This window comes from Phascolarctos cinereus, unplaced genomic scaffold (assembly GCF_003287225.1).
Source record: "Phascolarctos cinereus isolate Bilbo 61053 unplaced genomic scaffold, phaCin_HiC Scaffold_726;HRSCAF=1367, whole genome shotgun sequence".
In the NCBI taxonomy this organism is placed as follows: domain Eukaryota; kingdom Metazoa; phylum Chordata; class Mammalia; order Diprotodontia; family Phascolarctidae; genus Phascolarctos; species Phascolarctos cinereus.
The window spans coordinates 284,590,477-284,662,565 of NW_027556098.1; the positions used below are offsets into that span (position 1 = coordinate 284,590,477).

At 39.7% G+C, this 72,089-nt stretch overlaps 1 protein-coding gene across 1 annotated transcript; it reads left to right on the top strand.

The window, feature by feature from the left end:
* Window positions 1–8,755: 8,755 nt before the first annotated feature.
* ENDOD1 (endonuclease domain containing 1) lies at window positions 8,756–41,164 on the top strand. The gene is made up of 2 exons (XM_021000705.2): window positions 8,756–9,273; window positions 33,740–41,164. Exons 1-2 carry the CDS (start codon window positions 8,977–8,979, stop codon window positions 34,937–34,939), a joined length of 1,497 nt encoding a protein of 498 aa, XP_020856364.1. The 5' UTR covers window positions 8,756–8,976; the 3' UTR covers window positions 34,940–41,164.
* The last annotated feature ends 30,925 nt before the right edge of the window (window positions 41,165–72,089 follow it).

Below are 72,089 nucleotides of genomic sequence, written 5' to 3' on the forward strand. Positions count from 1 at the left end.
TATCCATCTATCTATCATCTATCTCATATCCCAGCTGATTAATCTTATCAGTAATCTAAAAATTACTCCTCTCCCAAGACGAACTAATAAGGAGGAGCTGAGGTAATTCTTAACTCATGTCCTTATTAAAATATCTACCAAATGGAATTGTCTTACCTTTGCCAGGGGTGGGCCAAATGATATACTGTCAGGCCAGTCAGAAGGAAGATAACACCTAGGTTTAAAAGACCCCATTGGCTCTCATTTGGGGTCTTTGGTCATTGAGATATGTATTGGTCACTGCTAGTCTAATTAACAAATTGACCATACTCGGATCCCTGGCTTTTTGGCGGAGATGGCCAGTGTGACCTACTTTACTAACAGTTTATCTGTCACTGTTAATGAATTGTTATCTTGTGTGGAGATAACTTTGTATCAACCTGCCTATGTTACAATTTTGCTCACCACAGGGGGGCAGAAAGAGGTGGACAAAGGGAAGAGAGAAAGAGTGGGAGGGGAAGAGGGGGAAGAGGGGGAGAGAAAGAAAGGGGAGGGGAAGGAGATGGAGAAGAGAGGGAGGAAGAGAACAGCAGGGGAGAGAGAGAAAACTTCTCTCTGACCCCTCATAGCTTCTGAATTTTTTCATCTTTATGTGTCCTTCTGATAATAGCTAATCAGTACTGCCTCAAAGGACTCTTCTGCAACTACAGAAAGGATTTGAATCTGTGTGGTCTTTCTACCTGAAGTAACTACCAGATCTCATTTTCATGATTCAGTCACTTTCTTAACTTCAGAGATCAGGAGTCATCTAAATTCTTCTAATACTAGCACTGTCATTTTCTTTGTAGAGGAACTGTAAGCCTCTTATCCCACAGAACTAAGAACCAATCAGGTATCACATTATTCAGTCATTTTCTAGCCTGTTCTTATCATATCACATTATTCTGCCTGGGACTTTGGGTGGGGTGGGGTGGGGTGGGGGAGGATGAAAAACTTTAACACAGTGTCGTAAGATAGTGTACAACAGATTTTATACCAACTAATTTGGGCAGGGAGGAAAGCTAGGTGGTTCAGTAGCTAGAGCTCTGAGCCTGGAGTCAGAAAGACCTGAGTTTAAATGTGACCTCAAACACTGGGCAAGTGTGACCCTGGGCAATTCGCTTTACCCTGTTTGCCTCAGTTTCCTCATCTGTAAAATGAGCTGGAAAAGGAAATGGCAAACCACTCCAGTATCTTTGCAAAGAAATCCCTAAATGGGGTCACAAAGAGTTGGATATGCCTGAAAAACAACTGAACGACAAATTCTTTTTTTGGTGAGAGGTGGGAGTGCAACTTATATTTGGTGTAACATTGTTCACACATATTTTTATGTAATGGATTTTTGGTCATGGTGCTGGTCTTTCCTTTTTTTAGGCAGCTATGGTGGCTCAGTGGATAAAACATTGGAGTCAGGAAGATCTAAGATCAAATCTAGATGTCTATACTTATCAGCTGTGAAATGTCACGTAACTTCTGTTGGCTTCAGTTTTCTCAAGTGTAAAGTGGGAATAATACTAATAGTACCTACCTCCCAGAGTTGTTGTGAGGATAATCTTTTTAAAGTACTTAGCACAGTGCCTGGCACAAAGTGAGTGCTTAATAAATGCTTGCTTGTTTCCTTCCCAGTGCCAAAATTTTGTAGTAATGGATTTAAGCCCTCAGGCAATATAATGAAATGATTACCGAAGGAAGTCCATTTTCCATTTTTAATTCTGCACACATAGGAAGAATGACTTTATGCTGCTATTATCTCTTAGGGATCTGGTGAAAAGGAAGATTTTGTTTGTCTTTATTTGCAAAAAAATATTTTAGCAGCTCTTTTTGTGGTGGAAACTAAGGGGCTGCCCATCAATTGGGAAAGGCTGAAAAGATTGTGGTATGCGAACGTGATGGAATGCTGTTGTCCTGTAAGGAATGAGGAAAGAAATGATTTTTAAAAGTCATGAAAGGCTCGTATAAACTGATACAGAGTGAAGTAAGCAGAACTAGAAGAAAAAATTATGACAACATCAATATTATAAAAATGAACTGTTTTATAAACTGATGAAGAATGAAATAAGCAGAACTAAGAGAAAAATTTATAGTATAACAGCAACAGTGTAAAGACAAACAAACAATAGCTCTAATCAATGCAATGACCATTCGTGATTCCAGAGGACCAATGATGAAACATGCCATCTGTGACAGAGGTCATAGATTTAGGGGAAAGAATGAGACAAATATATTTTCATATGCAGCCACTGAGGGAATTAGTTTTGCTTTGACTGTGAAAGCTTATTAAGAAAAAAATTGTTTTTCTTTTCTTTTTTTCCAATGGGGTGGAAGGTGAAAAAGAGAAAATAGGATTCTGTTCATTTAAAAGTATGAAGGTGGGGGGTGCTATGTGAAATGCTGCCGGTACTTTCAGATAAGATCACTGTAATTATTAGTCTTACTTAACTGTTTTATTTTGTTTCAAGAAACCAATCATAAAATGGGAGTAATCTGTAAATGTCTGTAATGTGAAAACAAAACACATCAGGAAACTTTTTTAAGAAAGAAAAAGAAGGCTCAAGGAGAGCTTCTTCAAACTTTGTCAATCCTGAATGACTTGGCTTATGGAATTTCAGCTCTATTTACTAAAATATTTGCACAGGCATGTAGAGAGATTCCCCTGACAAGGTTAACTCCTTTTAAACAAGGTTAACCTGATAACGCCTTTGTTTGGTATTCATGATGTTTCCCTGGGGATCTGTTACCTCACCTGTGCCCTGAGTACTCACTCACTGGTTCTTTAATACCATGTGTTCTTTGAGAATGATTGAGTGATACATGTATGAAGGTTGGCCCGAGCTAGCCTAGTCTTTTAAAGGATGGCTGTCCACCAGACATAGTTGGAGAGTGGGACTACGGCTGCGCTAGATAGAAAGTGAGACCATACTTCGGTCTCTTGGATAAAAGCCCATTCTTGTTAGTCTTCAGAGCATCACGTACCTCATCAACCACAAGACCCAGAGAAGGCAGAGCTCCATTGTCCCAGGGATGGCAGTGAATGGAGACAGTAGAGTAGCAGAAGGAGACACTGGTCCATGAAAGGGACTGCAGGAATGTGAGCTGGTAGCAGTGGAGCTGTAGTGATGGTGTGTGTGATAAAGGATTTCCTAGACAGGCAGAAGAGCTCCTGAGTCAAGTCTTTTGAACTCAGAGGAAGAGTTCCTAAGCAATGCTAAGCTATTGGGTCAAATGGAGAAGTTTCAGAACCAAGCAGAAGCCCCTAGTAGCAGCCAGCAAGAGAGCTTTCAAGAGCCAATAAACGTAGAGCCAACACTCCAATAGCCCATCGTAAGGTAGCTGAACTTGGGGCAAACCTTTGATATACCAGTGGGTCCCTGTCCTACATATTGGCTACACCCAAAACTTGTAGCACTATCATATGGTTTAAACTAACCTCAGAAGATAAACATTACCTTGGAGGTTGCTAAGTAAGCAATACCCCTTGCATTGAACCTGCACTGGCTTTGCTCTCCAAGAAAGACACCGCATAGGAACTAGCCTAGATGATCCTCTTTTTCCAAAAAGAGCATTGCATAAAGAAATCTCCTTTTCTCTCTTTTAGAAGCTTCCAAACTTGAGACTCTCAAACTTGGGAATCCTTAACTTGGGCCTTGGAGTCTTACACATATCTACTTCTGGCATGAGTTTCCATGGGAAATCTGTCAATGCCTTGAGCTGTTGCTTCCCAAAGTATCTCCCTTCTCTGGCTAGAAGTCTTGATTCTGGGATCATTTCTTAAAACATTCACATTCTCTTCTCTCTCTCTCTCTCCCTTCTTTTTACACAGGAAGTTGGGTTTAAGAAAGTGTCCTTGAACTACTCTCTCAGGCTTCACAAAAGGACATTGACCTGACTGATCAGATTATTGCAAAGGTCTTCTAATTGGTCTCCCTGCCTCAAGTCTTTCCCCATGCCAAACCATCCTCCACACCACTGCCAAAGTTATTTCTTTAAAGTAAAAGCCTGACCATGTCACCTCCTACTCAATAAACTCCAGTGTCTCCCTATTACTTCTAGCATTAAATATAAAATCCTTTGTCATTTAAAGCTCTTCACAACCTGTTTCCTTATCTTTCTGGTCACCTCACACTTTACTCCCCTCCACATATACTATGATCCAATTGCACTCTTACTCTCTATTCCTCACGCTACTTTCCATTTATGGACTCTGAGGCTTTGTACTTGCTCTACCATGCCTGAAACCCTCTGCTTTCTTACCATCTCTTAGAATCCCTGGCTTCCTTTCAAGATTTAGCTCCAACACTGCCTTCTGAAGAAGGCCTTTCCAGGTCCCCCAGCTACTAATGTCTTCTGTCAGGTTGTGCTCTGTCTACTCTGTGTGTATCTTGTATGCACCTGATTTTTACAATGTTTTCTCTTCTACTGGAATGTAAGCTCCTTTAGGGAAGGGATTATTTCTGCCTTTTGTTGTATCCCCAATGCTTAGCACCATCGCACTTAATAAATGCTTGCTGATGGATTGATTGCCAGGAAAACTTAGATCTATTATATCAGAACAGTGAATAATAATAGATCTGGAGATAGAAGGGACCTCAGAAGTCATCCAGTCCAGTCCTTTATTTTTAAAGTCAAGGAAACTGAGGCCCATCAAGATTAAGTGACTTTCCCAAGGTCACATGGGTGGGGAGCACCAGAGATGGGTGGGCAGATCACTGCAGTTATACTGTGAGCAGCTATTCTCCACCCTGCTGTCAGCATACCCTGAAGGATGCCATCTTTGAAGGCCCCTGGACTGTGGAAATGGGAATGAAGCCCAGAAAGCACCTGATCATGTCATGTAAGTCAGTCTTCAATACCATTCACACCTATGTAATAAACTGCTTCACCCAAGAACGAGAAGACAGTATAGCTGATATAAAAGGCATCATATTATACTGGAAATAGCACAGGACTTTGAGTCAGTCCCACCTCTGTCGTGTACTAGCTGTTTGACCTTGGGTGAGTCAATTTACATCCCTGAGACTTAGTTTCCTGATCTGTCAAGTGAGGGATAATAACTCAGCTGCTGTGAGGCTTAAACCAGAGAATATAAGTAACCTTTGTACTTGTAAAACATCATAGACATTGGCACCTGTTGGGGAATTCTTGGAAAACAGACAATATGAAGAATGATATGTTTAGAAAAGGGTGTTCAATTAAATATTAATAAGTGTTTTCTTAAGATATATATTTCTGGGTGCTGTTTATGCAAGAATGAAATCAGACACAGTCCCATTCTCAAGGAATTTATAATCTAGTAATAAAGATAAGACAAGTACATAAATACCTATCTTACAGATAAGATTTTAAAAACAAAGCCAGCCTGATCTCCAAACAAAATGCTATCAAAAATTTAAGAAGTATCAGGTCAGTTTCAGGTTAGGAGAGATGACTTCATGAGGGGGATGACACCTGAGTTGAACCCCAAAGGAAAGGAGAGAATTTAAAAAAGACAATGATTAGTGGGGAGGGCATTCATAGGATCAGAGATTTGGAGCTGAAAAGGACCTTAGAAAGCAACAAATCCAGCCACTTCATCTTACAAATGTGGAAACTGAGCCCGAGAGAGTCACCAAGATAAGCAAATGTCTGAAGCAACACTTGAATTCAGGTCTTCCTGACTCCAAATCCAGTTTTTATCTCTTCTGCCACCACAAGAGGATAGCAAGAGGAAAGGCAAGAGGACAGGGAAGGACAGGATGAGAATGGGGGGTAGCATTAGTTTGTTTTACTCTAATATAACATACATAAAGGAGAGTAGCTGAAAAGGTAGTTTGAGCCAGAATGAGACTGACCTAAAATGTTAGACTAACAAGCTTGTACTTTACTTATAGGCAATGGGGAGTCAATGAATGTTTTTGAAGAGAAGAGGTGATGTGATCTGAGAGTTTTGTTCTAAAAAATATTCAGCAAATGAGCAAGATGAATTGGAGATGGGAGAAACTAGTAGATAGAAGATCCATTAGAAGCCTTTTACAATAATAGAAGATAGTAACGGTTTGAACCAGGCTAGTTGTAGTGGTCGGTCGGGGGAGGAGGTAGAAATGAGGGCATAGATTTCAGGGATATTTTGGTGGTAGAATGGAGAAAATTTGACATCTGCTCGGATAGATAGGTGTGTGCCTGAACTGGAAGAGGTTATAGATAAAGGGGAGGGAAGAATACTTTTTGATATCTGAATTGCCAAAATTATTCTTGTCTGTAGTTAGCCTCTGGTTTCCAAGATTTTACCCAAAGAATAAGTAAACAGCACAAATGTATTAAATAGTCCCTAAGCACTAATAAAGACTCATAGAAGCTTAGAATGTTAAAGCTGAAAGGGAACTTAGAGGTCATTTAGTCCAATTCCTTCATTTTTATAAATGAGGAAACTGAGGCCCAGATAGGTGAGATGATTTGCGCAAGGTTATAAGAATTTTTAGGATATGATTCTGTGATGAATTATGAATAATCAGTTTACTGCTACAGCTTCTGAAAGTTTATCAGATCTGATATATTCTTAGAATGCAGATTAAATAGGAGGAGAAGGAAAAGGAAAGAAAGTGGGAGGAAAGGAAGGGAAGAGAGAGGGGAGAGAGGGGAGAGGGAAGGTAGGAGAGAGAGAGAGAGACAAAGACAGAGAGACAGAAATAAAGACAGAGACAGAGAAAGTCTTCCTGCTTGTTATTTCATCTGAAATTAATTCTCTGAGAGTACCTTTAAACATCAACACCATCTCTAGTTCAGTTTGCCTGGAAAAAGAATAACTCTACCCACATTTCAGTTGAGTATGACTCATTCCTCTTTTTTTTTTTTTTAGGGCTCAAGGTCTGGCAGGAACTTAATCCTCTTACCTCAGCACACCATTTCCTCCTTTCCACCAGTTAAGTCTGGTTTTCTTGGGCTTGGTCTTTCTGGAAAAATAAAGCCAGTGTTATAATATAATTTCCACCTTCTCAGCTCCCTCAATAATCTCATATGGTTTAATTCTGTTACTTAGAGTATTTTTTTTACAAATACTAATTTGGTTCACCAGTATTCTATAAGGCAAGTTAAGTAAGATATTTCAGAAATACCAAAATGAATATAAGCTTAATAAATTAGTTCTTATTCAGTAATGCCATTGTTAAATCTGGTTTTCTTACTATTGCCTATTTCATTTCTATACCCCAGTATATACAGACGCTAGCCACATAATTTGTATGCACACTTATCCATGAGCGATGTGGCATTAAAATCAATTTGTCTTTGAAGAGGAGAAATTGTTTGTTTGGTTTTTTTTGGGGGGGGTTGGCAGTTGGGGTTAAGTGACTTGCCCAGGGTCACACAGCTAGTAACTGTCAAGTGTTTGGTCTGAGGCCGGATTTGAACTCAGGTCCTCCTGACTCCAGGGGGTGCTCTATCTGCCCCATGTTTGTTAGCTATGAACACAATATGGAGACGTTGCTGGAGCTATATGGATGGCTTTTATAGAGGGGGCGAATTTCCAGCAGAATATTGGAAGTGGAGGAGGTATATGGGTTGTCATAAAGAAGGGAAAGCAAATACCACTCCAGAGGGAAGCAGGTTAAGTGTTGAGTGTGGTTCACTGTCCCCAAAGTATGCAAACCATAATTGGTTGAAGGCTAAACCTTTTGACCTCATTAAGACTATCAGAATAACTCAATCTTTCTCAAACTTTTTGCTCATGGCATAGTACTAATTCTTTGCTTGGAGGACTTGTAGCTTGCTCAGAGTGATTGGAGAGACTCTTGTAAATGCATGTGATTGCAAGAATAAGTTCCGTACAGCTTTTGAGAAACACCAGGATAAATTATAGTATGTTTGAATTTCCATAAGGATGCTTAAATTGTATTGCCTGAATTTCACAGAAAGGATACAAAATTTATTCAACATTGTGACCAATGGATGGAAGCTATCGTTTAGTAAAAGAGAAACTTCCAAGTAATTAAACTATCTATAAAGGAATGTGTATTCAGAAGGTAGCTAGTTTTCTATTACAGATTTTCAAACAAGCTGGGGAACCACTTCTTGAAGTTATTATTGAAGGGATTTATGCCTTGACTAGGGAGCTAGAGCATACAACCTTTACACAAGTCCATAATTTTTATGTACTGACACAGAGGCTTAAATTAAGTAATGATTATCTTTTACAATAGAAGTATAAAAGTCAGGAAATTGCTAATGATTTTTCCATTCTACAGTTAATTTCAGGTAGGTATGTGTGTACATACACAAATTAATGGTAAAATAATGAGATAAATGCCACGTATCACATAAAAATCAGTCTTGTTCCCTCCTAGTCATATTTCTTTTTTTTTTCCTCTGAAATTTTCCACTGGAGAACAACTACATGATTGTTTTACAAATGCATTTGGTGTGCAGTCTGTACTTAATGCTAAATTTTAGATCCGTATTAGCCCTTACAGTGTGCTCTGGACAGCACTTTCTCAGGAGGCAGATCTTCGATGCTCCAAAACCTAGGTTTTCATCTCCATACTCTGAATATTCTAAATATACATTCAGACATTTATGTCCTGAGCATTGGGATCAGCGTCACCAGAAAAAAAAAAAAGCCCTTATCTCCCAGAACCCACGCTTCCTTGAAGCCTTTCTTTCTCAACACACTCTGATAGTTGCAGCCCAAGTCCTTAAAGCCATCTCCAAAGGGGGAACCCAAAGGTACAGCCTCCAGTGGCTGATTTGTCTCTGCAGCCCGTGACACCCTACAGCTTCCATGCAGTTTGGCAGTGCCCTGCCTGTAGAAAGAGTCCACTCCCAGAAGGGAAGGGCTGGGTTTCGGATTTCATTTCCCTTGTAAACCATTCCCAGATTCCAATCCACTTGCAGGGCTTCTCTGCTGCTTTCCAGTCTCAGACCTCAGAGCAAGCGAGCCCCCAGCCCAGGGAGCTGAAGGAGGGCACGGTCAATTTCAGGAAGTCCAACATGAGACCAGCATCTCTCTTCCCCCTCGGTAGTCTCTTTGTTTTCTTCTGGCTTGTAGAGGGCAGAATCATCGGGGAAGATGAAGCCGGTTTTGCTGAATGTAACAAGTTCTTTTATGAAGAGACCCCGCCTAAAGGACTGGCTGAGCCTTTCCACGTGAAAATCTGTCAAAAATACAACGGCAAGGAGCGCTTTGCCACCCTGTACAGCACCCAAGAAAAGATACCTGTTTACTCGGCTTTTCGATATGCTGTCTCTGGAGAGAGTAGGGAGCAGGGGTGGATGATCGAACCCCAGGTGAGTCAAACACTTTTGTAGATATTCTGCAGAGGGACCTAAACAAGGGAAGGCGGTTAATTTCTTTTGCCTTGGAATCGGAGGGAGGGGGCCTAAATAACAGGAGGGGTGATGGGCACTGTCCCATGAAATGCTGTGCCAGAAAGTGCCTTCCTCCAACCTGAATTCAATTCTCCCCGCCCACCCCCAAGCCTTTATACTCTGCTTAAGAATGGAATTTCAGCTCATAAACTTTATTACATTTTCATCCAAGTCCCTACACCACTAAAACATGACAGTAGAACCATTTGGTTCTCTGAGAGACTCTTCTTGACCCAGGGTCTATGAGCTTATTTTTAATTTTTTTTGATAACTATTTCAAAATAATTGGCTTCCTTTGTAATCCTATGTATTTAATTTTATACATATTTTTAAATTTTAAAACATTATTCTGAGGAGGGATCCATAGGCTTTACCAGACTGCCAAAAGGGTCCATGACACACATACAAAGTTTAAGATCTACTGCTCTACACAGAAATTTATCTATATAAATGATGATGCACATACAACATGAACGGTTGCTTTTATAAGGTACTCCACTAGTATAGGTCCCAAGTGATGCTAACTTACACATATACTTTGCTTTGCAATTTACAACCTGTTTTCCTGTGAAGTAGGTAGGCTCAGAAAGGTTAATGACTTGTCCAAGGTTGTGCAGCTCGTAGAGCCAGGTTTTGACCTCAAGTTCAGTGCTTTCTCTGCTCTACTATGTAAAATGAATAAAAGTAAGGAAAAAATAAAATACTATTTACAAAAAAAAAAGGAAGATCTATGGTCACAAGGCTTAGAAACAGAAACATGGACAATGATTTTAACTTAAGAGACACTATGAGGTATTTAATTAATTTCTTCACAATTAAGAAATTTAGGAATTTGGAGGAGTGTTTCCTGTTATTCATTGTAGTTTATCTTCCATTCTACATTTGGGAAAATACCAGAAATTGTCAAATTAAGAAAAAATTTTAAAAAGGATTTTTAAAAAAGGAATAGCAAGAACCTGGGGAATGTCTGCCTATTGGCTTGGTAGGAAGGACAAAATAATTCCCCCCCGTTCATCATTTCTCCAGTATCAACCCCAAGGATTCAGAAATCAAGCCTTCAGCTGTCAAATCACACCCTGCAATGTGCTGCAGTGTTCAATATTAGCCAGTCAGAGGAATTGAAATGGCCATCAGTTCTCAGCCTTCTGTCCCACACCTTCTCCTCAACCAACTATTCTACTTCTAAGGCATTGTGGCATGGGCACAAGTGTGTGCATGCAAATGCACATGCACATGCACACGTGCACACACACACACACACACACATGCACACACACACACTTGCAGAAGCCAATAACCCTTCACCTAGCGAGAAGGTTGCCCATCACTTTCCACTTGCCCAGCCTTCTCTCTCTTGTCCACGTTGCTGCCAAATCCTTCCCAAGCCTCCTGATGTAATAAACACACCCTAACCCAACCTGTTCCTGATCTCCATAGCCTGCACCCCCCAGCCCCACCCAAACGAATACCAAGACAAGCACCTGGGTTTTCCGTTCTTAGAATGAGCTTATTTAGAAGCCTTGAAATATAGCTGCTATCTTGCAATATCTGTTAAGTGTCCATTGTATAAATACATCACCCTAGAAGCCATCTCCCCTCCCCCACCCCATACTAGAAGGATATAAAGGAATAAGAATACATAGGAAACTAGATGTGTCCACAAACACAAGGAGAAAAAAGTGATCAGAGTGGGATGGGCCTTCAGAAACTTCCCAGAGAAGGTGAGTTTTGAGTAAGAATGGAGTGTAAGGGGCATCAACTGGCAAAGGAAGGAGGAGGTTCCAGTGAAGGGCCCTCCCTTCTGCCAATGGATAAGATCAGGAGCAAGTAAATAACATACAGATCACAGCAAGCTGCTCTGTCTAGTTAGAATAGGAAGTCTGTAGTGGGGAATAATGAGGATAAAACGTTGATGAGATGGTTGAGAGAGGGGGGAAGTTGATAAAGGAACTCCAACGCCAGGCTAAGAATTTCCAAAAGGCTAGATAAGAAAATGCATGGCAGTGTGGTGTATTGGAAAGTATAAGGTCTGGGAGCTGGGAGACCCGGTTTAACATCCTGGTTCTATGCCTCTGTCCTTGCCTCTGTGGCAAGCTGTGTAACCTTGGACAAATTGCTTAATATCTCTGAGTCTGCATTTCAGAGAATCAAAGAAATTTCAAATTTGGAGAGAAGCTTAGAGGTCATGCAGTCCAACCTTTACCCTAAGCATGAATCTCTCCTATAATGTCTGACAAGTGGACCTCCAGCTTCTGCTGGAGCATCTCTATTGAGAGGGAACTTGCTGCCACCTGGGATAGGCCATTCTATTTTTGGACAGCTCCTATTGTTAGGTGGTTAATTGATATACTGAGCCAAAATCTGTTTCCGCACAATTTCTACCAGTGATCTTAGTTCTGCCTTTGGAAATCAAGCAGATAAGTCTAATTCCCCTTCACTTAGTGGTCAACTTATTTACATGTTGTTTCTTCCTTTAGACTAGAAATTCCTTGAAAGCAGGGGCTGTCTTTTATCTTTCTTTGAATCTTCAACTTGCAGCTCAGCACCCTGCACATAGTAGGTGCTTAATAAACATTTATTGGCACTGACTGAACAAGCCTTTTTAAGCACCTGCTACATTCCAGGGACTGTGCTAGAGGTGAAGAGTTCTTCAAATAGTTGACGTTGCCTTTACAATAAAGAACTAGATAATTTCTGAGGTCCACTTTAGCCTTTGCTTCCTTCTGTGGTTTCTAGAAATTAGAAGTTAACTTTTTGTGATGTACTTATTGGAGCGCCATAGAGCATGAGGAAGGTTCAGCTAATTGAGCAGAGATACCCAAGCCCTGCCTCAGTCAGCACTGGGTCTGGTAGATGATGGTGTTCCATCCAACTGTCTAAATAGGTCAGAATACTGACTCCTTATATGCCTCATACCTACATTGGCTGAGTGCATTGCCTCTGTCTGCAAGACACATGTGCTGTACCAAGAGCCATTTCTCTGGACAGCTTAACTGAGAGCCAGAGTTCTAAATGCAGCCATTCTTTCATTTATTCACCAGTCAATAAGCATTTGTTAAAGGGTTTAATATGTGTCAGGCACTGTGATAGGAGTTGGAGATATAAAAGCCAAAAACACTGAGTCATAGCCTGCCCTCTAGGAGTTTACATTCTACTGGAGGGAATGTTACATACATGTCAAGAAGTAAATAAAAATCTTTGCAGTTGATGTTCCCCCATGACAAGAATCCTACCTGTTCTTACCTCTACTGCTGAATTTCCCTGGCTTCCTTCAAATCTCAGATCCGATCCTGCTTTCTACAGGAAACCTTTCCAGCCCCCCCAAATGCTAGTATCTTCCTCTCTTAGATTATTGCCCATCTGCTCTCTGTATTTTTTCTACGTACCTAGCTATTTGCAATGTTGCTTCTCTCTTTGATGCTTCTTATTGGCAGAAATTGTTTCTGCTTTTCTTTGTGTCCTCAGTGCTTGGCATAGTGCCTAGAACAGAGTAAACATTTAATAAATTTTTTAAAATAATTGATTGATTAGTTGATGGTAGAAGCTACCACCTGAGCTTTGAAGGGGACTAGGAATTCTGCTGTAGGAGGCAGAGCTGAGGAGGGACCACATGCCAGGTATCCAGGATAGCCTGAGCAAAAGCACATCAAGAGATGGAATGCAGGGTATAAAGAATATCAAATGCACCAGTTCAGCGGGAAGGTAAGGTGTGCGAGGGGGAGGACTGTGTAATCAATCAGTCTGGCAAGGTCAACTGGAACCAAATTATGAAAGGCTTCAGACATCCAAGAGAGTCGGTATTTTATCCTAGAGGCAATAGGAAGCCACTTATGGGTTCTGAGAAACAACTGTAGTATGTTATGGAAAGAGCTCTGGGTTTGAAATCAGAAGGCCATGGTTTGAATCAGGGTTCTACCACTGGCCAGTTGTCTGACCTTTAGCAGTTCACTTAAACTGCTCTCCCTCAGTTTATTTACCTGGAAAAAGAGATAACACTTGAGCCACCTGCCTCACACGGTTGTTGAGCAAATCGAATGAGATAATGTCCATAAAGGGATTCATAAACCCTAAAGTAGCATACAAAGATCAGCTAGCTGTGATGGAGGACAAAAGGAACATGATTTTCAGCAGGGTTGAAGAACACATCACCAAAAATGAATCCCTGTTGACCAGCCAGCTCCTTATGTCTTGTACCCATTAAGGTCAATTAGTCAATAAGCAGGCACTGTACTAAAGTGAGAGTATGAGGAAAGGCAAAAAAACAAACAAGCCATCCTTGCTCTTAAGGTGCTCACGATCTGATGGGGAAACAATATGAAAACAATTACACATAAACAAGATATATGCAGGATAAACTGAACAGAATCACAGAAGGAAGGAAGGAAGCATTAAGGGGGATTGGGAAAGGCTTCTTGGAGATGGTGATATTTTAGCTAGTATCAAGTTCCATTTCAGAGAGATACGTAGCTCTGAGGTTTACATTTTGTCTGGCATAAAGCACTTCATGACTGTGAATCACTTTACCCAAACCTAGGACACACTTTTATGAGGTCAGCATTATTATTAGGCCCTCATCAGCCAGGGGAGGAGCAAAGACAAAAGGGAAGCTTCGCCCTTGCCTTAGGTTATGGAGTGAGTCAGTGACAGAGCTGTGGATTCCAGGTTCCCAGAGACAGAACTCTGGGAATACATCTCTGAACGAGCTAGATCTTTTCAATTACATTGACTGAGCCAAAGGAGAATCCAGGGGGGACCTTCTGGAGGCAGAGGAAAGTAGAAAATTTGCAATGAGGAAGGCAGTGTTACTTCATGGAGTAAACACAAACTTTGGCTTGACGAAAGACTTGATTGCTCCTGACACAATCTGTGGCCTTGGGAAGGTCATTTAACCCTTTGAGGCCTCAGTTCCCTCCTCTAAAAATTAAGAAGGTTGGACTAGATTACCTTTGAGGTACCTTCCAGTTCTAGATCTTTGGCTCTATCACTTTCCCGAAGAGAACTGAGAGTAAGGGGTGCAAAATATGTGACTGACTAGCAGGATGGAAAAGACAAGTGTATGCAGATAGTCTGCCATGATGGATCTGAAGCACAGGGACCTAGGATCTAGTAAACTGACCTCATTTTCCCGTTGCTAGGATTCAAAAAAATTTTTTTCAGTCCCTGGACCACTGGAGGTGGGGCAGAAAACTCCAGCAACTTTCCCTACTTCTACTTGTGATAGCCACTGAGGAGCGGGGGAAGACAAGTGAAGGTGATGGGATGCTTAAAAATATAAAGATAATGTTGCTTTTATTGAGATTCCAATGAATGGTATCCCAACTAAACCATAATTTTACCCCTATTATGTTGAGCAAATCAAATGACGTAATGTCTGTAAAGGACTTCCTAAACCATAAAGTAGTATACCAAGATCAGCTTGCTGTTATGAGGGAAGACAGAAGCAACAAGATTTTCAGTAGGGTTGAACAGCATGTCACCAAAAATGACTCCCTTACTGATCAGCCGGCCATTAGGAAAAGTACTGTGATAGCATCTTAGGTGAGTCATTTACCTGCTGTTGGCCTGTGGTTTCCTCATTTGTAAAATGAGGGATTCAGACTGGTCCCATGATCTCTTAGAACATCCAGCACAGAGCCTTGAACAGAAGAGGTGCCCAGTAAATAGGGAATGAATGCATAAGTTAGTTGATGGAAAATGTGAGCTCTATCTACCCTATCTCTCTCTACTGAATAATCAAGAAGCCAGCTGCTGAAAAGGGAATGATTCCATTCTACAAACATGGTGAGCAATGACATTCCAATCCATTGTATTGTGTGCTGGGTAAAAGTAGAAAGCTGAGTGGGGTTTTGTCCAAAGTAAATCCTTCAGGTCTTCTTTCCTACTGTGATATATACAGTTGGGACATAAATTCTTTTTCTGAGCATTTTTCTGAACTCTATATGCTGCATTTAATGATTATTTTTCATTTGCATCTTATTGTTTCAGGGTGATTTGAATATCAACTTGAGGAATAGTTTTAAGATCCTTGCAAAATACTGCAAAGTAATTTTTCCTATCATTGCTTAAGCCAGTTGGATGATAAAACTTCTTCCAGGTTCCATCTATGTGAAAGCAAACCATTCAACACATTGAAAGCCAACTTCATATAATCACAATCTGGATATCTTGTCTCTGGCATATGCCACTTTCACATGGACTGAATGAAGCATCTGCCAAGCTCACTATGTTGATTGCACAGTTAAGTATTTTGTAGATGTGGTCAAAAAATTAAAAAAAAAACCAAAACACAAAACCTCAGCTTGAGACCTGTATTAACCCTATCTATCATTCATCATGATTTAATTCTAGCTACATGGACAGATAAATATTTCCTAGAAATATAACAAATATGACTGATTTTTAAATTTAAGTTTTATTTCCTTTTTGAAATATTAAGTCTAAAAAGAAAAAAAGATTAAAAAAAAACCTGTCCTATTCTCAGTTACTGAAGTTTATATGCTTTTAGAAGTTTATGCTTTCTAATCCAGCTCTTAGGACTACTGCTGACAAAAAAAGATATAGAACAGCATTGATATGTTCTATTTTTTCTTTGTGATTCATAACATTTCCCTATAAGTTTACTCTAGGGCCTCTAGGACCATAAAATATGACAGGTCTCTCAGTAATAATTTTATCTATTGCTGAGTATATCCATTTGGCAGTTCAGAAAAAGAAGAATAGAGAAGTTGACTCTAGGGGATTATTAGGAGAGCCCAGAATAGAAAAGAAGTCCATTACCTCATTCTAGTTATGCATTTTAGTACAGCTCATGTACTCAGTGTCTGAAAGAAATCACACTGAAGATAAGGAAAAAATTTAGTCAAATACAAGTGTACCTTGCTTGACATCATAAATGTGTTGTTGATATGTCAAAGGCATATCAGTTCTTTGAGTTTTTTAAAATAAATCAAACAATTTTTTATTGCTTTATGTTATAATTTTTGAGATGTTTATATTTCAATTCAAGCAGAACATTGAGTTTATTAAAATGAAATCAGGCACAAAGAGCTTACAATTTTGCTTTCCAGTTAGTAGAGACTCCAGATACTTTAACCACACCCCTCCCCCTCTTCCCCCTGCCCCAAGCTCTCCAGATTTTTTGCCAAGTAGTTAATGATCTGTAACCAAATTAACGATGAGAGCTCTTATTTAAAGGAATCCTATATGAATACAAATAATCACTTTCCTAGTACTATTCATTTTGTAAATTCATATTTTTTCATAGTAGCTTTCTGTAAATTCTTTTCCAGTGCATACTTATATGTTATTTTCCTCTTATTTAGGGGTGACATCCTATATATTAAGGTGGGTTGGTCTCGATTTGGTTCATTATACTTCACTGAGTCTAGTTTGGAAAGAATGGGACCTTCAATGACTTCATTACTTGGTTATTGGCTAGCACAATCTACTCCAACAATACGTCTACTCTGAGAGTCATTTGGTCCCCTACATAAGAGAACATGTCTACCCAGAACGACTGAATTGACCATTTTGTTCAACCCAGTAACATTTGATTCAGGGAAAAGATTAATTCAAATGAGGTTGTTTTGCTGAGTTGACAGGTCTGTTGACATATGTAATTGGGTCACATTGTTACCATAGTAGCCAGGTGTTGACAGTTAAAGTGAAGGGATAGATACCATTGTATCACATAACACTAATATTTGGAAAACAGGAAAGAAAATCTGTTTTATTCTTTAATCCTACCTTTAGTCTGAATATGGAGCCGACATCATAATTAATGGGGTCAATGAAGCATTATAATCTCATACTGGTTTGATTGCTTTTTATTTAATGCATGTGTTGATACATTTTCAAGATGAGGCTGTTCCAGTAATGGCCATTTTGTTTCCTTAGTCCATTGTTTCTTAAACTAATCTGGCCACTGAACAAATTCTGAGGCTTAAAATGTGTTGGTGGTATGACGGCCCCAAAAATAGAGATATGAGAATGCAATTCCTTCCCCCCCCACTTTTTTTTTTGTCAGGGAGATGGAAATTAGGAATGTGGAGCATCACATATAATGAACTTAGTTGGGATGATAGTTAATGGGAAAGGGGACAAGCATTTATTAAGCACCTACCATTTTCTGGGGTGAGTTAGGTTGCGGCACCGTGGATAAAGTGCTGAGCTTAGAGTCAGGAAATCTGAGTTCAAAAACAACCTCAAAAATGTCCTAGCTGTGTAACCTTGGGCAAGTCACTTAATCTTTACTCCTGGAGAAGGAAATGGCAAACCACTACAGTATCTTTGCCAAGAAAATCCCATGAGTTGGACATGAATGAAACAACTGGACAATAACAATGTACCTTTACAAATATTACCTCTTGTTCCTCTGTCCCTGTTGCTAACTAGTTAAAATTATGTTAAAATATAATGTTTTTATTGTAGTAAAGTTTAATAGAACATTGAATAATGTCTCTCAGAGGTACTGGAATCGTTTCCCAGGATTTGTACAAAGAGGATAGAATTCTGTCAGGAGTTTGAAAAGTTCTGACCACTTCAGCATCCCTCTACTTCCTGCACCTGTTTCATATCACTCCTCTTCACACTATAGTCCAGTCTAACTGGACTATTCTTGGTCACCCAACTTGGCCAGTGCTTTTCTGCCTCTATATTATTGCTCAAACTGTTTTTCTGCCTGGAGTGACCTCTCTCCACCTGCTTTATTCTTACTCACCCTTTAAAGCTGGACTTAAATACCACCTCTTTCAAGAAGTTTTACCTGATCTTATCTACCCCACCCTTTATTTTGCACCTCTCTAATTCACATTTTATAGGCAGTTAGGTGGTGCAGTGAATAGAGTGTAGGACTCAGAGTCAGGAAAACTCATCTTCCTGAGTTCAAATCTGGTCTCAAATATATACTAGCTGTGTGACCTTGGGCAAGTCACTTAACCTTGTTTGCCCCACTTTCCTCATCTGTAAAATGAGCTGAAGAAGGAAATGGCAAACCAATTCGGTACCTTTGACAAGAAAACCCCAAATAGGGTCATGAAGAGTTGGACATGACTGAAAAAGGACTCAACAACAACAAAAAATGCACTATTTATCATGTATGTTATGGTTATCTGTGCATTCATCTTACGTCTTTACTAGAGTATGAACTCAAAGACAACTAGATGGTCTGCTGGGTAGAGAGCTGAGATGAGAGTCAGGAAGATCTAAATTCTGAGGGAGTCATCTCATCACCCTGTGCCTGTGTCCTTATCTATAAAATGAGAGCATTGGACCTGATGACTTCTAAGGTCCCTTCTAGCTCCACATCTGTGACAAGAAACTGTGACTTATCTAAAATTTACATTTGCCTTATCATGAAGCATTGGGCCCTGTGCACAGTAGATATTTAACAAACTTTGAGATTAAGCATGAAAAGATTAGGTTTCCAAGGGCTTTGAAGAGGAAATGTTGAATTGCCCCTGCATAGACCATATGGCCTTTCCAAATCTTTTTCAGTCTGAATGAATGAATATAAAAGTATTTTAAAGCATTTATTAAGCACTTACTATGCGTAAAGCACTACTTTGAGGCAGTTTTAGCTGTAGGTGAAATGGAAGGTCTCATGGTCCTTAAGGTGCAATGAATGACTAAGCAGATGGTGAGGAGGGGAGGGGCGCAGTGCTGGTGACTGTTTAGCAACCAGAAGCAAGGGCACATTTTTAAGTTTAATTTATATTATTAATATTTTCTCCATCATTCATCCAGACTCCATCTTAAGTCTACCATCTTAAGTACACTAACTGGCCCAACCACTCTCTTACTAAGACTGGTTTTTACATTTTTAAATACAATAAAACTTTATTTACAAATGTGAAAACTATTCTTAGCTCTGGGAATACACAAACACATTTGGGCCACAGGCCTAATTTGTTTGGATTCTTTGGACTCAGGCTGTAGTTAGCCAACCTCTGACACTCTAAGATAATTAACAAAATAATAAACCACCAATTTGTAATGTTTACTGAGATATAAATGTTCACGATGAAAATTTGAGAGTCAGCTAGTTTCCGGCACATTCCTGGCAATGCATCTTCTTTAATGTCATCTGTCCTGATAAAATCATATCTGTTTCTTATTTTGAACCATTTTATGGTTCTATGGACTTTGGTGCTGAGGACTTTCTCTTCTGGTTCTTCAATAGCTGTGGTTGCTAAGAGGGCAGGGGCTTTTGAAGCCATTGTCAGATCCTACATATAGGGCTTGCTTCCCTGGATTGAAGGCTGTTGGGGCTGGGCTGAAAGCAGGGCTGGGGCTGGGGTGTGGTGGAGGAAGGGGGATGTATCTGGGGCTCTGGGGCTTAACGTGTCCATCAGTCCTAAAATTCTAAACTATCATAGGAATTAAAGTGCTTCATTCTATTCCTGGTCTTGTCCTTGGTGCATGGTTCAATTTGGCCAACATCTTGGTACCAAACCTTCTCAAATGGTGAAGTAGGCCTTAAGTCACTTTTTGCTTTTTGTCAGAGATGTGTGAGTCAGGTGATGAATGCTTATGAAGTACCAGGCTGAGGAAGATAAAGAAAAGAATAAGAATCTAAGCCCAGAAGTCTAGTGAGGGAAAGAAGAAAAAAGACAAAATTACCAAGATCCAAAATAGAGATGCTGGAGTACAGAGTCAGCGAGAATTCAGAGGAAGGAGAAGTCGCTTCCAGTTCAGGAATTAGGGTTCAACATTCTGTGTCCCCACCTCCCATGAGAATATCCCTCTTGCCTGAAAAGTATGATGTCCTTACTTCTGCATCTTCGAGTTCCCTGGCTTCGAGGTGCTCAAGGGCTGGCTCCGATGGCAACATCTTCCTTACTTTCACTCTCACCCCAGCAGCTGATACTGCTCTCTCCTACCCTAAATAACCATGTGCATCGTCCTTAGCTGCTTAGCCAGTGTTTCCTCCAGTAAAATATAAACTTGAGGGCAGGCACTCTTGGTTTGTGTCACTAGCACAATGCCTTTCCCAATGCCTTGTGCAATACCTTGCTTCAGAAATGCTCATTCTGTTGAAATAGAGGAGAGGTGCAGAGCACTGTGGGAGAATAGAGAGATCATTTCAATGAATGAAACTAAATGCCAAGAATCATCAGTCCTCTGGAAATGAAAACAATACCCAGTATGGAAACTAACCTGCTGTGAATAATAAGAAAAGAAACCTAAGCCGTAGAAATGATGTAAGCTAAGAAGCTAATGAAGTCCTGTATATGTTTGAAAAGAATTGGCTCTTTTTATGAGGATTTACTAAGAAAGCTTAAGTCTTGGAGTTTTTAAAAGTAAAAATTACCTGAAAAAAAGTCCTAGATCTACTTTTTGATACGGGTCAGTTTACTTAGCTAATAGCAACATCTCAAATTTACATAACGCTATACTTTCAAAAGTTTTCCATAATGATCTAGCTATATGTACTGTATATAATTACATTTTGTGTACATGTATTTTGTATATCAAATCAATTACATGAATTTATATGTATATGTTCATACACCATATTGCTTATGATTTATTTATACATATTCTAAGTAATATGCATAAATATGTATATATATATGATATTAATACATTCTGCTTATATATCATACATATACTATACACATTATATATTATACATATACTGTGCACATATTCAAATCCAACCTCAGACAGACAGTCACTTGTGTGTGACACTGGGCAAGTCACTTTAAAAAAAACCCAAAAAACTCTGTTTCCTTCAGTTTCCTCATCTGTAAAGGGGGGATAACAATAGCACACCTCTCTCTCTCTCTCTCTCTCTCTCTCTCTCTCTCTCTCTCTCTCTCTCTCTCTCTCTCTTTATTTTTTTTACTTTTTGGTGAGGCAGTGGGGTTAAGTGACTTGCCCAGGGTCACACAGCTAGTAAGTGTCCTGTGTCTGAGACTGGATTTGAACTCAGGTCCTCCTGACTCCAAGGCCAGAGCTCTGTTCACTGAGCTACCTCGCTGCCCCTACAATAGCACGTATTTCACAGGGCTGTTGTGAGGATCCGATGAGATAATATTTGTAAAGCTGTCAGCACAGTGTCCAGCACATAGTAAGTACTATATAAATGTTAGCTATTTTTAATTAATCTCATCATGATCCTCATAACAGTCTTGTGAAGTTGGTAGTACAAATATTATAGAATAGAAAAGTTGAACAGGATATTAATCCGACTCCCTAATTTTATAAAATGTGGATGCTGAGGCCCAGAAAAGTTAAGCAACATTGATAAAGTGCTAAGTAACTGGTGGAACTGGGATTAAAACCCAGGTTTCTTGACTCCCGAAAAACTGAGGCTCAGAGAGTTTAAGCAGCCTGCCTAAGGCCACGCAGCCAGTAAGGGACAGTGTTGGTCCTTCAGCCTAGGGCTCACTAATTGCAGGTCCATTGTACATTTCACTCCTTAGGTAATCTTTGCCATTGGGCTCCAAGCAGGAAGAATGATCTGTTAGTATTATGGTTGAGGAGGTTTCTTATTCTTTCATCTGCCAGGGGGGAAAATAGACATGAACACAGGGCACCATTCCATTATCTCTTTTTCACCGAGCTCCTGGCTTAGAGAGAAGATTTGCTTCTTTTCTGTTTTTCTCTTTGGTCAGTGATTTTTCTCCAATGAGCAAGCACTGGAAGAAAAAAGGCAAAAGAATGAGATGGGGGAGGCAGGGAGGAATCTCCTTTTTTTTTCTTTCTTTTCAAAATGAAGATGTTTTAATTCTACTTAAGAAATTTTTTTCATTCCCCAGGAAAGGGTAGATGTTTTAGAAGCCAAAGGAAAAGAACTTTGGTGTTATTCCCACCTCCACCCCCCAAATAGGTCAGTTTAGACTTTATTCCTTTTTTGAGAGATGAAGATTCTGGCACACAATAAATCAAGTCCCTCCGCAAGCTTGATCTCTGTTCTCCACCCACCCCTTTATTTGCCTCCTCCCATTTCTTCAGTTCTACTAATACTCTGACTCCTAGAGGGAAAAAGACAGTTCCTTGCTGGAATCTTAATATATCCTAATTCTTTCCACTGTCTATTCTGATAAGACTTAGAAAAGGCCTTCTGGTCTCTGTTGCTTTCTAGTGCCATCAGAAATGCATTTTATAGGATCCAAGGAGCATTTGGGATCTCCACAGTGCTATGTGTGTGTGATCTTTTGGCTCTTAGGATCTGATAGGATTCCACAAAGAGAAAAGCATGGGTCCAAGTAATCCCTTTTATGTCCATGAATAAATAACTATTTTTTTGAGGCCCTGACTTTATGCAGTAGGAACAAAAATATTTCATTTATCCTTCTCTCCCTTCCATTCTTCTTCCAGTAGCTCTTCTCCTGAAACAGAAATAGCCTGAAACATTATAAAGGTAATTGAACCACAGGGTCAAGAGGGAGCTGGAGAGAACATCTAATTTGTACTGTCTTGCCCGGAAGTCTCTGCACTAAACCATCCTGGCAGACGCTTCTTTATCGTTGGCTTAAAATTCTCCAGGAAAAGAGATTCCATAGCTTCCCTTCAGTGTTTAATAGCCCTGTCAAGGAACCTTTTTTTGGGGAGGGAGGAGATAATTCTCTTATGCTGGACTTTTTTTCTTTGCACTTGACAGTATTTTATTTTTTTTCCAATTACATATAAAGATAGTTTTTAGCATCCATTTTTGTAAGATTTTGAGTTCCAAATTTTTCTCTCTCCTCCCTTTCCCTCCCCCCTCCCCAAGCAATCTTAGGTAGATTATACATGTACAATCATGTTAAATATATTTCCACATCGGTCACGTAGTGAAAGAAGAATCAGAACAAAAGGTTGGAAAAACCATGAGAAAGAAAAAACAAAAAACAACAAAAATAGAGAAAATAGTATGCTTCAATCTGCATTCAGACTCCATAGTTCTTTCTCTGGATGTAGATAGCATCATCTTATGCTGGACTTTAAATGCACAGTTGCTCTCCATCCTTGTAGAGTAACTACTTAAATGTTTAAAGACTATAATTAAACACACCCCACTCCCCTCCACCTTTTCTCCTCTAGACTATGTAATTTCAATTCTTTAGCCTTTCTGCAGAGATCATTTTGCTCAGAATAGTCTAAGATAGATGGATTGGGGTGCTGTGGGATAGCCCTAGGTGCTGCAGCTAGTTCCCTCAGTCTTTATGGAGGTACAGCACTCTGTCAGTCCAGACCAATTGCTTTAGAGAGGCAGCCATGGACTGGCTCTATGAGTGTCTGTGCTATTTGTGACATGACCTTACTGTTCCCTTCTTTAGGCTGATTACAGATTCACCGAATGAACATTTCTTGGATGCCATTTTCCCATCTCTCTAAATCCCTCTTTTAGGGCAATCTGCTGTTCATGTTCTAAGCAGGAAAACAAACTACCTTCAGGGCCTGGGAAAAAAAATCATCCTGGTAGCATGGATAAAAGTGTTCTTTCTTTTGTCCCTTTCTGTTATTGCTGCTGACTTTGTCTTCTTAAAGATTTTGTCAGATAGAATGTTGTACCTGCAAATTCATTCTTGAGAACAAAGACTTAACAAATCCTTAAGGGAGGTAGGGTGATAGAGTGGAAAGAATGCTGAATTATTTTGGAATCAGGGAATGTGGGTTCAAATCTTCTTCCACTTTTTACTTGTATGACTCTGGGCAAATCACAACCTTCTTGTGCCTAAGTTTCTTTATCTAATGAAATGGCTGGACTTTTAAAGTCTTTTCCAGTTCTAAATCTATAATCTTATGATTTTTAGTGAAACAGAAGGTTGAGTTTTATTGCCTAGGTGTTTTTCTGTATGTATCTGTTATTTTGTTTTCCCTGTAGCTAACAAGAGCCTGCCTACCCTGTACTTTTGCTTCTCTGCCACTATTATGTATCTTCACCCTATTTTTAAACTGTTTGCTTGACTTACTCCTATTTTTCAGACCTATAGCTCCAAGGACAAACCACTCACCCATTTACTTTGTCCTGAACTCTCATTCTAATTTAATCTTTCATTTCATTGAACAAGCTCTTATTAAGTGCTTACTTTGTATAAAACATTGAGCTAGACACTGGATGAGATGCAAAATTTAAATAAGACATTATGTCTGCACTCATGAAGTCCATCTATAGTCCACTACACAAATACAGACATCTATGCTTAATATATACTATATAAGTTTATTAGAAAACAATATTATGAGAAGTCTTATGGTAATTTTATTTTTGACAGGTTATCAGAGAAGGTGATATCTGAGTTGATATTTAAAGGACAGTTTGGGATGTAATAGGAAGAGCAGGGAAAGAAGATTTTCCAGGCACAGCTCACAGTATAAGCAAAGGCATGGAGGAGGGAGAGTACAGGGCATTGTCAGGAAGAAAGTAGTAGTGAAGTTTAGTTAGAGCACAGAATAGGGTTAGTAGAAGGGTTAGAGGAGAATAATAAATAAGAGTAATAAGAGATAAAGCCAGAAAGCTAGAACGGCAGGTCCCAGACTGTAGAGGGTTTTGAATGTCAGGCAGTGAAATCTTATATTTATTCGGGAGCCAATAGGGAGCCACTGAAGACTTTGAAGCAGAGTAATAATATAATCAGAAGTATTTTAGAGCCACTTCAAGCCATTGGAGAGAGCTGATTGTTAAATTATCAGTGTGAGCGTTTACATCTTAGGAAAGGGGCAAACACTGTATTACAGCTTGATTTATTGTTTTGCTGATTGAATAGAATTAAGAAAGTGATAGATTTTGTTGTAGCTCTTGTTGAGTCATTTTAATCATATCTGACTCTTCATGACCCCAGTTGGGGTTTTCTTGGCAAAGATACAGGAGTGGTTTGCCATTTCCTTCTCTGACTCATTTTACAGATGACAAAACTGAGGCAAGCAGGGTTAAATGACTTGCCCATGGTCACACAGCCAGTAAGTGTCTGAGGCTGGTTTTGAACTCAAGAAGATGAGTCTTTCTGACTCCAGGCCCAGTACTCTATCTCTTACACCATCTAGCTGGCCCAAGAAAGTAATAGAGAAAATGTTAATGATACAGATTAAACCTAGAAGTATGACCTTCATACATTTCTCCACCCTGGAGAACTGGTTGTTAAATATTTATCAGTACACTACTGGATATAACCAGACACAAGTCAAGTCAACAAGCATTTATCAAGTACTTATTATGTGCCAGGCATTGTGCTAAGTGTGGGGGGCATACAAACATGAGCCAAAAAAAAAAAAAGGAAAGAAAAAACAAGTTCTTTCCCTCAAGGAGCTTACATTCTAATGGGAGAAGACAATACATTAAAAGGATCTGGAAAAGTTGGGTATGGGGAGAAAAAACAATATGGGGCAAAGTCTGAAGAATGAAGGATAGTTGGTCTGGGCTGTTCCACAAAATGAAAGTTTTAGGAGGAATTCAACAATGAGAGAAGAAGGCCACAGTGGTCAAAGGAAAAAGCAGCTTAGACATGGTGGCAAAGTATGAAGAGTAAAGTGTGGCAGTCTGGGACCTTTTTCGAAATGGAAGTTCTGAAACAAACTCACCAATGAGAGAAGGAGGCCACAGGGGCCAAGGGAGAAGGCAGCTGAAGTGTGGTTGCAAAATCCAAAGAATGAAATATAAGAAAGATTATTTTGGGAGTGACGTGAATAATGGTTTGTGTGTGTGTGAAAGGGAGAGGGAAGAGGAGAACAGAGAACAGAGATGGGAAGACTCAATAAAAATTACAATAGTCTAGGTGGATGATAATGAAGCCTATTGTAGGATAGGTGCAATGGGAATAGAGAAGAGGGTATGGATATGAGATGCTAAAGAAGTGAAATTGAAAGAACTTGGTTATTGATTGAAAGTGAGAAGTATGGGAGATGAAAGAGTCAAAGATAAGCATAAGGTTACAAACATAGTTGTTGGTTGCGTGTCCCTCATTCTCAAAGGGGACCAATGACATCAGAAAGTATACGTCTTGAGTTGCAAGTGAATTGGATTTAGTGAGGTAGAGCTGTGCAAAGTCATTAACCTTAGTCTTCCAGAGTCATTGGAATCCAGTAGCAAGTTCAAGTTCAAGATGACTGGTGATGGCCCAGGATGCAGTGGGAGACCATGACCCTTTTAAGCTTGCTGCTGTTGTTCATCCTTGGTTCTTGAAGAAGACCAGTGACATCAGGAGGGGGATGTCTTGACTTGCAAGTAAATTGGATTTAAACTGGATTTAAATCCAGATGTGTTTACAAACATGAGAGGCACAGTGCATGGTGGTGCCAAAGACAGAAACAAGTGAAGTCAGAAGGTGGAACAAGTTTAGGGGAAAAGATAACAAGCTCTGTTTTGGGTTATGCAGCATTTGAGGTTCTGGCAAGATAGTCAGATAACGCCCTTTTGGGAGTTTGGACTTGTGGTCCTGGAGCTCAGGAGAAAATTGGACCAGAGGTGTTGATTTGTGTATTAATTGTACAAAGGTGGTAGTTGAATTCTTTGGGGTGAGTTAGATTTCCAAGGGAAAAAGTCTGAAGAGAAGACCTTTGGTCAAGCTCAGACCCCTGAAGAATACCTACAATAATGGGCCAGGAGGAGGATGAGTGAGATTGAGAAAGAGTGGTTAGGAATGATATCAAATTACATGGGCAGTCGCTTGGGGCATGGGTCACAGGGGAGTTTGTGTGTATCACCAAAGCAGAGCACTCTTGGAGATCAAACAGTGGCCTGGTTTCACATGAAAAAAGGCAGGTGTAGCCCAGGGACCATGGGAATCTGAAATCATCTCTTACCTCCCAGTCATGCCTCTTTCTCTGGAGAGCTGTGTTTGTCAGTAGATGACAATAAATGCAATAATTAGATCATTACATAGTCTCTATTGAGAGTCTGGAAAAACACGTCTACACTTCATCTTTCAAAGCATAAAGGAAAAAAAATCTGAGTTTTGTAATCAAATATTACTAATGATAATCAGATTAATAACATGTCATGTACACTACTTGGATGTTTTATGTAAATGAGTCTGTTTTCTTTAGCAAGCATTTATTAAGAGCTTATTTCATTCCAGGTACTATTGATCCTTCCCATATCATCAACAAATTGTTATCTCAAAAAGATATCAAAATGTATGTAGTTTTTGGAGGGAGTAAATACATATATGGACAAGGGAATCTCAGCTAGTGTAAGTCTTACTATGCCCATAATATGAATGATGAAATAGAAGCACAGAAAGATTGACTTTAGCAGGTAGATAGAGCAGCAGATAGAGGGCCAGACCTGGAGTCAAGAAGACCTGAATTCAAATCCAGACTCACACCTTACTAGCTGTGGGACCCTGAGCAAATCATTTAACCTCTGTCTGTCTCAGTTTCTTCATCTGAAAATAGAGATAACACGTACCTCCCAGGTTTTTTATGAGGATAAAATGAAATAAAATTTGTAAAGCACTTGCAAATATATATATTTGCTATATATAGCAAAGTGCTATATAATTGCTATCATCATTATTGTCATCATCATGATCATCATCATATTATGTTATGTATCATATCATATTATATTATGTTGTTCTTAATAAATGTCCAACATTCTTTCACCATGCTACCTCCACTGGGACATTTAGGGTGGAGAGTTGCTTATTTCATTACTTCATTGGCTTCTTCTCAGCTCTTATACTAAACAAGAGAGTGTTTTATTTCAACTAATCCAAAAGTTTCTTTGGAAACAAATAAAAGATGCTGAGGATCAAAATAGCTTCCATTCCTTTAATGACCAAAGTAAAATTAAATTTTTTTATAATTATATCTGTTTATTCTGAACTTGAAACACCAAAAAAGAACATTTCCAAATATACAGCAGAACTCCCAGAGTTTTATATGAAACAATGAATCTCCATTTCCTACCACTTGCTTTTTTAAAGTATATAATAAATTCCACACATTACTTTCAAAACTGTTCTACTGTGCTTTTCCCTGAACATCCTTCTATTCTCTTCTGTTCGTTAAAAAAAAATGTTTCAGTGGCCTTCTTCTTTTACATCATTATTATTTAATCCTTCTGGATCCTCCCCCTTTCAATTAAAAACTGAGGGAAACAGTTTTAACAAATAAATACCTTTTAACAAATAAACTTAGTCAAATAAAACAAATTTCACACAGAAGTCACGTCCAAACAATGTCTTTTTCTGTACCTTATGCTTATCAGTCATTTAGTCAGTCAATAAGTAATTATTAAGTGCCTACTATGTGCCAGGCAGTATGCTAAGCACCATGGATTGCAACTTAAAGACTTCTGGCCTTGAGGCTTTAAGCTCTGTTGACCCTTAGTTCTTGCTCAATATCCTGAGCACATGGCTATTATTATGATTAAAGAATTCAAGTTTGTGTTTCCATGGTGCTTATCACCCAACTCTCTAGGAGCTGAGGCAATATTCTTTTCTTTTGTTTTCTTTACAACATCATGTTCCCTGCCAGTATCACTCCTTCTTTCCCAGACAGCCATCCCATATAATAACTAATATTTTTAAAGATGAAGAAAAAGAGGAAAAATCAACATAACTAATACATCAAAAAAGTCTGAAAATATGTGCAATATACAACATTTATAGACCTCCCACCTCAGCAAAGGAGTATGGTGGGAGTGTCTTCCCATATCTCTTTTTTCAAACCATGCTTATTCTTTATAATTTTGCAGCTGAGGCAATATTCTACAAAAGGGATGGAATTTTTAGTTTTCCTCTATGACAGCCAATTGGTGTAGCAAGGTATGGGGCTAGAAAGCTTCTAAAGCCAGTGCTTGGCTGGAGACTCAGAGAAGGGACAAAGCTACTATAGAAATGGCACCTTATGGCTCCCTCTGCAGTACATTTTCAATAAACTTTGTTGTTTGATTTGACTTTTCCCTCCCAAGCTCCCTTCACCTACTCTGCCTTCAAGAAAAATCCTGGTACAGAGTGGGAGTGGAAAAGATGCATATCTATTGCCTCTCTGCAAAGGCTATTTCCATTCTGTAAGCTACCCTTGGGTGTTTGGATACGAATTTAATAAGCTACATGCATTTATTGAGTACCTGTGTGCAAGGCACTGTGGATCCTTTCCCTTACCCTCCTAACTCCCAATCCTATACTGTGGGTATATGTAAAAATGAATAAGTACAAGTCTTGCAGAGAAAGGGGAGTAAAACCGATGAGGTCTAGAGGTTTAGGGATGCTGGAACCCCAAGATCATGAGGCGGGCCCTACCTGAATAAATGCAACCCAAATCTTCTTCCAGCCAGAAGAAAAGTTAATTAGAGATAAATCATACAGGCCAGACTCTTAAGGAATCTGAACATTAGTAACACCCATAGGGACTAGCAGGCATGAGAAAGTCTCAGACTTTTGGGCCTGAGAGAGTCTCAGCATTTGAATGGGGGCCAGGGTGGATCTTATATATATTAAAGTAACTTTGGGAGACCAGAGGAGGGGACTAGGAAAAGGGTCTAGGTGCGAATTCCAATTGGAAGGTCTGAGAGATTGAATAGACAATGGGAATAGATAATGAAGGGAACTGGAAGGAAGAAGTTTGAAAGGCATCTGCATAAGATGAAAAGGTAGGGTTAGGGCTTTCAAAGGGAGATAAGGAGCTGTGGGCCTTCAGACAAATGGGAGACAGATTCCCTTTGGTGTAAGGGGCAAAGATCTCGGCTTAGCCAAAAAAAAAAGATTAAAAATAGATTAAAAAATTTTATTGATAACTTTTGTTTTTATGTCGCTTTCATTTCCTAATACATCCCTCCCCTATCCACTTAGCTATCCCTTGCTACAAAGATTTGAAAAGCAATTCAGGAAAACCAGCAACATTTCAACCATGTCAGACAGTATATTGTATATCTGTCTCATACCCTTAGTCCCCCATCTATGCAAATATAGGAAGGAAATTTATTTTTTTTAACTTCTCCATTGCCAAATGTGGTCGTTATGTTCGTATGGTGTTCTGTTTCAGTTTTTTTGTTTTTTCTATTTATGTTGTTGTAGTCATTGCTTATATTATTTTCCTGCTTCTGCATACTTCATCAAGAATATGTCGTCCTATGCTTCTGGTATGTTTTCATATTCATCACTTCTTATGGTGCAGTAATATTCCATTATTTCTATAAGCCAAATATTTTTAGCCATTCCTCAATCAATGGGCACCTACTTTCCTGGTTGTTTTTTTTTTCTGCCACTAAAAACACAGCTATGAATATTATGGTCTATAAATACCAGACATTCAAAAAATGAATGTCATCAAGAAAAAGTCCAAAAAGAATATGTTTAAAGGCTCACTTGTGCCCTGGTTTGGATATTTTAAAGGTGCATAAATGCCCAAGAATCAACACTAAACTCAGTGCTTTCTCCCCAGTTTGACTTAAATGCTTTGATTAGAGCAATACATGTATTTATCCACACCACAACATATAAAATTTCACTACAAACGTATGCCTTGAATTTTAGCCAACCATTGGAGGGTTTCTGTTGATTGCTTAAATTGCAGTACTAATTTTTATGAGTGTGTTGAGATCAACTTTTCTCGTTTTCATTCTAATGTTTAGTTATTTTGGTTTTACTGAAAAATTTGCTCCAAAGGAGCCATGAAATATATAGAACCATGGAAGATTAAAGACAAGTCCAAGGCTATTTTTTTTGGCCGGGGGGAAGTTTCTTAGTTGACAGGATTGTGAGCTGTTTGGGCTGATATGGGGATATAGTTAAAGAAAGAGCTAAGCCTTTGCAAACCTTTACCTCTAAGTAGGTGAGGTGATATTTCATCCCTTGATGATCTCCCTACGTGTCACATTCTGACTCAATGAAGGAGTGGGAAGGGTTAGGACAAATAGCAACAGACATGGAATTCCAGTTTGCAAAGATTTTGTAAATCCTAAAGATATATCTACTCTGACTCATACCTGCATGCATACTTTCAAACACATACTCACACACCCACACCCTTATATCCTCTGTTTGCTATTTAAAGCCCTTCATTGTCTGGCTTGAATCTAACTTTCACAGCTTATTTCATATTACTTACTCCCCTCATACCCACTGATCTTTAGCTAAATTGGTCTACTTGGGTTCCCCATATATGAACATTCCATCTTCTGCCTCTGCTTTTTTTTTTTTGGTCTCTCCAGCACCTAACATATAACTTTGCATACAATAGGTGGTTAACAAATGCATGCTGAATTGAATTGGAAATAGTTGCCACTTAGTTGGAAATAGCTGACTCCTGATGAAGTAGGGCTAGTTAATAGGCATCCATGACTTTGGCCTTAGTTTCTAGGAAATCCCTCAGAAAGTCCTCCCAAAGGTAGTATTTCTATATTATTACCATTGCTATGGTAGGACAGTGACATCATATGTGGGAAATTATTACATGACTATGCTGGCCTAAACATTCTAATGGTGGAAAGCATGTCCTATGGTACAGACTGGATCCCATCATTTTGATAGATCCTCAGACAAGCAAAAACAATCTTACATGACATTTTCTTGGGCTGATTTCAGTAACTCCCCACATTACCTCTCACATTCACCATTTAGGTCATGCAGTTGCACTAAATACAGGACAGACTTCATTGTAACTTTCACCTTTATAATTGGGTTTGTTTTGTTTTGTTTGGACTTGTGATTTCATCCGCGTGGGAAACTCCCTGCTGAAGAAACTCCTTTTACCAATGCAGATTAGCAACCATTCTGCAACTTATAGTCTTTGAGAGTTGAGGATGATAGTGAAGGGGTACTGAGATGTTATGTGATTCCCTGTAGGCAAAGTATGTCAGAAGTGGACCTCAAACACAGGTCATCTTGATTCTGAGACCAGCTCTCTGTACACTGTGCCCAGTTGCCTCTCTCTGACTGGCTGCTTTGGGTTTATAATCAATAGCACCGGTATCATACATCCGTATTCTAAAAGAGCAGGCTAAATTAGATGTATACATGGGATGAACTATCTTTTGCTCAATGCTACAATCACTGTTGTAATTCCTGAAATTACAGGACATTTAAAAATGTTTCTAGTCCGTAGTGGTCACATTAAGGTCTTTCATTATGAACCTTGTCAGAACCAAACATGTTTCTATGCCTGGAATGTCCTCCCTCCCACCTCAATTTCTTATTGAATTTCCTATCTATCCTTTAAAGCCCAACTGAAAAGCCACCTCCATCACAAAATGGTGGCTGCTCCCCAGTGGTTGATAACCTTTCCTCTCATAATGTATACCTCACAGTATACTTTGCTCTGCTTTTATTTCTAATGACCTTATCACGTCATATTATGTATTGGAGCTGCCTGCATTTATGGATTATGCCGCATGTGAGCAAGGATGCTATGATGAAGTATTTTTTTTTCTCTCTGCCATTTTTACCTCCTGATGTCCCAGGGAAAAAAAGAAAAATAAAATCCTTGTATAAAATATTCATTGTTAGGAAAAATATATGTCCGTATTAGCCTTACCCAAAAATGTGTGTCATTCTGCATAGTCTATCATCTCTCTGTCAGGACGTAGGTAACATTCTTCATCATCACCCCTCTGGAATCATGGTTGATCCTTGGATTGATCAGAATTCTTAAGTCTTTAAAATTTTTTTTTACAGTGCTGCTGCCATAGTATAAAGTATCCTCTTGGTTCTGTACTCTTTACTCTGAATCAATTCATACAAGTCTTTCCATATTTCTCTGAAATTGTCCCCATCAGGGGCAACTAGGTGGTGCAGTACATAGAGCACCGGCCCTGAAGTCATGAGCACCTGAGTTCAAATTTGACCTCAGACCAAACACTTGACACTTACTAGCTGTGTGACCCTGGGCAAGTCACTTAACCCCAATTGCCTAAAAAACTAAAAAAAACACCTTAAAAAAACTAAAAAAAATAGAAATTGTCTCCATCAGAACATTGTACACAATAATAGCAATATTGTATGATGATCAGCTATGAATGACTTAGCTATTCTCAGCAATACAGTGATCAAAGATAATTCCAAAAGACTCATGATGGAAAATGCTAACCACAACCAGAGAAAGAAGTGATGGAGTCTGAATGCAGATCAAAACATACTATTTTTCACTTTATTTTTTTCATGTTCTTTTTTTCCTTTTTTGGGAGGGGGTGTTTCTTCTTTCACAACATGACTATATGGAAATATGTTTTATGTAATTGCACACACAAAAAAAGAAACTCTCCATTATTTCCTACAGCACAATATTATTCCATTACATTCACATACCATAATTTATTAAGCCATTTCCCAATTGATGGGCCCCTCCAATTGTACTTTTTTTTCAACTTTGTACTTCCCCTGTTGTTCAGCACCAGTGCTCAGCATACAGTAGGTGCTTAACATCTATTTAAAGAATGTGCTTCTTTTTTGCCCAGGACATGTTTTATGGGCTTTCAACTTAATTAAATATAGTATTATCTCTTTTCTTTCAGATAGATGACCCCAACAGCAACTTTGGAGAAATGATGAATGAAGCAGATGCTGTTAACTCTGTAGACAATCTTGGAAGCAAACAAGCCCTAAGTACTGACTACCTGGATTCTGATTACCAAAAAGGACAACTGTACCTCAGTTCCCTTAACAGTGATGATTTCCAGGTGGCAACGTACACCCTCACGAATGCTGCACCTATGACCCAGTCATTAAGGGAAAGGTGGTACATGAATGTGAATAGCCTGATGGATCTTGCCTTGGCCCCATACTGTGGGAATGGGGATGACCTGTATGTCATTACAGGAGCAGTGCCCTCAGACCACAGAGTTAAGGACAAAGTATCTGTCCCTGACTTTGTTTGGTTGGCTGCTTGCTGTGCTGCTCCTGGAGGGTGGGCTATGGGATTCATCAAGCATATGAGGGATGGGGATATCATAGAAGATGTGATGGTGAAGGATCTTGAAAAGCTGCTCCCATCTGGGACTCAGCTGTTCCAAAACAATTGTGGGGAAGCAGACCAAGACACAGAGAAAATGAAAAAAATATTAGAAATGGTTAACCATGTGCAGGATGAAGAGAGGATGGTCCAGGCTAAGTCAAGTTCTAGCCAATTATCCAGTTCTCAGAACAAACGGTCTGCTCGGTCATTGCCAGATGAAGCCAATGAGAGCAGCTTGCTCAGAACAATTGGCGGCATTGTTGCTACCCCTTTTGTCAAGCTTTTCCAATTGATATACTACCTCATGGTTGGAATCCTGAAAAATGTTCTCTATTGTCTGTGGTACATTACCAAGCAATTTGTAGGTATTCTGGAAAATGGGGTCCATAGGATGTGTTCAGCAACAGTGTCATACTTCATGGCCATTGGGGAAGAACTGGTGAGCATTCCCTGGAAAGTGGTCAAGGTCATTGTCAAAATCATCAGGGCCCTTCTACGAATCCTCTGCTGCCTGCTGAAAACCATTTGCCGAATTCTGAGTATCCCGATCAGAGTCCTTGTGGACATTGTCAGTTTCCCCATGTACACAGTTTGTGCCATCCCAGCTGTCCTTAAAGACATTGCTGTGGGCCTGGGGGGCACTTTCTATCTCCTCCTGGACACTGCCTTTGGCACTATTGGCAGCCTGTTTCACGTGCTTTTTAGTGTCTGTAAACGGATTGGCTCTAAGGTATCTTATGACAACTCTGGGGAGTTGTAGAAGGAAAAATGGACCAGGAGAATCCATCCACCGGGATTTTGACTTTTTGTAAGGGAGAGTCAGAGTGATTCCTCTTTTCAACATGTGGCTTCCTGCTCTTAATTCACATGGCATTTTGGGCACTGACAATATTGCGAATTCACTTAGAGGTTAAAGGGAAACTCCCTGTGTTTGCAAAGAAATGACAGTATGATTTAGAATTTTCTGCTAGCAAAGTGGTGAGGGCTGAAAATTGAGGGTTAACTAATCTCTTATGGCTCTACAGTCTAGTTTGGTCAGGTGGTCAGCTTTTTCTAAGCCATAAACACTTTCAGTTCTTCACTATTAATAAAGTAGGAAAATGGCTGCCATTTATTTCCTCAGAAAGTGACCTACACCCTAAGAGATGTCTGTCTGCTAGTGATGGTTGAGATTTAGGGAGAATAAAATGTTCATACAAAGTGTTTTCTGAAAACTGGGAAAAGGAAGTTTGTTCCTCTCCTTGATATTTGGTTCTTCTCATCTAATCTAATTGAACCCAATGAGGTCGGATAAAAAAAAACCCACTATTGATGTTTTTAGCTGATTCTTGAATCTTCTTCCAACATCATGACCTTGGAGCAATGTAAAAGTTGCCAGCCTGAAGGACTGAAAGCTTCATTACCTTGGGTGAGAAGATTGCCACAACCCAAGAAGGTCCTTTGGACTTTCAAAGCCCCCCAATATGTAGTTATAGTTCTCAGTTGAACATAATAGATAATGGATTTTTTTTTTTTGCAAAATGTGACTTAATGAGGTGGGAAAGTGAGTCCAGAATTGTCTTGGCACTCAGCACATATAATATTTCTTTCTCGGGCAAATGCCCAGAAACAATAAGAACTCAGGGTCAAAGCTTTGTTTACTCTTGTGTAGTGTTAGTGATCTTATGGAATCTTTCACCAAGCCAAGAAACTGACACCAACTTAAGGGTCACCTGAAAATCTCATGCTGAGAGCCCCCCACCATCGGCTAATGTGATAATGACCAAATTAATTTGGGCTTCTGTAAGAGTCAATTTAATGAACACATTCTCATACAAATCAAGACAAACAATAAAACTAAAGCACTTTAAATGGGTCCCTAAAGAATCATTTTGATTAGGAAAAAAAAAAGCTTACACTGAGAAGAATTCAAATTCATGTATTTTCAGAATTAGCATAATAGAGGGAAAGCTGCTACAAAGCTTCTCAGGAAACTAGATCCTTGGTTAAGAAATGTCTCATAGGAAAATATTTTTTTGTGGGCAATAGGTCAATGAATTTAAGACTCTTATAATCTGTCCTTCAGGTTACACTCTACATAGGTCATGCAAATAAACATCTCCATTTTCCTACCTCTTAACACATTCATTAGCCTAAAACCATTTGAGAAAGCAAAACCACCCTCCTCAGGATTTACTCTGCTTCTGATGCAGGATCATTGCCCATGGAAAGGACTGAATAATTTTAACAAAACTGAGTAGTCAGAGGAAAAGCTATGAATCAGAAGGAAGTTGGGTAGGAAACACTGACACCAGAGGCATCTGCCCTTTACGTTCTGTCATCTGAAAGTTGGATTCGTAAATTAAGAGACAGGAAGGAAAACATTTTTACTGTGGCTATAGAGGCTGGTCATTTTTTTGCATTAGAATGGTGGTTGGAAAATATTAGTGTAATGAAAGTAGAGGGACTGAAAAAAGATCATTGCATTGCATTTAAAGAAAACTGCAACCAGTGAAGCACCAGCATGATAGATCCATGATGTGAGACTTGGAACACAAGTCCTGGACAGGCTTGAGATTGGAAAATATAGTTCATATTTAGATTTTTGATTAATTTAACAATACTCAACCACTTACTTCCATTCATGAAAGCATATGTGGCCAGACAAAACTTTCTATTGGCAATATGGTACGATGCAAGGAGTATTGACTCTGAAGTCAGAGGACCTGCATTCAAATCCTGGGTAAATTAGACTCTCTGGCCCTCCATTTCCTCATTTATAAATTGAAGGGGTTGACTTCTGAGGTGCCATCTGGTCTGAATCTATGATCCTATGAACTATGGGAGTGATTAGGGGGCAGAAAATAGTGATATTTGGTATTGACAAAGCTGATTTGTAGAATCATAGGGAGAGGAAGCAACATTACCACTGAAGTTTAGAGCTGAAAGGGGCATTCTTATTTCATAGATGAGGAACCTGAGTCCCACAGAATTACATGACATATCCAAGATTACACAGCTAGTTAGTGATAGAGTCTGAATAAGAACTTGGGTGTCTTATCTTCATTCCCCTCCATCAGACTTATTCCAGTGCCCACTCCTGGCTTTTGTAGTCCAAGAAGAACTAGCAATTGATCCCATCTACCTGTAGCACCACAACTAACCCAACTGTGGTGTTTGGGCCTGGTCCCTTTCCAAACATGCCTAGTAACTAAGTAATAACTTATTTAACTCTTTGAGTTCATTGCATCGTACATACCATGGCCTTCCTAGGAAAATGGGAAAGGAGAAGGAAGCAAAATGCCTGCTATAGTTAGAGAATGGGAGCAGCCATACTTGCACTGAGTGTGTCTACTGTAATTGACAATCTTCTCTGTTTGCTAAGACTAGGTTGCTGTTGTTATGAAGCACTTTGGAGGGATCAGATTGGGGAATAGCACAAACAGAGCCATTTTGTTTGGGCTGTGATTGAAGGGGAAACTTGGGATTGCAAAACATTTCTATCTTGAGGATTTCATTGTTGCTCTTTCATATTTGTTGTAGCTTTGCGGAAGGATTGTCCATATGTGATTTGTTTTGATTTGATTTTGTTCCTTTTTTTTTTGGGGGTGGAGAGAAAGTCCAGATTTGTGATTCCTTTAGGGTATGCAGTCTCTGGTATGGAGATGTATGCCTGTAACACAAATAGCCTTAGAGAATTTAAATGACAAAGCAAATCACACAGCTCAGACTATTATAAATGTCAGAGACAAGACCTGAACCCAGGTCTTCATGGCGCCAAAGCCGGCCTTCTGTCTACTCTGTCAGGCTGCCTCTGGAAGTCCTGATGAAGAAGACTTATATCCAGTTTGAACATTATCAATATTCTTTGTTTCCCTTCCTTTTCCCTGGTCCTTCCCAACTTTTGGTTAGCTCATTCTCTGTGTAGCATTTCCAACCGGCCAGGGAGCAGGAAACTGAAGAAAAGTCAAAGGAAGGGGGAGACACAGTACTTAGCAAGCGACAATTTGACCTTTTTGAGTGCATAGCTCGAGACTCAAGGTATAGTACAACGTACCCTGTGGGAACTCAATAAGCAAATGCCCGCTGACTGGCTGCAATTCGTTAGCCAGTCTGGTGATAGGTGGACTGGAGAAGGACTGGCTCAAATGAGGTTGAGGAACTCCTGGTGATTTCATCTAATTCTGCTCTCCTTGTTTTATGTAAACTCACACAAAAGCACTGATTTCTAAACATATCTTCTATTTATTTTGCTTCTAAACTTGAGAGCATTTGTGAAGAAAAGATCCTCGGGGCAAATATCGGAGTCACTTTTCAAGGCCATTTCTCTGAGGAAACCATCTTTGGCTCAGCTATTTCAGGAATAACAGTATTTGTGATTTTTTTTTATATGAGTGAGACTCCGTGGGCTCTTTCCTGATAGATTCTTCTCTTCATTGACAACAAAGCTGATATCCATCTTTATTTTTTACTAAAATCCCCACTGTCCAAAGGGAGAAGCAAAGTCTCTAAAAGAAATTGCACTTCTCTGGGGCTCTGCATCTCAGACTTTCTTCTTTACAAATGACAGCAATAACGGCAGGAAATCTTGGCTGCCTCCCCAGTGCCAGCTGGGACTGGTGTCTCATTGTGTCTTGTTCTGTGTTTGGCAGCTGCTCGGGATACAATAAATTCTACAAAGCAACAACTTGTTAGTGACAGTTTCATAATACCCATTACAATGTGGGTCTCCATCTACCAAATACATTCCCAAGTTTTGCAGCCCCCTTCTAAACAGGCACTTCACATGATGTGTTTACTGCTAACCTGGACCATAGCAAGCCCATCCAAATTAACAACAACAACAACAACAACATCTAAATACTCATATTTCAGTCTTGGAAACCTCCCCAAACGCTTCTTGTTTCTATCGAACAGAAAGCCTGAAACAACTTGCAGACCACTCATGGCAAGCAACAGCTTGGGTTTTCTCTGTTGTCCTTATTTGCGCTTGAATTTGGTATAAGCTTGACTTTATCGTTGACAACTGCATAGTAAATAATAATAATTAATAATTTTTTTTAAATGAGACTGTGTATCCCCTTTTGTTAATCATCTAAACCAAAGGGCAGCAGTGACAATTAAATCTGAATTGAACTCAAACCTTGTGGCCATTCTTCCTTGATTCCTTACTCCATTTGGAAAGTTTGCCAAGCCTTAGTCTGGGGTCATGGGATGCAGAGGTCATAGAATCAAAGATTGCTATAGTTAGAATGGAGCTTGACATGGACTATAGCAGTAGGAAGAATGCTGAATTTAGGGTCATGGTCACAGAATCAATATTGCTATAGTTAGAATGGAGCTTGACATAGACTATAGCAGTAGGAAGAATGCTGGGTTTAGGGTCATGGTCACAGAATCAAAGATTGCTGTAGTTAGAATGGAGCTTGACATAGACTATAGCAGTAGGAAGAATGCTGGATTTAGGGTTGAAAGACTTAACTTTCATCTCCTAGTTCTGATATTTAACACCTATGTGACATTAGTGAACTTTGAGCCTTAGTTTACCATTTGTAAATGAGAGGGTTGGCCTAAATGATTTCTAAGTTTCCTTCTAGAATAGCAAGGAGCACAGAACTTGGATTGAGCACAGTCCTTATGAGTCAGGAAGACCTGAGTTCAAATCTTGTTGTTATTGTTTAGTTGTTTCAGCGATATCCAACTCTTTGTGACCCTATTTAGGGCATTCTTAGCAAAGATACAGGATTGGTTTGCCATTCCTTCTCCAGCTCATTTTACAGATAAGGAAACTGAGGCAAGTGTCTGAGGTCTCATTTGAACTCACGTCTTCCTGATTCCAGGTCCAGCAATCAATCTATCCACTATACTACCTACTTGCCCAAATCTAGCCTTTGGCATAACTAGCTATGTGACCCTGTATTATTAACCTTTCTCTGAACCCCAGTTTCCATAGCTGTAAAATGAGGATGATAATAGCCCTTGCCTTATAGGGTTGTTGTGAGGATAAAATGAGACAGGGTATGTAATGCACTGCATAAATGCTTCTACTGTCTAATATTAACCCAACTCCATCATTTGAAGAGGAGGCAACAAGAAGGGATATGCCATGACTAGCCCAAGTCACAAAGGTGGTAAGGAGCAGAGCTGCCACTAGGAACCTAAGTCATATCCTTTCCACTGGAGCAGGCTGTCATGTAGCAAATTTGATAGAAATCAGCAAATCCACTCAGGAATCAAGATGGAAAAAACAAGCACACACAAAGCTGATCCTAGAGCAGGCTTACAAATATTATCTTGGCCTATTCCAAATTGTGATGTGGCAGAAGGAGCCCTTGACTTAGAATCAGCAGACCTGGTGTGAATTTCTCTGTTCTCTTTATTTGTGCTTGAATATGGTATTCAAAACCATATGCTGACTCTGGAAGCAGTAATGATGCAATGTCAGCAAATCACTCAACCTGTTTGTCTCCGTGTCTTCATCTGCAAAATTAGGAAGATGATATTACATTTATGATCTACTGCTTTCCTCACAAGGTTGTTATGAAAAAAGACTTGTGAATCATTATTGTTATTACTGTTGTTGTTGTTGTTATTCCATAACGTGTAATGAAATGCCTGCATGGCATTGGTAATCTCACCTAGGCCTACTCACTAGTGTGGACCGCTGCTCATAAACAAGAACTTTTTTTTTCATTTCCTTGGAGCAAAAGAGGTACATCCAGAGCTTTGGGTGACCAAGACTGATCTCATTTTTAAATTATTCTTGAAGCTTGATATGATGACACTCTGAGCATCTCATGCTATGGGACCAAGGTTATAGGTGTGACTGTGTTATAACAAGAATAATTGCTTACATTATGTATCACTGCTTTTGTCTTCTCTTACTAGAATGTAAGCTCCTTGAGGGCAGAGACTATATTTGCTTTTCTATTTGTACCCTTGGTGGTTAGCACATTGTTCAGCACATAGTAAGTGCTTAATAAATACATTTCCATCCATCCATTCATTCTGCAAACACATCGTCTGCATTATTTCACTACATCCTCACAGTGCTGTGAGGTGAAGAGGGCAAGTATTATTATTTCCATTTTAAAGATGAGGAAACTGAGGCTCTGAAAGGCTGTGATTTGTCCTAAATCACAAAGTTAATAATCCAAGATTTGAACTGAGATTTCATGAATGTTTATGGCAGGGGCAGCTAAGTAGTACAATGGATAGAGCTCTGGCCTTGGGGTCAGGAGGACCTGAGTTCAAATCCAGCCTTAGACACTTGATACTTACCAGCTGTGTGATCCTGGGCAAGTCACTTAACCCCATTGCTTCACCAAAAAAGCAAAAAAAAAAAATTATGAGCAGACTCCAAGACCAACCTGCTATTACTGTCATCATAATCATCATTGTCATTGTCATTGTCGTCATCAACATCATCACCATCATCATTGTTATCCTTGTCAACTCCATGGTATATAAGATCAAATTACTATGAAATTAGGTGATGCAATGGATAAAGTGCTGGGCCTGGATCAGAAAGACTCATCTTCCTGAGTTCAAATCCAGCTTCAGACTCTTGCTAGCTGTGTGACCCTGGGAAAGTCACTTAACCCTGGTTTGCCCAGTTCTTCCTCTGTAAAATGAGCTGGAGAAGGAAATGGCAAACTACTCCAGCATATTTGCCAAGAAAACCCCAAATGGGATCATAGAGTATGGAGAATGACTAAAAAACAACTCAATACCACCACCACTTGCACTTGGAGAAATTGATGATACTGTAATTTCTTCAAGGCAATGTGACATAGTAGATAGAGAATTGGCCTTAGAGCCCAGAATTGGGTTAAAGTTCCAACTCTGACACATGCTGGCTGTGTGACCCTGCCAAGTCTCCTCGCTTCTCAGTGGTCTAGCCAACTCTCAAAGACTCTGAGTTGCAGAGAAAGTGCTGATCTGCATTGGTAGAGGAAGTCTTATCATCTGAGACTTCCTTACTTAAAAAGTCTAGTCCTCATCTCTTTATTTCAGAGAGTAATAAAATCCTAAAGCAAGAAGGGGGACCTTAGAAAACATTTAATCCAACCCTCTTGTTTTACATGCTGAGGTCCAGAGAAGGTGATTTCCTCAATATCACAGAGCAAGTAAGTGGCAGGTCCAGGACTAAAATCCAGATCTCATGATTTCCTGATGCTTTTTCCACTATGCCACTTTTGCAGAAGGGAGGAAAAAGTTTTATTAGGTGGCTACTGTGTGCCAGGCATTATGCGAAACTCTTTACAAATATTATCTTATTTGATTCTCACAACAACCTTGGGAGGTAGGTGCTATTATTACCTTATTTTACAGATGAGGAAATTGTGGCAGGCAGAGGCTAAGTGACTTACCAGGGTCACCCAGCTAGTGTCTAAGGCAGGGTTGGAACTCATGTCTTCCTGACTCCAGACCCAGCACTCTAGCCACTTTGCTACCTGGCTACAAATAAAGGTTAAGCATGATATCTCATCTGTGTAGAGAGCTTAACCCCAAAGTAGATTTTTCAGAAAAACCTGGTACTTGTTTGGGAGGAGATAATGATAGGGATGGAAGGATGCTGGGAGGTTGATATAGTCCTAGCCTGAATTGCCTTAGAATCTTTCCTCTTCATTTGCTATGAGGCTATCCCTCCCTATTTTCTCAATGCCATAGTCAGTAAGTCAACAAACAGTTTGTTAAATGATCATAGATGCTGCGCTAAGTGTTCTTGATTTAAGAAAAGGCAAAAAACAGTCCTTGCCACCAAGAAGCTCACATTCTAATGAGGAAGTCAAGAAAATACAGATTTTTTTGTTGAGTTTTTTCATTTGTGTCTGACTCTTTGTGACCCCATTGGGGGTTTGCTTAGCAAAGATACTGAAGTGGCTTGTCATTTCCTTCTCCAACTCATTTTATAGATGAGGAAATTGAGTCAGAGTATAAGTGACTTGCCCAGGGTCACACAGCTAGTACATGTCTGAACACATGAAGAAGAGTCTTCCTGACTCCAGACCTGGCACTCTATCCCCCGCACTACACTACAGAGTAGATGGAAGTTAACCTCATTACAGAAGGCACCAGTAGCTGGTAGGACCTGGAAAGGCCTCCCAAAGTAGGTGAGATTTGAACTGAATGTTGAAGAAAAACAGAGAAATCAAGATGTGGAGGTAAGAAGGCCATTTCCGCAGTTACCTCATGTGCTTTGATTTTCCTTCCAAAGGGATTAACTGCTTGACTGAGTTACTGGAATGTCTAGGCATTAAAAAAAGAAGAAGACATTTGTGACACATGTGAATAACCAGTTGAGCGGGAATTTGGTGCCAGCAAATGAAAAGTCCCATGTGTGCTTCTGAACCCATGCAAATGAAACACTTATCTTACCTGGCATCTTAGAGATATGAACCTGGCACAAGGCTCTTCTTTCAGTGAGTGTGATGGAGAAATAGGAGACATTAACTACAAAATTATTCTCCCAGTAACTATACTTGCATGGGAATTTCCCCACCTTATATTCTGCTTGGGATATATCTGGGCCACTCGTAAAAACAAAAACAAAAAAACCAAAACAGATTCCCCCCCCAAAAAAAACCCCTTCCAAACAAGTATAATTACTATATTTAGAGCTGTAAGGGACCTTAGAAATGAATTAATAGTCTTGCCTCACCCCGCATTTTACAAGTGAGGAATTCAAGAAAGGAAGTGACTTGCTTCATGCTTTAGCACTGTAACTGTCTCTTAAAGGTCATTTAATCCAATCCCCTTATTATACGGATGAGGAAACTAAGGCCCAGAGACTTGTGACTTGCTCAGATTCACATAGCTATTAAGTGTTTGAATCAAGATTTGAACCCAGGTCTTCCTGACTATAGGATCAGTGCTCTATCTACCATACCAGGTTGCCTCTCAGGTTCTATAGATAATAAGTATCAGGCAGTTTTGTTGATAGAGGCACCACAGTTGAGATTGGAAGAAAATTAGAGATTCTAAGAGGTGGAAGTGAGCAGAGAGTGGATTCCAGCCTATGTAAAGGCATAGAGATAGAGCAAACATTGTGTATTAAGAAAATCAAGATGGCCAGATTGACTGGACTGCAGAACATATTTGTTATTCAGTCATTCTGTTGTGTTCGACTCTTAATGACCCCATGGACCATACTGTTTTCTTGGCAAAGATACTGGAGTGGTTTATTATTTCCTTCTCCCATAATATGTTATAAGCCTTAAAAGGATGGCTGAATTCAGGTCATGAAGGGATCTAAGCTTAAAAGCAAAACTTAAAGTCCTATATAAATTATACTTATTTTAATTATAATAATAAATATTATAGGAATACAGCTACAATTAAGGGTCAATAGATGATTATCTAAGCAATGAGTACTGAGAAAGAGCAGTCAGATGGGAGGGAAGGGATACAAAGGTGGGCAATCTTATGTGTACCCTAGATTTTGAAGGAGGAAAAAGGGTAGAGAGGATTCCATAAACTCAAATTCTCTGGGAGAAGTCAGTTCAAGAGGGATGGGTAGCTCTCAAGAATGAAATCTGGGTGACAGCTAGGTGGCGCAGTGGATAGAGCACAGGCCCTGAAGTCAGGAGGACCTGAATTCAAATCCGGCCTCAGACCAAACACTTGACACGTACTAGCTGTGTAACCTTGGACAAGTCACTTAACCCCATTGCCTCACTAAAAAAAAAAAAAGAATGAAATCTGAAAAACAGAAACGATTCCTTTGAAGAAGCAAGGAAAAAGCTTTCTGCAGATACTGCTGTTGATGTACAGGGAACACAATGGCCAACTTAGATTTTTAAAATATGTAGATGGAAACAGGGGCAAGTTAGGGAAGGTGAACACACACACAAAAAAATGACATGGGCTTATAAGCCCATGACAACAGCATGACAACAGCAGCAAAAAAACCCCTCAGAATTAACAGAGGCTAAGAATATATAATAAAGACAACAAAAAAGGGCTTTTTAAAAGGCACATTGGGATAAAAGAGAAAGCAAATAATGGAAGGCCCTTGGAATGGGCTGGCTTGAGAAAGCAGAAAATTCTTTCTTGCTAGTAATTTCCAAATGAAGGCCAGGGGGCCACTTGTTGGGGGTTGCTCTACAGACATAGTTTGAACCAGGGGTGGGGAACCTGAGGCCTCAAGGCCACATGTGGCCTTATAGGTCTTTGGGTGAGGCCTTTTGACTGAGTTCAAGTTTTACAGACAAATCCTTTTATTGAGGGGATTTGTTCTGTGAAGTTTGGATTCAGTCAAAGGGCCGCACTTGAGGAGCTAGAGGGCCACATGTGGCCTTGAGGCCAAAGGTTCCCTGCCCTTGGTTTGGATTAAAGGGCCTCCAAGGTTCCTCCCATCTCTGAAATTCTGTGACTGAATGGCATTCAAGGTTTCTTCCACTTCTAACTTTCTATCACTATAATTCTATGTCTTCTCAGTAAGCTCTTCAGTTTCATTTGAATTAGAGAGAAACTTGCCTAGTCGTGTTAACTTATTTCTCCTGAAAAATGATTAGGAAGCCCCAAGCTCCTGGAACATTTTGAGAAACAGTAATAAATGGGATACTCCCACAGAAGCATTATTGGTTTATCTTTTCATCACTAGATAACAACCCTTCTGAAGGGCAGGCTCTATAAAGCAGAAAGTTGCTTATGTGGTATAAATGTGGTAGGAAGAAACACTTATCCCCAAAGTGTCTTCCTCTACCAATCTCTTACTAATACCTAAAGTTTTCATTTAAGAGTTCTTTTTGGTTAAAGAATTAGTCCCTATAAAAGTGCGAATGTTATTACTCACAGGTACCTAGGGCAGGAAGGCAGCAAATGTTTGTAATAGCTCCAGCCAGGGCATCAGCCTCTTTCCCTCTCTGAGATTTCCAGTCAACAGCATATAAAAACATAAATATCTCAGGCCTTGGGCTCAGGTCTTTAAACTGGTCTTGCACTGTGGCTGTAGAGCTAAGAGTATCGACAGGAAAGAGAACAAGACAGGCATTCTTGTAGTGATGGAAGCCCTAGACAGACTTGTTACCAGGACGGTTTTCCCAAAATGTTTGTGTTCCTCTGTGTTTTATGTGTATGCCTATTTCTGAGGTCACAGGACTTGGAAACCAAAGAAGCTTTTCAGTAAAACTGAGTTGAGAGAAGGCTGAAGAGAACCCAGGAGGTGTTGGTGGACTGATGAGGCTTAGCTTGAGAAACTGACTAGGAAGCTGAATGTCAAAGCCCAAGAAAAGTCCAGTCAGAGGTTTGCCAAGTGAAATTCTGGGGGAGAAGGGCTGAGGCAACAAGTCAGGGGACTATGAAGGGGGACGTTTTTGACCTGAGGCTGAAAGGGGAGGACCTGAAAAAAAATACTTTGGTCCAAAAAGGTCCAGAAAAAAATGCTTTGCTTTCCTAGATGACTAGGAGAATGAAAGAGAGCTTAGCTCAAGCCTGTTGACATAGGTTGAACTAAAAAAGAAGGCAGTGACCTCAAGGGTCAGAACTTAGGGAGGGGCCGATGGACTGGAAAAGAAATACAGACAAGGGAAAAATTACATGAGGTTTAAAGCTTTTTAAAATTATGACAAATAATCAAGAACATGGAGCTGGTTACCTGTGATATATCTTAGTTGTATTCATACCCTCATATCCATTTACCTCATGGTAAAATGTTAATAGCACATCTGAACTGACTAGAACTTTTCTTAGAATATGGCAAATCAGATTAACTGTCCCCAAACCCTTGGTTTGGGGGACCCAGGGTGACTCCATGGCCAAGATACTTGGGTTTCAGGAAAACTGTGACTTAGAAAGAGATGGTACCACCAGATGATGCTTTAAAAATGATAATGCCAGGGCAGCTAGGTGTTGCAGTGGATAGAGCACCAGCCCTGGAGTCAGGAAGATCTGAGTTCAAATCTGGGCTCAGACACATGACACTCACTAGCTGTGTGACCCTGGGCAAGCCACTTAATCCCGATTGCCTTACAAAAGAAAAAAAAATGATAATGCCTTAGATTTGCATAATACTTTTTGTGGTTTAAAAAGCCCTTTGATTCAATCCTAATAATAATTTGGTAAGGTAGGATAGAGTGAATTTTAACATCCTTATTTTACAGGTAAGGAAACTGAGGCTGAAGGGGATTAATTTGCCCTAGGTCACAACAGTTAATGGCAGTACCAGGATTAGGTCTGCTTTCCACTATACCACACATCCTTTCCAAGGACCTGAGGTACAAACACGTGCACATACACACACACACACACACACACACAGATCCAGATACCCAATCACTAACACATATACACTAAGAGAGTTATAATCCTTACATCAAATAATTTCTCAGACATATAGGTTTCTTTGTTTTGCATTCCTTACTTATAAGAAACCTGGATTTGGCCAATGGATGATAATTAATACAGTGGCAAACTTTTCCATCTTTAAAGTTAAGAGACAGCTAACATGGATCAAAATTGTTATGCTAATCATGTTCCTTATGCTTGGAAAGTTCCCTTCTCTTCTTTACCCACAGAATTTTTTCTTAATCATCCCCTAAAAGTCAACTAAGACACCCCATGCTCCATGAAGTTATCCTTGATCCCACTGATCAGTAACCCCCCTTACCCTTGGACTTCACATCACCCATTGCTTTGCACCTCTCTAATGCACACATCATGTAATATTATGTATTATAGTTATCTGGGTATGTTTTATCCTCTCATTTGTCTGGAAGCTATTGAAGGGATGAATATTTTTTTCCTGAATTTTCTTGTTCCTTAATCACCTGGCTCAGTCTTCTATAAACAATAGGTACTTGATAAATGTTGGTTGAATTTAGATTTAAGTAGGATGGGATGGGGCGGGCAATCACACACAATTCTAGCAGTGGGCCCTCAGAGACCACTTGGATCTTTAGCAATAGGGGAGTCTGGCAACCAGCAAAGACCTGGGAACCAGCTGGTTGTCCCAGGGCCTCAGTAATGGGAAGCAGGGAGGAGTCTTAGTAGGAGAACTTAGTAGTTCTGGGTAAGGGCATGAGGTGGGGTATCTAGCAGTAAAGAGTTAGGGATCTAGCCAGGTTAGACATATCAGCAACAGTTCAAGGACCACTCCTTCAAAAGTCCTTTCCTGATTACCTCAGCAGTTAGTACCTACCAGACATTTTGTATATAGCTGTGAATATGTTGTAGTTCTCCAGTGGTATGTCAGTTCCTTGAAGGCAAGATCTGTCTTACTTTTTTATCCCCAGTGCCCAACATCGAGATTCATGAGTGGTCATTGATTGATTGATTGGACTCTAATTCCTAGGAAGGCTGACAAAATTGAAGTAGGATCATCTCTGGAAGGACAAGAGTGTTACCAACACAAGGACCAAAATTCAGGGACCCAGTTATACCTGGGATACAGGGCAGGTGGAGGTTAAAAATATTGGTCAAAAGGAAATAGCTGTGCATTAGGAGGCATCGAAGATATGTGACTACCTACAACAGCCAGTTAATTAGGTCTTGGGCTTATTTAAGAGGCAAAGTGAAAAGACATGAATTTGGAGACATGATCGAGGTTCAGATCTTTACTCTTTACCTTTGTGTCTTGGGCAAGTCACTGAAGCTCTGGGGACCTCAGTTCCTGAACTATTTGATGATAGGTTAGATTAGATGGCCTCTTAAGATCCAGCTCTAAATCTATGACCTTATAATCCCAAGATCCAGTGGGACATAGTCCCAACATTGCCTTATGAAAGGCCTAGTGGTAGAAACTAGTCCTGGCTTGTGGTGATGGAAGAAGTCCAAGTGATTGGATTGTTGTAGAGAACCATAGCAGTGAGTGAATGGTAGACTGTAGTACAAAAGGAAGTCAGTTGAACACGTGTTAGGAGATTGGGAGCCCTGGGGGTTTGTGCATTGGTCTGGAGCAGGAACAGTGATCTGGTAGAAAGGAGAAGTGGGGACAAGTGAGTTGAGAGGAGTGAGTTTGCTAAGCTGATACTTAGCTCTGTTTAGGCTGGGACTTGCAGCCTCATGGATGCTCAGGGATATTTTTTGTCCAGTCAACAAGTATTTATTAAGCAAAAAAAGGCAAAAAACCAGTCCTTGTTCTCAAGGAGTTCCTAGTCTAATAAGGGAGACAATGCAGAAACTATGTACAAACACGACATATTCAGAATAAATGGAAGATAATCAACAGAAGAAAGGCACTTTCTTTCATAAGGTTGGCAAAAGGCTTCTTGCAGAAGATAGGACTTTAGCTGAGCCTTGAAGGAAGCCAAGAGATGGAAATGATGAGAGAGAGAATTCCAGGCATGGGAGACAGCCACTGAAAACAGCTCGAGTCAAGAGGCGGAGTTCTTGTTCAAGGAACAGCAAGGAAGATTTCAGAATCCATGGAGGGGAATAAGGTATAAGAAGACTGCAAAGGTAGGAAAGAGTAAAGTTATGGAGGGCATTGAATGCTAAACAGAAGAAGATTTTATATTTCATACTGTAGGTAATAGGGAGCTACTGAAATTTATTGGATAGGAGGTGACATGTAAAACCTGCACTTTAGAAAGACTGTTTTGACAGCAAAGTGAAGGACAGACTAGAGGAGGGGGAGACAAACCAGTAAGCTATTGAAATAGTCCAGGAGTGAGGTGTTAAGGGTAGTGGCAATATTAGAGAGGAGGTTATGAAGGTAGAAATGACAGGACTTGACCATTAATTTAATGTGGGTGTGTGTGAGAAAGAGTGAAAAGTTGGTGGCACCTTGGTTGCAAGCCTGGGTAGCTAGGAAGATGGTGCTACTGTCAACGATAATAGGGTAATTAGCAAGAGGGGAGAGTGGGGCGGGGGGGGAAGATAATGATTTTGGGTTTGGATATGTTGAGTTTAGCATGTCTATGGGCCATCCAATTTAAGATGTCCAGTGGATAGTTCGAAATGAGAGATTGAAGGTTATGGCTGAACAAATAGGTTTGAGAATCATCCATCTAGAAATGATAACTGAATCCATGAGATTCATGGGAGCTGATGAGATCACCAAGTGAAATAGCATAGGTCCCAGGACAGAGCCCTGGAAAATATCAACCTTTAGTGGACATGACTCGGATCAAGGTCTAGGAAGAGGAAAATTGGGATGGACTAAGTCAAACAGATACCTAGAGAGAAGAGGGGATCAAGGAAAAGAAGGTGATGAATAGTGTCAAAGGCTACAGGGAGGTCAAGAAGGATGAGGAATGAAAAAAGTCCATTAGATTTGACAATTAAGGAATTATAATTTGGAGGGAGGGCAGTTTCAGTTGAATGATGAGATCAGAAGCCAGACTGTGGAGAATTAAGAAGAGTGAGAAGAAATGAAGTATCTCATGTATTATCTATTGTATTTATTGTACTGTTGTAGACAAACTTCTCAAGGAGTTTTAGCCAGGCAAGGGAGGAGAGATATAGAATGACAGCTAGCAGGAATGGTTAGATCAAAAAAGGGGTTTGAGAATGGAGGAGACATGAATATGCTTGTAGGCGGTAGGAAAGCAGCTAGTAAGTAAACAGGGAGAGATTATAAATCAGTGAGAAATTATGGATGATAGAGGAAGCAATCTGCTGGAGAAGGTGGAATGGAATGGGATAGCTTGTTCAGGTAGAGGGGTTTGCCTTGGTAAGGAGAAGGGCCACATCTTCATATGAAACAGAGGTGAAGGAGATAGGAACAGAAGGCAGCTGAGTGCTGTTACATGAGAAGAGAAAAGGGACCTTTTGGCAAATAGTCTCAATTTTTTTCCAGTAAAATATGAAGCAAGCTTCTTCGCTGAGAGTGTGGGAAGGAGTTGGAACTATGTGAGGTTTGAGGAGGGAATAAAAGGTTTGTAAGAGCCCCTGAGGTGAGTGGGATAATGAATTGATTAGGGATTTGGTATGAATGTAATTGCATTCCACAGGTAGTTGTGCTGTATTCTGGGCCCTATTGCCCATTATCAGGAAGTATTATTAGAATCAATAGTCTGTGGCGAAGAAGCTCAGTCCTTAGTCATAGCCTATATCTGAATAACAAATTTCTTACCTCTCTGTTATCTCCATAAGGAAGGAGGAGAAGGGGCTGGGCAAGGGGAGAAAGAACTCTGGGCAGTGAAGAAAATCAGAATGACTGTCCTTGAGAGGGTCCTGGTGCCAGCAGAAAAGGAACCTAGGGACAATAACTGGGGAAACAACCAGCAGCAAGAATGATGTTATGGGGAGCTGCTGAAACTATGCAGCCTGCTGGGGCTCCTGCCATGGGGCTGGATCGAATCCAGACCTGAGGGTGGGCTGAGACTGGGTGGGAGTTAAGTGGTCCCACCTGCAGGGATGTGATGGCTGGGAGCCAGGCTGTGTGGGAGAGGCAGAGAGAGAGAGAGAGAGAGAGAGAGAGAGAGAGAGAGACAGAGACAGACAGACAGACAGACAGACAGAGAGACAGAGAGACAGAGAGAGAGAGATTTGCAGTAAATGAATGATGAACTTTTACGGGAAAAAAAAAAAACAGTTCTCTTCCTATCCTGAAAACATAATCCCATCAAATGATGTTAGGACAATCAGGCAGGCTACCAAAGAAAAAATGCTTCTGCCCTCCAAGTTTCCAACAGGAGAAAGCATATATCGATGAGAATAGTGATAGACTTTGCTTTACAAAGAGCAGGATTGCAGGTATCAAATATAATACCTTAGAGTCAAAGACCAGTTATTCAAAATACAAGTAGATGAACATCGAGGCACCAGTAGCACAAGGAGGCATGTTTTGCTGAATAAAATGAAAGAACGTATGTGCTTACAATGAGGGCTGCTCTGAAACCATCAGTGGCTCCTTATAGACTCTGTCATTATCGTTCAGTTATGTCTGGCTCTTCGTGACCCTCTGGACCATACTGTCCATGGGGTTTTCGTGACAGAGATACTGGAGTGGTTTGCCATTTCCTTATCCAACTCATTTTACCTATGAGGAAACTGAGGCAAACAGGGTTATGTGACTTGCTTAGGGCCACACAGCTAAGTAAGTACGAGGCCAAATTTGAGTTCAGGTCTTCCTGACTCCAGCATTGGTGCTCTATTCACTGTGCCACCTAGCTGCCTAGGATAAATTAAAAATCTCGGTCTGGAATTTAAGGCCTTCCACAATCTGACTTCATCCTTCATTTCCAGAATTATTTCATATTATTACCCTTCATACAACCTATGTTTCAGCCAAACTGGACTACTAGCTGTTTCTCAAATTTTACGTGCCATCACCTCACTCTCTCCATTCAGGGAGGCCATCCCCCATGCCTAGAATCACATCCCATTTCTATCTTTCAAATTCTTCTCTTCTTTAAGGTTCAACTCAGGTATCCCTTTCTTTGTAAAGTCTTCTCTGATCTTCCCCCTACCCTACCTAAAGGCATTCTTTCTCCCCCTCCAATTTTCTAAAACACACCTGTATCTCCTGTTTGACTTCATCATGCCCTACCTTGCATTGTGCTCTCTTTCCTTCATATCCTGCCTGTTCCAACCCCAATGGAACATAAGTTCCTTGAGGGCAGGTATGGTTGGTTTGTTTTTTAAATCACCAGCGTGTATAAATGTGTGTAGAATTGAATTGCCCAACACTTGACTGTGCTGCCTCACTAAGGGATAAATTCTTCATCGTTGGAAGCATTTAGGCAGAGACTAGTTGATTACTTATCAAGGAGGTTGTTAAGCAGATTACCGCATTAAGTGAGAGGTTGAACTAGATGACCTTCAATGTCTGCTTTAACTAGAAGAGTTTATGATTCTAGGTATTTAAATCCACTGTATTCCAAGTTATAATTATGTTAAATGTGCTAATGAGTTCCAGTCCAATGGAATGAAGCAATACTAATTCAAATAATGTAACCACTTCATTAGATTAATTATTCTCATTAATGGAGACCTAGCTGTGTAAGGCTATGGTCACATTCTTTGTAAAGTCTCTTTGTGTGCCTGCTATGCTCCCAATTAGATGGTAAGCTCTCAGGATATCACATACTGTATTCAATCTAAAAGACTATAGATTTAGAGCTGGAGGGGATCTCATAGCTTATGGAGTCCACGCCCCTCATTTTACAGATGAGGGAACTGAGGCCCAGAGAGGTATAGTGGCCTGTCCACTGTCACATGGGCAGTGACAGAAGCAGGTTGTGAACATAGATATTGTGACTCAAAAGTGGGTTTGGCTCTACTTGACCTCTCATTCCCATGCTCTTGATGCTAGCCAACATGCTGAGCACACGAGTCACGGCTTGGGAGAGGCAGAGAGGGGCAAAGCACAGAATACAATCTCCTTGAAGGCAGGACCTGTTTAGTTCATGTCTCTGCCAGCCCAGTGACTCACAGGGAAGATGCTGAATGATAAATGCTTGTCAAATAGGACCGTTGGTTTTGAGTTAGAAGGGAAAATGAGGCAAGTTAGTTCAATCCCATACTCTTCTTTTGCCCAGTTTGCTAGGTTCTCAGGCCTTGTCCTCACTTGCCACCTCTTCCATGAAGTCTTCACTGATACCTCCAGTCGGAAGGGCTCTCTTCCTCTAAGGAGAAAGCCCTTCCTCCTCTGAATTCTCAGAGCACTTTTTATCCCTCATATGGCATTCACTACATTCTATCTTATGTTAGAATTGATTACATATGTGTCATAGTGCCCTGATGAGATTATTAGCTTCTTTTAGGCAATGTTTCTGTATCTTATTTATTTGATTTCCCTCACAGTGCCTAATGCAATACCCTTTATTCATGAAGCAAGCACATAAAGAATGTTTGCTGAATGAATCCATGACCTCAATAGTAGGGTGGTACACAGGAGACATGCAAAGCTTGTTCACTGGATGAATAAATGAAGATTCAAACATGAAGGGTGGAAAATGTAATGTAAAAAAAGGTAAGGGTGGGGAAAGGCCACCCAGTGGTTCATAAGATGATGGATTTTCTCCTAAGGCAACACAAGAGTCGGGGGGGGGGGAAGAAGGGGGGAGAGATGCTAGCCTTTTATTTGGTGATGTTTGTTAGTGTTATCTGAAAAAAATCCAGTTTGAGTTGTCAAGCTGTAAGATAGAAACCACATGCTACCTTGCAGCAAAGTGTGTGAGGAGTCCTTTGTCCCCTCCCAACCCCCGTTTATAATAGAGCCCAGTATGGATACCACACTAAACTGAGTCAATTTACAGTATTGACTTTATTCATTCTAGGATTCCAAATTGTTACCACAATACCTCATGAACAGTTCTAAAAATATAAATAATTCAGCAAGTCTCTCTCTCTCAGAGGATTGAGGCTACTTTTCTTAGCTGATAAATGCCAGCTAACCACACAGTGAAAGTAAATTACACCACTGATAGAAATCTTCTGGGGGAGAATTTAAAGTGGGGCAAATAAATAAAGGAAATGGAATTTCCTGCCCACGTTCCTTGCCAGAGACATAACTAGGGTTGGACAACTGGGAATTTCCCCCAGGACACTGGATTTCAGGGCAACTATCATTTTTTTAAATGTCTTTCAGCAGCTACAAACAACAGAGCTTTGTTCCTAGTTAGTAAGAATAATTAGTTAAAAATAGAAAGGGACAAGATGGTAGACCATAGAGAGTTCCTTCTCCACCCTTCCTTACCCTACTCTCTCACTCCCATGAAACAGCCTTCCTAGTGGGAGCATCCCAGGATGTCTGTTTTCCTTCCATAAGGTGTCAACCTCTCCACCTTCCAAGGTGAGGATGTACTTTGTGTTTTTTGCTCTGGTCCCTCACTTCATCATGGCTCTGTCCCTCACTCCTACTCCTGACCAGACCCTACATCCACCACCAACATCCCTGACACTTTAAGTGACATGTAGAGAAGGGGAAGGAGGGAAACAGAAGAAAGAATTAAATGAGGCTAGGATATTAGGAGAAAAGAAAATTAGAGGCAGAGAGAAATGGAAGAGAGGAGGATGGGAAGAGAAAGTAGGAAGATTTAACTAGAGCCAACTAAAACATATCACAAATAAGTGCATTGTTGAGGGTGGGGTTGGGAGTGGTGATAACATACTGTTTCTTTCAAACTGAGGTAGCACTGTCAGAGTGATGGAAGAGGATGAGGAAACTCCACCCCCAAGACTATTCATTTCCCAACATACCTCATTCTACCCCAGTCCCTAAGTGTAGAAAAGGTCTAGACCTTTTCTACATTTTGAATAGATTACAGAAGAATCTTCTCTCAGGAATATTATTAATTAATTAATTAATTTTAATTAATTAATATTAATAATTAATACACATAAACATGTGTAGGTAGTTGCTGAAGTTTCCTGGGCACCTAGATGGCACAGTGGATAGAGCACCAGGACTGGTGTCAAAAAAGACTCATCTTTATGAGTTCAAATCCAGCCTCAGATACTTACTAGCTGTGAGATCATGGGTAAGTCACTTTACCATTTGCCTCAGTCTCTCATCCATAAAAATGAGCTGGAGGAGGAAATGGCAAACCATTCCAGTATCTTTGCCAAGAAAATCCCAAAATGGGGTCACAAAGAATCAGACGTGACTGAAACGACTGAACAACACTAAAGTTTCTAGAACAGCAGAATGATGTAGTTGCAATTGTGTGGAGAATGGATTGGAGAGGGTGGGGAGATTTGAGTTAGGGAAACCTATTGAGAAGTTATTGTAATATTCCAAGACAAGAAGTAATGAGGGTCTGAGTTAAGTAGGTGGCCATGCATGTTGGAAAAAATGGAATGAATGTAATAGTGTTATAAAAATAGGGTTGAGACTTAACAACCAATTGGATGGATATAAGGGGTAAGGGAAAGTAAGGTATTAAGAATGACTCTGAGTTATGATTCTGATTGACTGGAAGGATGATGGTACAGAAATAAGGAAGTTATTATGTCTTTGAGGAGTGAGTTTTTTGGGGAAAGATAATGAATTCTGTTTTGCATATTTTGAGTTTGGGGTGCCTATGAGACATCAGTGCGGAAAGTCCGATGGGCATTTCAGGATTATGAGACCAGAACCAAGGAGATTAAGGCTAGCTGTATAGATCTTGGAGTCTTCTGTATAGAGATGATAATTGAAGCAGAAGAGTTGATGAGATTACCAAGAGAGAGAAGAGGGCCCAGGATGGAGGCTTAAGGGACACCCACAGTTATGGGGCGTGGCAGTGACCCAACAAAGGAGACTGATAAAGAGTAGCCAGACAGGAGAATAACTAAGAGAGAGTATCAGCAAGAAAACTTGGGAAGGAGAAAATATCCAGGAGGAGAGGTGGTCAACAGTGTCAAATATTGCAGAGAAGTTCAAAAAGATGAAGACTGAGAGAAGCCCCAGGGCTTGGGAATTAAAAGATTGTTCGTAGCAATTTCAATTGGACCTCCTCTCCTTAGAAATCTATCCTGAGCATGCCACCCTCTTACAGAATTCTTAAGCACTTGTTTCTGACTTTGTCTCCCAATAAGATACTCTTTTGGAGATGATCCCCCATCATGACTGGTGCTGGCTTCACTTTTGGTTAATCTGAACATTTTGGGTGCAGAAGGGTGAGAAAACTGGATTTGGGTCTTGATTTTTACAACATAAAGAATCCTAGAGTCAAAGGCTGGCAGAATTGGAAGGGAATTAGAAATCTTCTGGTCCAACTCCCTCGTTTTACAAAGGAATTAACCAAGCTATGGAGAAGGGAAGTGACTTACCCAAAGTCACCACACAGCAAATGGTAGATCTGGGATTCAAACCCACTCCTCAGGCCAGACAAGTCAAGTCAGCAAGAATTTAATAAGTGCCTACTATATGTTAGGAACCATGCTAAGCACTGGGGATTAAAAAAATAAAAAAGACAAAAACCAGTTCCTACTCTCAAGGAGCTCCTACTCTAATGGGGGAGATAACATGCGAACAACTAAGTCCAAGCAAGATACAGATGAGATAAAAAAAAATTGGAGATAATCAATAGAGAAAGGCATTAGCATTAAGGGATGGGTTGGAAAAATTATTTCAGTTTTAGACACATTGAATTTAAGATATCTATAGAACATCTAGTCCGAGATGTCCAACAGGCAGCTGGAAATAGGAAACTGGAGGTCAGTGGAAAAGTCAGGGCTGGAGAAGTAGATATGAAAATCATTAGCATAGAGATGATAATTTAATCCCTGAGATCTCATGAAATCATCAATAGAACTGGAGAAGAAAAAAGGGTCAGGATACAGCTCTGGGGGACATCTACAGTGAGTAGGTATGACCCAGATGAAGATCCAATAAAGGCAACTGAGAAATAGTGGTCAGATATGTAGGAGGAAAAGAATCAAAAGAAAGATGTGACAACCCCACCAACCAAATTGTTCCATTTCACAACCTAGTATTTAATTTGTCTGTCAAAAAGCAAGTAAGAAGGGCAGTTATGGATTGAGAACTCACTACAGGCCCACACCGTGTCTTTGTTATTCATCCTAAAACTATATCTTGAGGTTTTCACCCTTACGCACTCAGGTCCTAGTTCCTAGATAATTCATTCAATGATTCTCTGTTGTGCAGTCTATTGATGAGAGGGAGTCAGTGGGCCTATGTACCCCAAGAATCCTGTGTGAAAGGCAGAAAGCCTTTTCATGGGGGAAAGAGGTCATGAAGAGTCCAACAAAACCGACTCTAATAAACACGTTCATTGAGCACCCACTGTGGGAAAAGGATAGTACTACCTAAGGTATTATAGGAAGTTATTACAATCCCTTTTTGATCATTTCAATTCAACAAGCATTTTTAAAACATTTACTATGTGCCAAGCACTAAATACCAGGGCAAGAAAGAAAAACGAAACAGCCCCTGACTTCAATAACTTTACCTTCCACTAGGGGAACATGATGTGTGCCTACATAAGTAATTTGAGTCATTGTAGAGGAGCATTAGGTGATACAGTGAATAGAGCACTGGACCCAGAGTCAGAAGATATGAATTCAAATCCAGCCTCAGATACTTACTAGCTGTGTGACCCTGGAAAAGTCACTTAACTCCCATTTACTCCAGTTCCTCATCCATGTAATGAGGGCACATTGTGGAAGGAAATGGCAAACCACTCCAGGATCTTTACCAAGAAAACCCAATGGATGAGTCCATGGGGTCACAAATAGTGAGACATGACTGAATGACTCAATGACCACAACAAGGTAGGGGAATCAGGCGAGGCCTCCTGGAGGAGGTTTCACCTAAGAGGAAGCTTGAAGGGAACCAAGGATACTGCACAAAGACATGGAAGTGAGAGAAAGAATGTTCTTTATAAGGAACAAGAAGTTAGTTTGTCTGGAATGCAAAGTGTAGGACATGAAGTACTGTGAAGTGGGTCCAGGAAGATGGGCTGAGTTTGACTATGAAGGAAGAGAATAAGGAAAACTGAAATGTGATAAATGAATGAATGAACGAATGGTCATTTTACTACACACCAATTATATTCTAGAGCTGTGCTGAGTAATGGGAAGACAATCCCTGCCCCCAAGGAGTTTATATTCCAAGAAGACAACACAGAAGAGAGGTGGCAGGGAAAGGAGTTTTGGCCTGGGCGGTCAAAATGCTAATGAATTGATGTATCGAGCAGTCAATTCAAATCCACTTTTGACAGACTCTCCAGGAGAAAGCAATCATACTATCAATTTGATTACTTCACCCAGGGTGAAGGCAAGCAAGGTTTAAGGCTTGGGGCTAACTAGTAGATACAGTGGACTAAATAGGCTAGTTCCTACTCAGTCACCAAAAGAGTTAGGTCCTGGGAAGAGAGTGCCAGATATGAATGAGTCCCTAGGGAGAGGGGTAAGGGATTGTACAGGTCTAGGGCAAATTTCACAGAACAAATCCCCTTCATAACAGGGTTTGTTCTGTAAGACTTGGACTCAGTCAAAAGGCTGCACCCAAGGACCTAGAAGGCCACATGTGGTTTCGAGGCCGCAGGTTCCCTACCCCTGCTCTAGGCTTTTGGAGAACCAGGGCCAGGTCACATTTGGAAGGTACTGATACACATGGGAAGAAGAGGGGCGGCAGTGGCCAGCAGATGGCAAGATGGCCTTTATGGATGGCTGGATGATAGATGAAACACTATGGAAAATAAATACCTTTCCTGCAGCTGGGTGGCAAGTGCATAGGAATGGTAGACCTGAAGTCAGGAAGACCTGTTTTTGTTTAAATGCAGCTTCAGCAATTATAACTGGGTGACCCTGGGCAAGTCACCTAACCTCTGTCTCTCAGTTTCCTCATCAGTAAAGTGGGGATAACAATAGCTCCTATCTCCTAGGGTTGTTGTGAGGATAAAGGATTTGTAAAGCACTTTGCAACCCTGAAAGTATTAAATAAATACCAGGTATTATTTTCAGAAATTTTCTTTTTTAGTTGTGGGTTTCCACATTCCCCCCTCCCCAGTTCTTAAACATTTGTGATAATGCAGCCTGAAAAAGAGTACAAATGTGTATATACACAGAATATATATATATATAGTACATTATATATAGTTATATACAAATCTATAACTGTATACATATATGTATGTGTGCATGTGTATATATACATATATGTTTATGTATGTATATGCATGTATATATGCATATATATATTCACTAGAATTCATTCAAGGAATAATACTATGCCCTCTCCCCTTTTCCACCCATATACTTCACTGGCTGAGCTGTCAATCAGGTCAACCAACCTATTGTAAATGATTATTATGTCTTTGATATAATATATGATATATAACCAGTCAATGAAATTGGACACAAGATTGTTAAGCTTATTAAACAGGAAGAGAAGGTCCTTGGCAGTAATATATAGATTCCAATTGCTCTAAAGAGTCCAGTTCAACAGAGGACACTGCAGAAGGAAATGCTCAGTATTTCCTTCAACCCACAGGTAATTGGGTGAACGAGAAGGACCTCCACCAGGGTCCTGCACATTGCCAAATGGTTACAGAAAGGTTTTGTGGATCTTCATGAGAATCTGCATGTACATACAAAAACCATGTATCTTATATAACCATTGCCAGCCATGATCTTAGAAGCTAAGTACCTAAAGAAGTAAGGGGGCTGAAAAAAGGACATTGACTCAGGCATGAGGAGGCCTGGGTTCAAATCCTGCTCCTAATATTTCTACCTTTGTGACCTTGGGCAAGTTGCTTAAGCTCTGTAGGTGTAGGTTTCCACATCTGTAAATGAGGGGGCTGGATGCAATGGTCTCTGAGGTCTCTTCTGGCTCTAAATTTATGTTCCTATAAGATGCCTTATGTTGCAATTATAAGCAATAAAACTAAGTGTGACTGTTCTGAAAAGGCTTCTCTAGGAAGAGAAGGAGTGATGTGGAAATATGACTGGTCAATCAGGTCCCAGTTACGAAGAAGGTGGCTTTGCTTTTGTCCTCTGAAACCTCAAAGGAGTTGAAAGGTCTGTGGATATCTATCTTTGGAATGCTCTGGTGGGAGGAGAGAGCAGGCAGGGTGGGGAGATCAGACTCCCCAGGAGAAAGTCACAAAGAGCCATTCTTCTCCCAGAGAAGGCTTTGCCAAACAGGCTGCTGACTCAGTGGCGTGTGTGGGCAGGTGTGTTCCCTGAAAGGAGGCAAAGCAATGTTTTCTGCCTCCTGTTCTCCAACCTGTTAGTCTAAAACCCAGCATGAGGAGAAGATGCCACAGTTACAGGCCTCTCCTTTAGCATCTTGAGTAATAGACTCCTCTGTCACAGAATCGCTACTCAAATGATCTGACTTGACATGATTTCTAAAGCCTTCTAATACTTAGTTCTCATCCCTATGTCTTAGCTCCCCACCTTTAATTAGACTATTTGCTCAATCTAAGAGCAAATTTGTGAATGTGATTTAAGCCTTCTCTTCTCCTTTCCCCTTCTCCACCAAGGACAGAGTCTATAGCCGTGTCTACACTGGCCACATCCTAAGCATGGGTCAATTCCTTGATGCTAGAAGGTAAATTCTTATTTTATAGATGAGGAAACTGAGGCCTTAATAACTTAAGTGATTGCTCAAGGTCACACAGATGGTAAGGAGCCAAGCTGAGATTTGAACCTAGGACTTCTAATTCTAAATTCAGTGCTTTTCCCACCATATTACACTGACTCCCAATACTCTGCTTTGGACCTTCCTGCTGCCTTTCCTAAGATACATTGTTCTAGGCTGATGTATGGGTTCAGTTGCATCTGGCTCTTCATGACCCCGTGGACCATAGCATATCAATACTGTCCATGGAATTTTCTTGACAAAGATGCTAGAATGGTTTGTCATTTCTTTCTCTAGTAGATTAAGGCAAACAGAGGTTAAGTGACTTGCCCAGGGTCACACAGCTGGTAAGTGTCTGAGGCTGGATTTGACCTCAGGTCTTCCTGACTCTAGGTCCAGCTCTCTATCTACTGAGCCATCTAGCTGCCTCTGGATGAGTAGTAGGGTACCTCATTTTCATCCTGGCAACTCTGAGGCTGGCTTTCACAGAACCACCCACTATGCACTGGAGGAAGAAGTTTCAGGGGTAGCAAGGTGGCGCCATGAATAGAGCTCTGGTTTTGGAGTAATAAGGACCTGAGTTCAAATCCAGCCTCAGGCACTTCACACTTACTAGCTGTGTGACCCTGGGCAAGTCACTTAACCCCAATTGCCTCACCAAAAAGCAAAAAAAAAAAAAGAAAAGAAAAGAAAAAGAAAAAGTTACTCTTTTTTTCACACACTCCCATACCTTCAATATTTACCTCCCAACAGTTGACTCATGAATCTTTATCTCTATCCGCCCATAGCACCAGATCTACCTGCTCCACTTAGATATCTTGCTGGCTGAGTTGATGATCTTTTTCCTTAATGCTTCTGTTTCTCTTGATAGTTTTACCATCTTCCAAGCCAACCTGAAAATCTCAGTATCATCTTTGTCTCTTCCCTCTCTTGGTTCCTCTGCATCCCTGGTGATTCTACCTCCCCAGCATCTTTCACATCAGTCCCCATCTCCATTTACATTGTCACCACTCTAGCAACTCATCATATCTATTCCCCTAGATTATCCTACCTTGGTCTTTCTGTCTTTCGTCTCTCTCTCCATGGTCCCAACTTTCTCTCTGTCTCTCTCTCTCTCTCTGTGTCTCTTTCTCTGTCTCTCTCTCTCTCTCTCTCTTTCTTTCCCCATATTCTTTCTAGGCACATTGATTGCCTAGACCATTATCATATTTTCTTTTCTATCACAGTTGTCCCTACACCCATCTTTCCTCCCTCATTAGATTGTAAGGTTCTTGAAAGCATGATGTCTTACATATTTTTGTAACATTATGTCTATAGTCGCTTAATAAATGCTTGTTAATTGATCGATTGTGCTGTATCTTGCACAGAACAGGCTTTTAATGAATTTTTTTGAGTTGTTTAGCATAGTTAAAAGAGTACTAGACTGAATTCAGGAGATCTGAGTTCAAATCCTACGTTGCTCCCTACTGTGAGATCTTGGTCAAGTGACTTTATATCTCTAGGTCTCAGATTTCTCACCTGACTTTATGACCTCTGGAGTCCTTACCCCATGAATTCATCCTCTCTTTCTGAGGTTTCTATTGTTTTTATCCTTCTTCTAAGTGGGCTGCTGCCAGAAAACCACTAGATGGCACTATCACCAAGGTTAGCAATGGGCTATGCTGAGATGCAGTCTCCGAATCTAGGTCAATTCATTTCTCTTTTTAGCAGTGACGTAAGCTGTTGTTTGCATTAGAGCATCAGCCTATCCTGCCTTCGCCTTTGAGGACAGTTACAGCTCACAAAGAGGATGAAGCCAGAAGAATAATATATAAAAGCCAGAAGAGTAATATGCAAAAATACATACATATGTACACACATACATACATATATATGTACATGTACACATACACACACACACACACAAATATCCTGAATCCTCCAACCAAGAAACGACTTCCACCACTGCCCCTACTCTCTTCCCAGAGATTACTCTGCAGATGCCCGCCCTGAAGGACGTTTCAACCAGAAGCAGCCAGGTTATGATGCTCTTTTCCCTCAGCCATACTGGCCTGAGCTAAAATTTACTTTATTCGATTAAATTTACCAAATATTTACTGAATCCTTGCTTTGTGCAAGACACAACTCAGGCCGCTGTGAAAGAGATAATGACAATCACTGACATCTGTGTAGCACCTTCAAATATGAAAGGGGTCACAATGATAAGAATAATAATTAATAATTATGTAGTGTTTTAGTTTGCAGAGGTTTTCTGTAGATGATTTCTTTCAAATCTCAGAACCATCTTTAAGGGCATGGGTAACACAGGTATTGCTACATCTGTTTTATAGATGCGTTCACTGAGGCTGAGAGGTATTCAGTGACTTACCCGTGGTCAGCAAGTAGGTGTCAGGGGAAGGACATGAATCCTGCCTCTGAGTTCAACACCTTACAATAGTAGCTAACATTTCTATAACCATTTACAATTTTTCCAAGTCTTTTACACATATTACCTCATTTAATCCTCACAACAACCCTATGAGATAGGTGCTATTATCTCCATGAGGAAACTGGGGCTGAGAGATTGTGTGTCCAGGATCATACAGCTAGTAAATGTCTGAAGATGTTAGATTCAATGTCAGACATGCCAGATGCAAACCCAGGTCTTCCTGATATCGAGTCTATTTTCTCCTCTGTAAGAAACAGACCATCTATACCACCTTCCTCTTGAAGATTGTCTTGAGGAAAATACTTTGTAAAGAACTATAGAAATGTGAACTATTATTGCCCCCATTTTACAGATGAATAAATTGAGGCTTGGAGACGTTAAATGGCTGCCCAAGTTTAAATAGGTCTTCTGAATCCAAGCTCAATATGTTTTCTTTTTTAATTAAAAAAAACACCTCCAAACCTAACACTCACAATTCCAGAAGAGTGATGATGTTAAATTTTAGTCTGAGCATTTACACTTTGTAAATCTGCAAACACTACAAATCAGGACTTGATTATTGTTTTGTTGATTGTTTCAACTTAAAGGGTAGAGAAAATGTTAGGCAGATTAAACTTAAAAGTTTGTCTGTACATTTTTTAAAATAGAGAGCTATATGTTAGATATTTACCACTGTCCCCCAGTTGGAATTTGTCAGATCTCCTTATTTGGAGTGACTGATTTATTAATTCATTCAATAAATATTTATTAATGCCAGACACTGTGCTAATCATAGAAAAACAAAAACAAGATAATTCCTGCCCTCAAGGAGTTTATAGTCTACTGAGACAAACCCAGCCATGACCTCATGACCTACCACTTTAATACTAGCTAGCTCTTCAGAATCTCTTAGATCCCAACCTTCTATCACTCCCAGCCTACAAATCATCATCTCTGGCTTATCTCCTATAGTACAATTTCTTTGACAGTGATTAAATTGCTTAGCACAGTGCCTGGCTCTGTGGACAGAACCATTTTCTGGTCCTCCTTCTATTTACTTTTTATTGTTAGCTCCTCATACTCCTCACCATTTATTAATGTCAGTTTTCCTCAAGGGTCTGTCCATGGTCTTTTTCTTTTTTTATATTCTCTATCTTTTCAATGTCATTTGCTCCCATTGTTTCAATTACCATCTTTTTATAGAAGACTTTCCAATCTGTCATCTAGTCCACAACTCTCCATTTTTTCCCCCTCCAGAATAGTAAATGCTTTGCTAAAATCTAGGTAAACTAGATGTACACCATTCATCTTATCTATCAGTCTAACAAATTCTATCAAAAATGAAAGATGTTAGTCTGGCATGCATGTTTTCAAATATGCCATACTGGCTCCTTATGATCACCACTTTCTTCTCTAGTCACTCAATAAGCTTCCCTTTCACAATACTTTCTACAATTTGGCCAAGGGTCCGAATGAAGTTCAGTGGCTTATAGTCTGTGGACTGAAACCATGGGATGTTGTTAATTATTTTCTAGTGCTAGGTCACTTCTTCAATTTGTCATGATCTTTCAAAGATCACCCACAGTTGTTTAGCAATAACGTCCTACTGCTCTTCAGCATTTTTAATGTAGTTCACCTGGGACTGAAGACCCAAACTTGTCAGGGGCAGTTTGAAGCTTTCTTACTAATTTCCCTGCATATTTTGGGTATTTACTCAGTATTAGGCATTTTTATTTTGTCCTTTCTGATTTAAAGAGCATTCTCTTCTGCTTGGCAGAGAAATCAAAAGTAAAATAAGAGTTGAATAGTTCTATCTTCTCTCCTTTATCCATCGTGAAGCAGTTAGGTGACACAGTGGATAGAAGGCCAGGCCTAGAGTCAGGAAGACCTGAGTACAAATCCATCCTTAGACACTTACTAGCTCTGTGACCCTGTATAAGTCACTTGACTTCTGTTTGCCTCAGTGTCCTCATCTGTAAAATGGGGATAATACTAACACCTCCCTCCCAAGGCTGTTGGGAGGATCAAGCAATATAATAGTTGCAAAGTGCTTAGCATAGTGTCTGGCACATAGTGGGTGCTATATAAATGTTACTTTCATAATAAATAATTATTGTCCCAACTACCCCCAAAGTAGTCATATCCCTTCTTTGATCACTCTCTTTTCCCTGAAATGGGTCATAAAAATAGCAGCCACTCTTTTTGTTGTGCTTAACATTCCTCAGAAACCTCAGTTTATTCTGAGCTTTAGTGTGCCTCACACCGTCCAAGAAGGACAGTGCCATCTTAGGCGTTCATCTCTTCTGTAAAGTTCCTTGAATTTATCCTGTAGGTGGTAGCAGAGGCTGAGGAGTGATACCACACAAATACAGGAGATACTTTTAGCTTATGATCTCAGAGGGGAACAGAGCAAAGTGGCATAATGAGAGGAGAAGAGGAGTGTGAGAGAGAGCTTTGAGTGTGTTCCCCCTTTTCTATGGAAAACATGGATCTAGAAATTCACCTACTCTGAATTCTAGCCAGGCAGCTCCCTCATAGAAAAGAAAAAGAGCTCTTAAGATAAAGAGACCTGGCAGTCCCTAAGCGGCACTCAGATTGGACTGCAACGTATTCAGGAATGACCACTCTCCAGACTGAGGGAGAAAGGGACCAGATTTATTCTGCTTGTCCACAAACAGCAGAACCAAGGAGACTACTATGGGTAAGAAAAACAGCAGGGGAATTATGGGAAAGTTACAGGGATGCAGATTTTGGCTCGGTGTTAGAGCTTTTTGGTGGTAATGATAATAATACTGACATTTAATAAGAACTGACATTTATATCTCTCAACCTCCACCCCCTCCCCCAATATCCAGTCTATTGCCACGGTCTATCAATGTTAAGATATGCCCCTTTCTCTCTACTGACACTGCTGCCTGTCCAGGGTAGACCCTCATCACCACACCCCTGGATCATTGCAGTAGCCTGCTGGTGGGGCTGCCTGCAGCAAGTCGTTCCCCACACCAATCCATCCTCCATTTGGCCACCAAAGTGATTTTTCTAAAGTGCAAGTCCAATCATGTCACGTTCCTATTCAATAAATTCCAGTAGCTCCCTAACACCTCCAGGATCAAATGCAAAATATTCTGTTTGGCTTTCAAAGCCCTTCATATTCCAGCCCCCTCCTACCTTTCCAGTCTTCTTATACCTCATTCCCTACTGTATATGCCTCGATCCAGTGACACTGGCCTCCTCGCTGTTCTTTGAACAAGATACTCCATCTCTTGATTCTGGGCATTTTCTCAAGCTGTCCCTTATGCCTGGAATGTTCTCCTCCTCCACTCTAACTACTGACTTCCCTAGCATCCTTTAAGTCCCAGTTAAAAATCTCATCTTTAGCAGTAAGCCTTCCTCAACCTTGTGCCCTCTCCCTGTTAATTATTTCCTAGTTATCCTAGTTAGCTTGTTTTGTATATATTTGTTTTTATGTTGTCTCCTCCATTAGATTGTAAGCTCCTTGAGGTTAGGGATTATCTTTTGCCTCTTTTTATATCCCCAGTGCTTAACAGCAACTGGCACTTCAGTGCTTTGTAAATGATTATTGGTTGATTTGTTATATCAATCAATTAATATTTATTAAGTGCCATGGCAGGCATTGGGATAGGTGCTAGAATATAGTAAACAAAAATTAACTGGTGCCTGCCTTCCAAGAATGGATAATTTAGCTGGGTGAGATAAGAAGTCTCTATGGAAAGGTACACAAAATAGATGCAAGGTGATTTAGGGAAGGGCACTAGCAGTTGAATGGTCAGGAAGAAAAGGCCTCTTGTAGGTGGTGGCATTGGAGCTACTTCCTAAAGTAGGAATTCCAAGAGATGGAGGTGAGAAGGAATTTCATTCCAAGCTAGTGCAAAAGGGGAGGGAACAGGAAACGGCATGCAAAGCCCTTTAAATATTTTATTTCTTTCATTCTTCATACCCGTCTCTACAGGTAAGTATTACAGGTATTATTATCCCCAATTTACAGATGAGGAAACTGAGATTTACTGAGGTGAAGGGACTTGTCCAAGTTCACATAACTAGTCTAGTAAGTGCTGGACGGCAGATTTAAACCAAGGTTTTCCTGACTTTAAGTCCAACACTTTATCCAGCCAAACACATGGCCCCCAAATGATATGAGTTACCTAGAAAGGTGATGAGTTTTCTATACAGAGAGATCTTCAAATGGAAGAAGGCTGAGTTCTTGAGCGGGAATTTTTTAGGTGAAATTTGTGCATGGGTAGGAGATAGGACTACAGAGCTTCTTAGCACCTGTCTTACTCAGGTTCTATGGTTCAATAAGACCACTTTTTCCGTACCACCACTTCAACCCAAGCTTTGTTCTGGGACAGAGGAGGGACTTTCTTTCCACTTCTGTCTTCTCTTCCTACCTAAGGAATAAATGGCTTCCACATCAGGGAGGATTACTTACATTATGGTCAACCTCTTGCAGTATTCATTTAAATCTGTTAGGAGAGGTGTTGAATAAAGGCCATTGGCCACATGGGGCCCATACCACATTAAAATGTAATTGGGAAATGTTTAACAAAATAAATAAAAATACAATAAAGAGTTAGATAATAGTAATATGTAGCTTTCTAAATCTATATATGGCCTGCAGGGATCCTCATGAGTGGTTTAGCGGCCCCTGTTTCCTTTTGACAAACTAAATTGGATTCTTCCTCTGCTCATGACAACAAGCATCATGGACATGAAAACTCCTCTTAAAACAGCAACCACTCAGGCGTAAGAAAATTCAGATCCTACACCTTTCCACATCCTTTCTTTTTCTTCATCAATTTATTTCCTTGACTCAATTCAACCATATTTATTGTGTGTGCTGTATGCAGACTACTGTGCTAGGTACCAGGGATGATACAAAATTTAAATGAGTCTTCCCTTAAGGTCTAGCATGAAGATGTGACACAGAAAAGTATAACCCAAAATACATGGTAACTGCCTCAGAGAGATACAAAACAAAGTACTATGGAAGGCCTGAGGGGAACAGGTTGTTAGGGCCAGGGATTAGAAAAGCCTTCCTGGAAGAAATAGCATTTATAAATTATTTGTAATTTATAAAGGACTATTTATAATTTATATAATTATCTATATAATTTGTATGACTATAATTTACATGATTATATAATTTATTTCTGTAATTTCCATAAATTATGTGATAATTTACATAATTATTTCTAATTTATAAAGAACGGGTGAGAATTCAACAGGCCAATGAGGCCTTCTAGAAATAAAGAATAATATGAGAGCAGTCCCTAGGAGAAAGTACAGGCTGTGTTTAGGGGACAGCAAGCTCCAGTTTAATTGGAACTTATTCACGAAATAGTTTGAAAAATCTTCATTTAATCCCAAGGCTTCCTCTGCAGCTCCAGCGATTTTTATGTTTCCTTCTAGTGCTAGGATCCCCACTACCTCTATTTTAACACTAGTCAGTCTCTCTTTAATGCCCTGCAGTTGAGCTTCAGTCCCCACCATTATGCAAAAGCAACACTTTAAAAGGTCATTTGTGACCTTCTAGTACACCATAAGAGTACAATCTCCTGTTTCTCCCCTTGCCTCTACATCATTTTATACTTTGGAAATTGTTGTTCTGATTCAGGTTCTGAGTCACAAGGAGGATCTGGTTCCTTAAGTGGAAACTATGGAAGAAGGCAACTATGTTACCTTAGTCTCTGATAAATAAGAAAAGAAACTTGAGACATACTCTTACCTGGACCAGAGACTTTTAGGGAGTGTTTTGGTTTTGTTTTTTTTTTAATTAGGTAAGAGGTGTGGCTCCATGATCTGAGTCTTTAAAAGGAAAGTCAATTGAAGAGTAATGGGAGACTTAAACAAGAAAGAAATTTTGATGATAGTATAGGGAATGATCCTGTTGAAAAGAATTAAGGACCTGAATAAAATATTAGAAAAGTTGGATATGATAGACCTGTGGTGATTATCAAATGAGAATAGAAAAGATTATGCAGCCCCAGTCACGCAGCTAGTAAGTGTTAAGTGTTTGGCCTGAGGCCAGATCTGAGGGGTCTTCCTGACTTCAGGGCTGTTGCTCTATCCACTGTGCCACCTAGCTGCCCCCCAAACAGTATCTTCTAAATGAAACCTCTCCTGATCCTATCATATCCTACAAAATTAGGTATTTATTTTGTGTGTACTCTGTTTATGCTAATAAAATGTAAGCTTCTTGAGGGCAGAGAGTGTTTTCTTTTTGTCTTCGTAATCTAGTACCTAGCATAGTGTCTGACATGTAGTAAGTTCTAAATAAATGCTTGTTGCTGAAAAAAAAAAAAGGGTATGCATTTTTTGTCAACTGGGCATACCACATTTACAAAGACTGCTCATGTATTAGAGCAAAAAAACCTTGCAAACAAATTCAGTAAAGCAGAAATATTAACACATCCTTAACTGACCACAATGTAAAAAATATATATGTTAAGTAAAGGGCCACTAAAAAAATGTTAAAAAAAATCAAGTAGAGACTAAATAGCTTAATGCTAAAGAACTGGAAATGAGAAAACATATAGAATTTTTGGGAAATAGCCAAAAAAAAACCTTTGGGGGAAAATGTGTATTGCCAAATATTTTTATTCACAAAAAGAGAGGAAGAACAGATAAATGAATTGGGTGTACAGATAAAAAAAAATTAGAAAACCAACCAACTAAACACTCCAATTAAATACAAAATTGAAATTCTAAAAATCAAGGAACAGATTAACAAAATTAAAAGAAAAAGCCATATTAAATTAGTAAATAAAGCTAGGAGCTATTTTTGAAATAAAATAGATAAAACATTAGATAATTTGATGAAAAGGAAGAAAGTGAAAGACCAGTATCAAAAATTTAAAAGAAATTCATAGCAAGTAAAGAAAGAATTAAAGATATTAGAAACTATTTTGCTTGACTATACACCAGTGAAACCAATAATTTAAATGAAATAATAAATATTTTTAAAATATTAAGTACCTAAATGAATAGAATACAAAATAGAGAATCTAAACAACCTAATCTCAAAGAGAAAAATTAAATAAGCCTTAAATGAATTTCTAACTTTTTAAAAGGACCAGATGAATTTATAAGTGAATTCTATCAAATATTCAAAAAACAATTCCAATATTATATAAACTATTTGCAAAAATAGCAAAAGAAGGGATCCCACCAAATTCCTCTTATGTCAGAAATACATAAAGCAAAGAAAATCAAAATGCAGAAAGCTATAAACCAATATTCCTCATGAACATTGTTGCAAAAATTACAATTAAAATATTAGGCTGAAACAACATATCACAAAGATAATATACTCTGATTAGGTTGGATTTATGGTGGCAATGCAGAGTTGGTTTCATATTAGAAAAACTATAAACTAAACTAATTATAGTAACAAAAACAAAAAAATTAATGATTATATCAATAGTACAGAAAATGATAAGCTTCAAGTGAATGGGTGACCTAGATATAAAAGGTCATATCTTAAAGTAGAAAAATATGGGGGGAAATTACCTATCAGCTCTATGGACAAACAAAACATTTATTAGCAAATAAGGGATAGAGAAGTTCTTAAAAGATAAAATGGATTATTTTGATTACATAAATTTTTTTAAAAATTGGACAAAGAAATCTAATAAAGGTAAGATTAAAAGAAAGAGTATTAACTGGTGAAAATAATTGTAGCAAGTTTGTTTGAAATAGGTCTCATTTTCAAAAGATATAAGAAAATGTTTCAAGTTTGTAGGAATATGAGTCACATCCCAGTTTTTAGAGGGTCTAAATATAAAAAGACAATTCTCAAGAAAAGAAAACCAGTTCTTCTATAGTTACATGAAAAATTTCTCCAAATTACTAATAATAAACTTTTTTTGGGGGGGGAGAGTAATCAGAATTTTTTTGGCCTTGCATCAGACCACTTGGGAAGCACTAAAAACTTGCAGATACCCCAGCCTATGCTGTCTTGAAAGCCTGGAATAACACAACACTCAATGCTCCCAAGAGAGCGACAATAGAACCAGCCCAGACTTTCTTTCCAGAAGTACACAGATACTGGACCTAACATGAAGTTCAAAATAAAAAATTAGGCTGTAAGAATGAGCAAAAGAAAAAAAAAGTCTCACCATAAAAGCTATAATAGTGACAGGGACTCTCAAGACACAAACCTAGAAGAAGAGAATGATTCCAAAAAATTTTGAAGCAAAGCCTCAAAGAAAAACAGCACTTAGGCACAAAATCAAAACTGAAGCAAAGGATTTTTTAAGGATTAAAAATGCTTTTTATAAATGAAATGAGAGTACTAGACGAAAAACTAGGAAAAGAAATGAGAGCTATGGATAAAAGAATTGCAAAAGGAATTAGCTTGGCACAAGAGGTACAAAACCTTTCACAAGCAACAAACTCGCTAAAAATTAGAGTGAACCAAATAGAAGCCAAAGACTCCATGAAACAATAAGAAATATTAAAATAAAAGTCAAAGTCAAAAGACTAAAAAAGAAAAAGAAGAAAATGTAAGTTGTCTCTTAGCAAAAACAACTGACCTGGAAAACAGATTGAGAATTTGAAATTTTTTTAAATTATTAG

Bases quoted from the DNA above. Each gene is read 5' to 3' on its own strand.
- ENDOD1 (XM_021000705.2), top strand. From the start codon at position 8,977: ATGAGACCAGCATCTCTCTTCCCCCTCGGTAGTCTCTTTGTTTTCTTC. The intron at 9,274-33,739 runs GTGAGTCAAACA...CTTTTCTTTCAG, and splicing joins GGTGGATGATCGAACCCCAG to ATAGATGACCCCAACAGCAA.